Source organism: Vipera berus (genome assembly GCF_964194415.1).
Source record: "Vipera berus genome assembly, chromosome: 1".
In the NCBI taxonomy this organism is placed as follows: domain Eukaryota; kingdom Metazoa; phylum Chordata; class Lepidosauria; order Squamata; family Viperidae; genus Vipera; species Vipera berus.
This window is the reverse complement of record NC_138202.1, coordinates 228,031,835-228,103,923: the sequence shown is the minus strand read 5'-3', so window position 1 is coordinate 228,103,923 and position 72,089 is coordinate 228,031,835. Positions and strand designations below refer to the sequence as shown.

The following is a 72,089-nucleotide window of genomic DNA, read 5'->3' as shown; positions in this document are numbered from 1 at the left end:
ATAGGGTCTTGGTGCAAACAAAGGCAATAACAGTAGAATATTGGAAGAAAACAAGTAGATTTTCTGGGAAAGTATAGACTTACATTCATTCTGTGTGATTGACAATGTTTCTCTGGATAGCAATAGCCAAGTTAGATAGTTAAAGGGGAAGTGTGGGGAATGAGAGCAGGAGGAACTGACATGAAACAGATGCTAGTCCAAAATGCCTCCCAATCCTTCTAGACAAAATTTTCCAAATACAGAAGTATAGTTCTGGAAGCAGAAAGGCAGCAGAGGATTTCTGTTAACCCTTTGAGGTAGTCCAGACAAGAAGCTCAGATACTTTGGCCACCTAATGAGAAGAGAGGATTCCATGGGAAAAATCCCTATTGTTGGGAAAGAGGGAAGACAAAAGGAGAAGGGGACGGCAGAGGATGGAATGTTTAGATTGTCATCGATGCAGTGGGCATGAATTTGGGCAAATTCTGAGAGAGTGGAGGACAGAGGGGCCTGGTGTCCTTTGGTCCATGGGGTCATGAAGAGTCAAATATGACTTACCAACTGAACAATAACTAGAAAAAGTACAGAGATCAGCAAAAAAGATGATCAGGGGACTGGAGGCTAAAACATATAAGGAACGGTTGCTGGAATTGGGTTTGTTTAGTCTAATGAAGAGAAGGACCAGGGGTGACATGATAGCAGTGTTCCAATATCTCAGGGGTTGCCACAAGGAAGAGAGAGTCAAGCTATTCTGCAAAGCGCCTGAAGGCAGGACAAGAAGCAACGGATGGAAACTAATCAAGGAGAGAAGCAACCTAGAACTAAGGAGAAATTTTCTGACAGAACAATTAATCAGTGGAACAACTTGCCTCCAGAAGCTGTGAATGCTCCAATACTGAAAGTTTTTAAGAAGAGACTGGAGAGCCATTTGTCTGAAATGGTGTAGGGTTTCCTGCCTGAGCAGGGGGTTGGACTACATGACCTCCAAGGTCTTCTTCTTCTTCTTCTTCTTCTTCTTCTTCTTCTTCTTCTTCTTCTTCTTCTTCTTCTTCTTCTTCTTCTTCTTCTTCTTCTTCTTCTTCTTCTTCTTCTTCTTCTTCTTCTTCTTCCTCTTCCTCTTCCTCTTCCTCTTCCTCTTCCTCCTCCTCCTCCTCCTCCTCCTCCTCCTCCTCCTCCTCCTCTTCTTCTTCTTCTTCTTCTTCTTCTTCTTCTTCTTCTTCTTCTTCTTCTTCTTCTTCTTCTTCTTCTTCTTCTTCTTCTTCTTCTTCTTCTTCTTCTTCTTCTTCTTCTTCTTCTTCTTCTTCTTCTTCTTCTTCTTCTTCTTCTTCTTCTTCTTCTTCTTCTTCTTCTTCTTCTTCCCAAATGTTCAGACTGGATTTGGCATTTTTGCCTATCTATCGAGTCTTTACCAAGGACCTGGGATAGGTAGATGTGGATGTTTGATGGTATTATAGATATTGTCGCAGGATGGAAGCAGTTCGTAGCCTTTTGCAATTGACTAATGGCAAATTTGTCAATGCCAATGGTGTTCAAGTGGTGCTCCAGTTGTTTTGGGATTGCACCCAAGGTGCCTATTACTATTGGTAGTACCCTTGCTTGCCTTTGCCACAGTCTTTCTATTTCTATTTTTAGGTCTTTGTATTTTGTTATCTTCTCCAGTTCTTTCTCATCTATTCTGCTGCCTCCAGGCACTGCCACATCCACTATCCAGACTTTTTTGTGTTTCTTATTGACAATTGTTAAGTCTGGGGTGTTATGTTGCAGGTGCTTGTCTGTTTAAATTCTGAAGTCCCAGAGCAGTTTAACTTTATCATTTTCTATGACTTTCCCTATTTTATGATCCCGCCAGTTCTTGCTTACAGGCAAATGATATTTCTTGCGGATCTTTCAATGCATCATTGTTGCTACTTTGTCATGCCACTGCTTGTTGTCAGTCTGTGCAATCTTCTTGCAGCAGCTTACCAGATGGTCCACTATTTCTTCAGCTTCTTGCATAGGTGGCACTTACTGTCTGTTGCTGTCTTCTCAATTTTGACTTTGTATGCACTTGTCTTTAAGGCTTGGTCTTGTGCAGCCAGAATTAGTCCCTCGGTCTCTTTCTTCAACTTTCCTGCTCTTAGCCATTGCCAGGTCTTGTTATTATCTGCTTTCCCAGCTATTTTTATTTTTATTTTTGTTTTTATTTTTTTTTTTTTATTATTATTATTATTATTATTATTATTATTATTATTATTATTATTATTATTATTATTATTATTATTATTATTATTATTATTATTTAAACATGAACCTCAGTCAACTGAACATTCAAATTGACTGGCGCTGATGTCAACCAGGTACCTACTTAAAATGTAAGATGTTCCGAGTAGCGCAGTTTTTTGTAGCATTGCTGAATTATTGCAGGAAGCTGCAGTTTCTTGATGTATTTTGCAAAGTTTTTGGACATAGTTCCCAGTGCCCTGATGACAATGGGTATCACTCTTACACGTTTCATCCATAATCACACAGATTCGATGGCCAGGTCACAATATTTCATAATTTTTCCCAGTTCTTTTTCTTGACTCTGGCATCTCCTGGTTCGATTCTCTACAACTGGGATATCAGGCGTGTTGTGTTCCAAATGGCGATCTGTCTGTATTCGAAAGTCCCACCCTCTCATTCTCAACAACTTTTTCCACCCTATGTTCCCACGACTTTTCGGACACAGGCAAGTCGTATTTTTTACACAATGCCCAGTGAATTAATTTAGCAACTCAGTCATGTCTAGCTTTGTAATCAGTTTGCACGATTTTGCTGCACTCACATATTAGATGTGAAACAGTTTCAACTTTATCGTTGCAAAGTCAGCAATTTGGATTGTCAGTGGATTTTTGTATCTTTGCATTCATGCCAATAGTTTGTAGTGCTTGTTCTTGAGCAGCCAGTATTAAGCCTTCTATTTTTTTCTTGATGGTTCCCATCTTAAGCCATGCCCATGTCAAGTTGTTATCATATTTTCCTTCAATGTTTTTCAAATGCTGTCCATGCAAAGCTTTGGTTTTCCATCTATTTAATTTATCATCCAGCCGTTTATCCTTATATTGTGCCTTTGTTTCTGTTATTTTTATAATGCTCTCTGTTTTCACAGCCTGCAGCAATTTTTCTGTACTTTGATTCACATAGTTATTCAAACTTTATTTTTCCTCTTCTACAGTTTGGTGGATTTGCAATAGCCCTCTGCCCCCTATTCTTCTTGGCAGGTACAACCTGTCGATGTCACTTTGTGGATGTAGAGTATGGTGCATATTCAAAAGTTTACGCATTTTTTGGTCTAGCTTTTCCAGTTCAGCCGAAGTCCAGTTGATAATTCCAGCTGGATAGCGTATCACTGGGACTGCCCATATATTAATGGCTTTAATTATGTTTCCATCATTCAGCTTTGATTTTAGTATTTTGCGGAATCTCCTGATGTATTCCTTTTGCATTGACTCTTTGACTTTTCCATTCAAGGTGTTATCTGCTTCCAATATGCCTAGTATTTGTAACCATCATCCTTTGCTAGTGCTTTCATAATACCTCCATTTCCCAATTCTATTCCTTCTATTTTTCCCATTTTTCCTCATTGCATGGATAATACAGCACATTTTCCAAGTCCAAAGTTCATTCTGATGTCACTGCTAAACAGTTGAACTGTGTTGAGTATTGATTCAAGTTCAGTGTGGCTTTTCACATACAGTTTTAAGTTATCCATGTATAGTTTATTTTTATGGTTTATTTTGCCATGCTGGCTTGAGATGTGGTATCCCAGTTTTGTGTTTGGTAAAATTGTCAATGCGATGTTGAACAGAAGTGATGAAAGTGAGTGTTGATTTCACCAATATGAAATTGTTGTTGCTGTTGTTGTTATATTATTATTATTATTATTATTATTATTATTATTATTATTATTATTATTATTATTATTATTATTATTGTTATTGTTATTGTTATTGTTATTGTTGTTGTTGTTGTTGTTGTTATTGACAAGAAAACAAAACCATATGTACCAACACTACCTTTATTTAAGTTTCTGATTGAACAGAATATTTTTAGCAATCAGCTCTGGAAATTTCCTGACAGGTAGAACAATTAACCAGTGGAACAACTTGCTTCCAGAAGTTGTGAATGCTCCAACGCTGGAGGTTTTTAAGAAGAGGTTGGACAACATTTGTCTGAAATGGTATAGGGTTTCCTGCCTGAGCAGTGGGTTGGACTAGAAGATCTCCAAGGTCCCTTTCAACTTTTATTCTGTTATTCTATTAAGCAATCAGGTCTGTTAAGGCTCAAGCAAAACTTTCAGCCTTGAAGGGTTTACTCAAGGAATGGGGCAATCATACAGCAGTCTCTTGTATTCTTAAATTAATGCCCATTGAGAGCAATGTGTTTGGTCCTGTTACTTACTACTACTTGCTGCTATTTGCCATTTCATGACAGAACAGCTGCAAGTTTAAAAAAAAAGATTTAAAATCTATTTTACTTTTCCTACAAACAATAAAAGAGAAGCCAAGTCTCCCACTGAGATGGAAAACAACTCCCAATGAAAAGCATGAGAATGGATTAAATTGGTTACCACAAAATGAAAGTGCTGCTAATAAATGACAAATGAAATCAAGGTAGATGCTCAGGGTCACCAGGATTGCAGTAGTATATAAACCAGAGCACAGCAGTAAATAAAGTGTGAATAAAAGCAAATGCACTATAAAAGAAAATAGTCTTGTACATTTCTAAGATAAAGCAGGGTGGCCTAATGGTCCATCATTTTATACGTACTCTCTCTTTCCACATATACTTGTCATTCCACACAAAAAAAGTTCTGAACATAATATTTTCAAATGAGTCTTGTCATTGCTTGTAAAGCTGAAACATGTAGAATGGGGGAACTTCGTATTGTATGCAGTTGAAATTCAAAGGAAACAATGGGTCTGTCCCAAGGCAATAAAACAACTTAAATAGCAGGCCTCAGTCAATTGTAGCATGTGCCGTAATACGCAGAAAGCAACTGCCTTTTTCATTATCAACAATTTCATTTCCACCGATTCTGACTGTGAGAATAGTAGCTTGAAATGAATGTCTTGCTGAGAATATTAACTTGAAGTGGTGACTGAAGCAGAAGTGGGAAAGGAGCGAAAGAATGATGGGAGAGAATTTTTTTCCCTAACGTAAAAGGGTTTCTGTTTCAACATGAAGGATGTTTTAAACCATCTTCCTCCCCTTCTTTTACGTTTTTTTTTGCTTGCTCTCCATGTGACAATTTTTTCTTTTGCTGCTAACAAAATTTCAATTCTTTTACTTCACCAGCCCCAGAAAAGGGTTGCTCTTTAAAGGGTACTGATTACTCTGTATTGCAGGCAGTCCTCGACTTACAACAGTTCATTTAGTGACCGATCAAAGTTACAACAGCACTGAAAAAAGTGACTTGTGACTGTTTTTCACACTTAACAACTGTGGTAGCATCCCCACAATCACGTGATCAAAATTCAGATGTTTGGCAATGGACTCATACTTATGACAGTTGCACTGCCCTGGGGTCCTGTGATCCCCTTTTGCACCCTTCTGACAAGCAAAGTCAAGGAGAAAGCCAGATTCATTTAACATGTTACTAACTCAACAACTGCAGTGATTCACTTAACAACTGTGGTAAGAAAGGTGCAATATGCACTTAACATATGTCTCACTTAGCAACAAAAATTTTGTGCTCAGTTGTCACAAGTCGAGGATTACCTGTATTCATTCATTCTAGGCAAGCTAACTGAGCAAGTTGGGCTAACCTGAGTCTTTAGGGGTCTTGATAAGTTACAGATTTAGTGAGGGTGTTAGCATTGGAAAGCCTCTCTGTAAATTTGACACAAATCACAAGATGGTGGAAAGGGCTGGAGAGATAGTGCTTGGGTCCCTGATTTATAACTATCACATTACTGGTTTGCATAATTTTCCTCCTTATAACTTTTCCCTAAGATTCTTTCTGTTTCCTTCCTTGCAGGTTTTTTTTAAAAAATTTATCCTATTCATCTGGTGGGAGTTTGCCAGCTGAGTGTCGACTTCTTTCTGTTGCCAGATTGTTAGAAGCAGCAAATAATTCCTTGCCTTTTATCATTTGTTGTTGCCAGTTTAACAGTTCCCTTCAATAATATAAAATGTTGGCCAGCGTTCAGCGTTTGGATAAGAGAGCACACCTACGCTCCAATCCTCTGAAGTAGGCTCGGTTGGACATTTCCAGGGAAGTGTGTTTGAAATGGAGTGCTAATGGTACAGAAGCGTGGGTTAGCAAAAAAAACCCAACACACAAAAGACTAGCATGTGTTGGTTCAAAAACCTGAGGCCATAGGGGGCCACACAGCTGGAGCAAATCAGTGTACAAGCATCCCAAGCCCTGCCCTTCTTCAATCCCTTTTAAGTCTTTTAACTCTTGTTTGCCTCTGTTGTAGAAGTTGGAGCCAAATATTTTCACAAAGGACACATTCGGTTATAATTATAGTTGCTCCTTGCTGATTTGCCTTTTCTAATTGCTGGCTAGACATTACATTAAGGAAGTGGTCTAATTTTCCTATTAGGTGGGAGCTCAAAGGAGCATCTGAATTGGCCCAGAAATTAAAGGCAACAACTATAATTCAGCAATAATTGCCACTTTCCAAGTCAGCACTTTACAGAGCTTATGAATATCCATTATTCATACGGGTTCTGTTTGCCGTGTGATAAATTAACATCCTTTCATTATTATCCAGACTGATTATAACGCAAGTGCAAGTTGCTTAAGATTTTGCTTATCTAAGATAAGAGTGAAAGAGTACACGGTTCTTTTTTTTTTTTTTTGAAGGGGTGGGTAGGTTCAATTTCTCTCTGACCATTTTGTTCTGCTGCTACTTTTGCAACGGTTGAATATGATAGCAAGTGGTATCCTCACCCAGAGATTTCCTACAACCGGCCTCATCCCAGATTTGATACTTTAACTAAATCATGGATTCCCTTGTGACTTATTAAGCACTAATTCACTGGGTTGCTGGATAATGAGCAGTTCTGAATTCAACATATGCTTCATATGAACTAGGGTAATTTAATTCAATGTGCATCAGTATGGTCATTTTAGCCACGTTAGACTGGAATGCCCATGATTTCTTAACCAACATAGTTTCAGACCACCATGATTAGAATGTGGAGAGCACCAGATTGGGAAAATCTGCGCTTAACTGAAATTATTTACAGAGACAGCTGTTTGCCTTGCATAACCTAAGAATATTATATCATTTAGCTTATCAACTAAAGTTGAGTATCTAATACTTTATTCAGAAGAGTGTATTATTCATTAGATTTGTACAGGTCCTATTCTGTTGCTATACATTTCATTTTAAGGTGCATTTTTAGTAAACAACTGAATTTGATTACACTATGAAATCTGAATATTTAGAACGTTTTTCAAGTGTCACTTTGGCACTTGTTCCCTTTCTGCCTGCCTCCAGAGAAAACAATCTCACACCATATCCCAAAAGTTTTTGCTTGATGGCAGATAAATTCACACAGGCAAGTTGTGTGAACTTTTATTAAACAGCAACTAAGTGGCATGCATATTGCACAGCTATATCCTGTAGAATGCATTGAAAGAAATTCTTGTTGTGATTGTTGATGGGGGGGGGGAAACAAAACAGCGAAAATAAGCAGCTGAAATTCGTTGGCAGGTAAAAACATTTTGGTGGGCACCCCCCAAAAAAAAAGCAAACATTTTTTTTTAAACATGACTGTTTAGCCTAGGAGACTGAAAGTGTTGGTATTCTTCCTATTTGGGTCACATATTCTGACTGTTCCATATTTCATTTTGTTATTACAAGAATGTTCTTAACATTTGAACAAAGCAATATGGCTCTGGAGACAACCACTTTTTAAATGCGATTTCTGTATCATGAAAGAATGTTCTTTCAACCTACTTTTTAACATTTGCTATAAAAGAATCTGAAAAATGAAAAAAGAAAAAACCAAAATTACCATGCCTTTTATTTAGGATCCCTATTATATTTAAATCAATCATGTTATTCCACTACTAGATAACTCTAATATATCACCGATCACCCCAAAGCACTGTTGGCCAGCGGGCTTTCTATTCATTACAACACTCCACTTCGATGGGGCTTGAAGAGTAAGTGAGTGTCCTATTCTGGCAGAATTTCAGAAGCTGAAGGCTCATCTTCCTGGAGGACCCTTGTGCAAATGGCTTAATTTGCTTTGACAAGGCATTTCAATGGTAAAGTTGGATTTATTGAGTCAGAAGGGCCATCTTTTCTTCTAAGTTTATTTTGGGAATAAGTCGAAGAGATGCAATGAAACACATCTTACACTTATACTTACACTGAAGTTGTTTTCTCTCTCATCAGTTCTTTGCCTGGAGGTGTAGGATTTAGGATCTGTTGGGAGTGGACTTAGATCTGTTGGGGAGGAGCATACAGGTAGTCCTTGTCTTACAGTCGTTCATTTAGTGACCTTTTGAAGTCACAACGGCACTGAAAAAATATGACTTAGGACCCCTTTTCAAACTTGCGACAGTTGCAGCATCCCCGTGGTCACATGATCAAAATTCAGACGCTTGGCAACTGGTTCATATTTATGACGGTTGCAGTGTCCAGGGGTCATGTGATTCCCTTTTGTGGTCTTCTCACAAGCAAAGACAATGGGGAAGCCAGATTCACTTAACAACCGTGTTACTAACATCTGCAGTGATTCACTTAACAACTGTGGCAAGAAAGGTTTTAAAATGGGCCCAAATCATTTAACAACTCTCTCATTTTGCAACAGAAATTTTGAGCTCAGTGGTGATTGTAATTTGAGGAGTACCTGTATTCTGTCTACTCAAAGGGCCAGATGATCACAAACAATTATACCTTTATTTAACAGCAGCATTGTTTGAACAGACAGTAAAGGTTACATATTATTTCTATTTAAAGATAACTGTTTATTTTGATTGGTTGCACCATCAGATGTTCCACCTATTAAGTACTTTCCAAGGACTTGAGATAGGCAGATGTGTTTTTTTTTTTTGATGGTGTTAAACTTATCCTTCCAAGATCTAAGCTCTTCCAGCCTTTTGCAGTTGAATGATGGTGATTTTGTCAGTGCCGATGGTGTTCAAGTGGTGCTCCAGGTGTTTGGGATTGCACCAAAAGCATCTGTTGATTTCTTTGTATTTTGTTATTTTCTCTTCTCTCTTGCTCTCTCCAGATACTGGCACATCCACTATCCAAACTTTTTTGTCTTTCTTATTGACAGTTGTTAAGCCGGGGTATCATATGATAGATACTTATCTTTTTGAATTCTAAAGTTCCAGAGCACTTTAGCTATTTCACTTTCTGTTGTTGTGGATGAAGGCCATGTTTATTGTCATTATTTTTCCTGGTCTTCCTATCTAGGGCTTTTCGATCTGCTTGAGTTCAATTTGCTATTCCTGCTGTGTATCTAATGACCAAAGTTACCCAGGTGTTGCTTTCCTTGATGGTATTTCCTCCACTGAGTTTGGACTTTAAGATCTTCTTCACTGATGGATTCAATTCTAACCTTCTTGATTTCAGTGTGCTTGATGTTGTCAGCCTGAAGGATGCCTCAGATGCTTTAAATACATAGTAATTGTCTTAAAAATTAGCAGCATTTCTTTCTCTGCCTCTGGATTTCTCCAGCCTTAAATTTTCCTTTCTCTCCATTTTCCCTGGCCAACACACACACACACACGTATACACACACACACACACACACTCTTCTCTTCTCTTATGCTACCTCTCTGAGGCATTCAAGAGACAGGTGAAGACTCAAAAAATGAAGCTAAACATTGTGATATCCACACAGGTACTAAAAGGGTGGGGCCACCATCCTGATCTTTTTTTTTAAATTTCCCTTGAGGATGCCAATTTTTCCTCTTCAAATTACGTGTCTGGCTTGATTCCTTACAAGAAAGGGTTTTGTTTATTTGCTTTTAGTGCAATCCAGCCTTCCATCACAGTTTCATCCCACAAAAGCAGTGTTTTGCTTTTTTTCTGGATCTGCAGGATGAGCCATGGCAGCTTCACTTGATGGTTTAGATTAGAAGGATAAGGGTGTTCCTTCAAAATATGGCTCTGGAGGGGTGCTTCACTCTTAGGCTTTGCAGAGCCTTAGACCAGAGGCTATCAGTTTGTCCCAAACTGTATTCTTAGCCCTGTTAAGTATGCATCTTTAGCTGCTTGGGCACAAAAAGGGACTACTTTTAATCTCTCCTTCCATAAACATTTGATTAGTGTATGCTTGCCTATGTGTGGAAGAATAGATGAAAAAGAAAAATATAGAAGAGGAGAAGAAAGTGCATTTATAATATTCAATATATTTAAGCACATTGATGAGGATAAGTAATTATATATTCATATGCATTTACATATCTGTATATTTTCCATTCTCTCTCTCTCTCTCTCTCTCTCTCTCTCTCTCTCTCACACACACACACACACACACACACACACACACACGGGGGGGGAGGGCGGAGAGGTAGAGAGAGAGAGGGAGAAGGAGAGAGGAGAGAGACTGTTGCCTTTATCTAGCCCTTAAAGACTTTTAAACTTTAACAGAAGCCACAGTGAACAGATTTAACAGGTACACTCCATCTTGATGGCAAGATAAGGGGATGTGTTATGTGCAGTCTCTAGATGCCATCTGGAATAGGGCCTGAGCAGCTAACTCCACCCTCTTTTAAAAGATCTTTTTCAAAATGAAAACTGAGCCCTCATTAAGTGGTGAAGATTTATGGTTCAAGGCTTTTTCCTCTCCCCCCCCTTTTTTTCTCTCACAAGCCATTTTGCTGTGGTTGGTGTATCATCCGATCTGCTACGATGGTTTTCAGTCAAATCTCATTATTCTCAAACTGTATCCACTTACTCTCCCCATATTGCTTGTCATTCATCTGCCTGAAAAACGCCCAGGCTAAGAAAAAATGATATTTCATTAATAAATAAGTCTAAGTGGGGGCAAGTCTCACTGGTACATGATGCATTTGTCTCGGTTTAATATGGTGCGTGTCGAGGCATGTTTCAAAACGTGATTCAGCCACGTCTCGTCGGTGTGATAAGGTTTATTCAATCGAGTCACTCAGATGACTTTAGAGGGAGAAAAAAAACATGGTATTTTATAAATCCATGGAGGGAAATATGCCATGCCATTCTGTAGGCATCACAAAGCATTTGGGGGGGGGGATGAGGGTGACATAAAGGCAGCAGATTCTTCCTTTGCTCTACATTGAGCTGAATAAAACTTGCAGGCAGTCAATAAAACTTGCATAGCTGGGCAAGTGGCCCTCCCACATGCTCCCGTAAACCGGTACAGGTTGAGATGGTGTTTCCATTCATAGGCATTCAGTGGAGTCAAAGTGAAGACTTAGAAAGGACTCCAAACTTTCTTCCTTGAATATTCAATATTGCTATATCACGATAAGGTACCTTTGTACCCAGCCCCAAGGTATACCTCTTTACCCGATAGAACCCATGTATATTAAAAATGTACATACAGTATGTACGTATGTACAGTATGTATCCCCTTCATGGATTACTGCCTTGTCGTGGCGAAGGGGCTTGCGTAATTCAATGAAGCTATGAGCTATGCCGTGCAGGGCCACCCAAGACGGACAGGTCATAGCAGAGAGTTCTGACAAAACGTGATCCACTGGAGAAGGAAATGGCAAACCACTCCAGTATCTTTGCCATGAAAACCCTATGGACAGTACCAAAAGGCAAAACGATATGACGCTGGAAGATGAGCCCCTCAGGTCGGAAGGCGTCCAATATGCTACTGGGGAAGAGCAGAGGGCTAGTACTAGTAGCGCCAGAAAGAATGAAGCGACTGGGCCAAAGCCGAAAGGACGCTCAGCTGTGGATATGTCTGGTGGTGAAAGGAAAGTCCGATGCTGTAAAGATTTTTTCTCCATAGGAACCTGGAATGTAAGATCCATGAATCAAGGAAAACTGGACGTGGTCAAACAAGAGATGACAAGACTGAACATTGACATCTTAGGTATCAGCGAACTAAAATGGACAGGAATGGGTGAATTTAATTCAGATGACCATCAGGTATACTACTGTGGGCAAGAATCCTTCAGAAGAAATGGAGTAGCCTTCATAGTCAATAAAAGAGTAGGAAAAGCAATACTGGGATACAATCCTCAAAATGACAGAATGATCTCAGTTCGAATCCAAGGCAAACCATTCAATATCACAGTAGTCCAGGTCTATGCCCCAACCACCAGTGCTGAAGAGGATGAAATTGACCAGTTCTATGAAGCACTACAGCACCTTATAGAACTAACACCAAAAAATGATGTTCTTATCATCATGGGGGATTGGAATGCTAAAGTAGGAAGCCAAAAGATAACTGGAATAACAGGCAAGTTTGGCCTTGGAGTGCAAAATGAAGCAGGGCACAGGCTGATAGAATTCTGTCAAGAGAATACGATGGTCATAGCAAACACTCTTTTCCAACAACCCAAGAGACGGCTTTACACATGGACATCACCAGACGGTCAACACAGAAATCAGATTGACTATATGCTCTGCAGCCAAAGATGGAGAAGCTCTATACAGTCAGTAAAAACAAGACCAGGAGCTGACTGTGGCTCAGACCATGAGCTTCTCCTTGCAAAGTTTAGGCTTAAACTGAAGAAAGTAGGGAAAAGCACTAGGCCACTCAGGTATGAATTAAATCATATCCCTGTTGAATATACAGTAGAGGTGACAAATAGATTTAAGGAATTAGATCTGATAGACAGAGTGCCTGAAGAACTATGGACAGAGGTTCGCGACATTGTACAACAGGTAGCAACCAAAACCATCCCAAAGAAAAAGAAATGCAAGAAAGCAAAATGGCTGTCTGAGGAAGCTTTGCAAATAGCTGAGGAAAGGAGGGAAGCGAAAGGCAAGGGAGAAAAAGAAAGATACACCCAATTGAATGCAGAATTCCAGAGAATAGCTAGAAGAGATAAGAATGCCTTCTTAAATGAACAGTGCAAAGAAATAGAAGAAAACAATAGAATAGGGAGGACCAGAGATCTTTTCAAGAAAATTGGAGAAATGAAGGGAACGTTTAATGCAAAAATGGGCATGATAAAGGACCAAAATGGCAGGGACCTAACAGAGGCAGAAGAGATTAAGAAGAGGTGGCAAAATTACACAGAAGAACTATACAAGAATGAGCTTAACATCCCTGATAATCACAATGAGGTGGTCACTGACCTCGAGCCAGACATCCTAGAATGTGAAGTGAAGTGGGCCTTAGAAAAGCTGAGCAACAACAAAGCTAGTGGAAGTGACAGTATCCCAGCTGAGCTATTCAAAATCTTAAAAGACAATGCAGTAAAAGTGCTACACTCAATTTGCCAGCAAATTTGGAAAACTCAACAATGGCCACAGGATTGGAAAAGATCAGTTTACATTCCAATTCCAAAGAAAGGCAGTGCCAAAGAATGTTCAAACTATCGCACCATTGCACTCATTTCTCATGCTAGTAAAGTCATGCTTAAAATCCTACAAGCTAGACTTCAGCAGTATATGGATCGAGAACTACCAGAAGTGCAGGCAGGATTTCGAAGAGGCAGAGGAACTAGAGATCAAATTGCCAACATACGCTGGATCATGGAGAAAGCTAGGGAGTTCCAGAAAAACATCTACTTCTGCTTCATTGACTATGCTAAAGCCTTTGATTGTGTGGATCATAACAAACTGTGGCAAGTTCTTAAAGAGATGGGAGTACCAGACCATCTTATTTGTCTCTTGAGAAACCTATATGCGGATCAAGAAGCAACAGTGAGAACTGGACACGGAACCACTGATTGGTTCAAAATTGGGAAAGGAGTCCGGCAAGGCTGTATACTGTCGCCCTGCCTATTTAACTTATATGCAGAGCACATCATGAGAAAGGCAGGGCTAGATGAATCAAAAGTTGGAATTAAGATTGCCGGAAGAAATATCAACAACCTAAGATACGCAGATGATACCACTCTAATGGCAGAAAGTGAAGAAGAACTAAAGAGCCTCTTGTTGCGGGTGAAGAAGGAGAGTGCAAAACTTGGGTTGAAACTTAACATTAAGAAAACCAAGATCATGGCATCTGGCCCTCTCAATTCCTGGCAAATAGATGGGGAAGAAATGGAGGTAGTGACAGATTTTATTTTCCTGGGCTCCAAGATCACTGCAGATGGGGACTGTAGCCAAGAAATTAAAAGACGCTTGCTCCTTGGGAGGAAAGCCATGGCAAATCTAGACAGCACACTAAAAAGCAGAGACATCACCCTGTCAACAAAAGTGCGTATAGTCAAGGCTATGGTCTTCCCAGTTGCAATGTATGGCAGTGAAAGTTGGACCATAAGAAAGGCTGAGCGCCAAAGAATTGAGGCCTTTGAACTGTGGTGCTGGAGAAGACTCCTGCGAATCCCTTGGACTGCAAGGCGATCAAACCGGTCAGTCCTAGAGGAGATCAACCCTGACTGCTCTTTAGAAGGCCAGATCCTGAAGCTAAAACTCAAGTACTTTGGCCACCTAATGAGAAGGAAGGACTCACTGGAGAAGAGCCTAATGCTGGGAAAGATCGAGGGCAATAGAAGAAGGGGACGACAGAGAATGAGGTGGCTGGATGGAGTCACTGAAGCAGTAGGCGTGAGCTTAAATGGACTCCAGAAGATGGTAGAGGACAGGAAGGCCTGGAGGAATGTTGTCCATAGGGTCGCGATGGGTCGGACACGACTTCGCAGCTAACAACAACAACAACAACAACAGTATGTATATGAATATATATGTATGTATATGTATGTGCATATATATATGTGTGTGTGTGTGTGTGTGTGTGTGTGTACATATTTGTGTGTGTGTATATATAAAATGTAATATTAAATGTATATTAAAATTATATTAATGTATATTAAAATGCACAATTCTTTCCATCTTTGTCTTTCTCTTTTTCATCTGTTCATACATAGGCCCTCATACACTACATTTATGTCTATATCTAAAGTGTGAGTGGATGAGTGAGAGGTGCGTATAAGTAGATGTGAGAACAGATTTTCATCTTCCTTTCCCTCCAACCATCATTCCCCCAGCCAGTCAGCATCGAAACAGTCCAACATGTGGCAGATATCTTTGTACTTAAAGTTTATCTAAAATTTACCTGTTCCTTTTTTTTTCTTCTCAGTCACAACAGAGAAGCATAGATGTTCTCCCCAATTTTTATGCATATGACCTAAAAAGTCATTTTATGTCGTGCCAGCCAAACTAATGCCATATTTTTTTCATTCATTTGTATTTATTTATACCTTGTCTTTATTCTTTTCACAAATAACTCAAGGGCTGTTATAAGATCATGTTCAATCAATTTTCTTGTTTCTACATAGAACAACAGAGTTGGGAGGGACTTTGAGGTCATCTAGTCCATCCCCCTGCTTGAGCAGGAGAGTCTATACCATTTCACACAAATGGCTATCCAGTCTTTTTTTGAAAGCCTCCAGTGATAGGGTACCCACAAATTCTGAAGGATTTTTTCCCTTAGTTCTAGTTTGCTTCTCTCCTTGATTAGTTTCCATCTATTGCTTCTTGTCCTGCTTTCTGGTGCTTTGGAAAATAAGTTGAGCTGCTGTTATCATATCTCCCCCAGCCCTTCTTTTCACTAGACTAGATGTACCCAATTCCTGCAACTGTTATTCATGTTTTAGCCTACAGCACTCTAATCATCTTTGCTGCTCTTCTCTGCACTCTTTCTTGTGCATGGGCCGGTTGTATCATACGCAGGCCCACCCCAGCTCCAGCAATGCAAAAACAGTTGCGATGCATCACGACACGTCACGTGATGTGGTGAGTTTGACACCCATGTTCTAAAGTCTCAACATCTTTTTTATATTGTGGTAACTAAAACTAAATGCAGTATTCCAAGTGTGGCCATACTAAGGCTTTTTAAAGCAGTACTAATACTTCACACCATCTTGAATCTATCCCTATATTAATGCAGCCTAGGACTGCGTTGGCTTTTTTGGCTGCTTCCACACACTGTTACCTCATATTTCAGTGATTGTCTTGGACACTTGTACAATAACAATTAGAACACGATATATTGCACTTTCTCACTTTTCCCCCCAATGCATTAGCCCTAATCCTAACCCTTTCCTTCTACCAAACCACAGTGCAGAATCAGAAGTGAATCAAAACTAATTAGAAAAATATCCTGAAGTAACTTCAAGTGATATTACAATGGGAGTTTATTACTGTCATCCTGGACAGGTAGGAGATCAAGTCTGCATCAGATGGCCAATCTTTCAAAGAGGCAACGCAATGCTAATAATGGTGGATTTCAAGTGTCCTGACACCTGCTATGAATCTAACTCTGCCAACAGTCAGAGAGCCAATAAATTCTTGTCCTCTCTGCTGATAACTTCATTTGTCAGTGGTTGGAAGAAATAACAAGGGGACTGCTTTTCTGGATCTAATCCTCACCAGCAGGGAAGAATTGACTGAGGAAGTATTGAGTATTAGCAACATGAGAAAAGAGGATATTATTATATGCGTTACTTGGCAATAAATTCACAGATTTTCTGGAGAAATATTTAAACTGAACAATGGGGACAGTGAGTTAATTGATACAGAATATTCCTGTTCCCGGCAATCTAAAAATTACAGGGTTATCAGTGCATGTAATATAGATGTGTGTGTGGATAAGAATATCAACCTTGCTGACAAGCAAAATCAAGCTTTTAATAGTGAGTGCCACACCAAATGCACTAATCAAACAGGTGGTAAGAAAATAGGGGAACTCAGGCACCACACAGATTATGTAGAAAGTAAACACAGGATTAGACATAAAGGACTCAAATGTCTATACACCAATGCATAGAGTATGAGCAATAAACAGGGTGAACTAGAAATTCAGGTAAATGAGGGCAGATATGATATTGTTGCCATTATGGAAACTTGGTGGGATGAAGCCCACAAATGGAATACACAGCTAGAGGGACTTAAATTATTTAAAAGAAACAGACCAAACAAAAGAGGAGGTGGAGTTGGTCTATATATAAGAAATAACTACATCTCTACCAAAATAGAGCACAACAATGATGAAAACTGTCTCAAATGCATTTGGATCAATATAAAAAGGGAAAAAATGACATTGCCACAGGTGTATCCTGTAGGTCACTCAACCAAACAGAGGAAATAGATGAACTTTTTGCTACTCAGCTAACTAAGGTATGTAGGAAGTACATCACAATAGTAATAAAAAGGTAAAGGTAAAGGTTCCCCCGCACATGCGTGCTAGTCGTTTCCGACTCTAGGGGCCGGTGCTCATCTCCGTTTCAAAGCCGAAGAGCCAGCGCTTGTCCGAGGACATCTCCGTGGTCATGTGGCCGGCATGACTGGACGCCAAAGGCGCACGGAACGCTGTTACCTTCCCACCGTAGTGGTCCCTATTTTTCTACTTGCATTTTTACGTGCTTTCGAACTGCTAGGTTGGCAGAAGCTGGGACAAGTAACAGGCGCTCACTCTGTTACGCGGCACTCGGGATTCGACCCGCCAAACTGCCGACCTTCTGATCGACAAGCTCAGCGTCCTAACCCGCTGAGCCACCGCGTCCCTATACAATAGTAATGGGGGACTATAATTATCCTGACATCAACTGGGAGACAAACGCTGCACCAAGTGGAAGATCAAACAGATTCCTGACGAACCCAGGAGACAACTTTGTCTGCCAAAAAGTAGAGAAGGGAGCTAGGGGATCGGCCATATTGGACCTAATTCTCACTAACAGAGCTGAAATGATAGGTGTTGAAGCCACAGAAACCTTGGGGGGGGAGTGATCATGCATTATTGGAATTCAACATTATGCAAGCACAAGCAATATAACACAGTCAAACTAGAGTCTAGGACTTTAAGAGAGCTAATTTTAATAAATGTAGAGCTTGTGAAGGATTCCATGGATGAGAATCCTCAAGGGGAAAACAACTCAAGAAGTGTGGGAAATTTGGAAAAGTGAGATTATAAAAGCCCAGTCTTGCACAATACCAACAAAGAAGAAAAATAACAGCTCTCAAAAGAAATTCTTTGATAAATTGAAAGACAAAAAGGACAAGTATAAAAAGTGGAAAGAGGGGCACATAACTAAGGCAGAATATCAGCAAATAGCCCGAGCCTGAAAAGATGAAGGGAGGAAAGCTAAGGCTCAAAATGAACTAAGGCTTGTGACAAAAGTGAAAAATAACAAAAAAGCTTCTTTCAACATGTAAAAAACAAGAAAAAAGTAAAGGAAATGATTGGTCCATTAGTGGAAGAAAGTGGCAAGAAGGTGACAAGCAACAGGAAGAAAGCTGAACTATTTAACTGGTTTTTTGCATCCGTCTTTACACAAAGGGAAAAAAACAGTCCAACCTATCGAAAACAGTACCTTAAAAAACAGATTAGAAACACAAGTTAAGATAGGCAAGAAAATGGTAAGTGAGCATCTGTCCAGCCTAGACGAATTCAAATCACCTGGACCAGATGGATTACACCCCAAGGCTCTCAAGGAACTGACAGATATGATCTCAGAAGCACGGACCTATATCTTTCAAAGATCCTATAGCACTGGGGAACTACCAGAGGACTGGAAAAGAGCTGATGTAGTTCCCATCTTCAAAAAAGGGGAAAAAATGGATCCAGGAAACTACAGACCTATCAGCCTGACCTCAATATCTGGGAAGATTCTGGAAAAGATAATCAAGCAATGAAGCAGCAAACACCTACAGCCAAACAAAGTCATTACCAAAAGCCAACATGGGTTTGTCAAAAACAGATATGTGCCAGACAAATCTTATTACATTCTTTGACCAAGTGACAAAATTAATGGATCAGAGGAATGCTGTGGATATAATTTACTTGGACTTCAGTAAGGCATTTGATAAAATAGACCACAACCTACTACTTGATAAGATAGAAAAATGTGGGTTAGACAACATCACCACCAGATGGATTTGTAGATGGCTGACCAGCTGTACTCAGCATGTCCTCAATGGAACTACATCTACATGGAGGGAAGTGTGTAGTGGGTGCCCCAAGGCTCTGTTCTGGGCCCAGTGCTCTTCAACAAGTTCTCAATGATTTGGATGAGGGGATAGATGGGGAACTCATCAAATTTGCAGATGACACCAAGCTGGCAGGAATAGCCAACACTCCAGAAGACAGGCTTAAGATACAGATGGATCTCGACAGACTTGAACATTGGGCGCTATCTAACAAAATGAAATTCAATGGTAAAAAAAGTAAGGTTCTACATTTAGGCAAGAAAAACTAAATGCACAGGTATAGTATAGATGGTACCTTGCTCAATAGAAGTAACTGTGAGAGTGATCTCAGAGTACAATCACTTAAATATGAGTTAGCAATGTGCTGCAGTTGCCAAAAAGCCAACACAATACTAGGCTGCATTACCAGAGAGATAGAAGCAAGATCACATGAAGTGTTAATTGTTGTTGTTAGCTGCGAAGTCGTGTCCGACTCATCGCGACCCTATGGACAACATTCCTCCAGGCCTTCCTGTCTTCTACCATCTTCTGCAGTCCATTTAAGCTCACGCCTACTGCTTCAGTGACTCCATCCAGCCACCTCATTCTCTGTCGTCCCCTTCTTCTATTGCCCTCGATCTTTCCCAGCATTAGGCTCTTCTCCAGTGAGTCCTTCCTTCTCATTAGGTGGCCAAAGTATTTGAGTTTTAGCTTCAGGATCTGGCCTTCTAAAGAGCAGTCAGGATTGATCTCCTCTAGGACTGACTGGTTTGATCGCTTTGCAGTCCAAGGGACTCGCAGGAGTCTTCTCCAGCACCATAGTTCAAAGGCCTCAATTCTTTGGCGCTCAGCCTTTCTTATGGTCCAACTTTCACTGCCATACATTGCAACTGGGAAGACCATAGCCTTGACTATACGCACTTTTGTTGACAGGGTGATGTCTCTGCTTTTTAGTGTGCTGTCTAGATTTGCCATGGCTTTCCTCCCAAGGAGCAAGCGTCTTTTAATTTCTTGGCTACAGTCCCCATCTGCAGTGATCTTGGAGCCCAGGAAAACAAAATCTGTCACTACCTCCATTTCTTCCCCATCTATTTGCCAGGAATTGAGAGGGCCAGATGCCATGATCTTGGTTTTCTTAATGTTAAGTTTCAACCCAAGTTTTGCACTCTCCTTCTTCACCCGCAACAAGAGGCTCTTTAGTTCTTCTTCACTTTCTGCCATTAGAGTGGTATCATCTGCGTATCTTAGGTTGTTGATATTTCTTCCAGCAATCTTAATTCCAACTTTTGATTCATCTAGCCCTGCTTTTCTCATGATGTGCTCTGCATATAAGTTAAATAGGAAGGGCGACAGTATACAGCCTTGCCGGACTCCTTTCCCAATTTTGAACCAATCAGTGGTTCCGTGTCCAGTTCTCACTGTTGCTTCTTGACCCGCATATAGGTTTCTCAAGAGACAAATAAGATGGTCTGGTACTCCCATCTCTTTAAGAACTTGCCACAGTTTGTTATGATCCACACAATCAAAGGCTTTAGCATAGTCAATGAAGCAGAAGTAGATGTTTTTCTGGAACTCCCTAGCTTTCTCCATGATCCAGCGTATGTTGGCAATTTGATCTCTAGTTCCTCTGCCTCTTCGAAATCCTGCCTGTACTTCTGGTAGTTCTCGATCCACATACTGCTGAAGTCTAGCTTGTAGGATTTTAAGCATGACTTTACTAGCATGAGAAATGAGTGCAATGGTGCGATAGTTTGAACATTCTTTGGCACTGCCTTTCTTTGGAATTGGAATGTAAACTGATCTTTTCCAATCCTGTGGCCACTGTTGAGTTTTCCAAATTTGCTGGCAAATTGAGTGTAGCACTTTTACTGCACTGTCTTTTAAGATTTTGAATAGCTCAGCTGGAATACTGTCACCTCCACTAGCTTTGTTGTTGCTCAGCTTTTCTAAGGCCCACTTCACTTCACATTCTAGGATGTCTGGCTCGAGGTCAGTGACCACCTCATTGTGATTATCTGGGACGTTAAGCTCATTCTTGTATAGTTCTTCTGTGTAATTTTGCCACCTCTTCTTAATCTCTTCTGCCTCTGTTAGGTCCCTGCCATTTTGGTCCTTTATCATGCCCATTTTTGCATGGAATGTTCCCTTCATCTCTCCAATTTTCTTGAAAAGATCTCTGGTCCTCCCTATTCTATTGTTTTCTTCTATTTCTTTGCACTGTTCATTTAAGAAGGCATTCTTATCTCTTCTAGCTATTCTCTGGAATTCTGCATTCAATTGGGCATATCTATGTTTTTCTCTCTTGCCTTTCGCTTCCCTCCTTTCCTCAGCTATTTGCAAAGCTTCCTCAGACAGCCATTTTGCTTTCTTGCATTTCTTTTTCTTTGGGATGGTTTTGGTTGCTACCTGTTGTACAATGTCGCGAACCTCTGTCCATAGTTCTTCAGGCACTCTGTCTATCAGATCTAATTCCTTAAATCTATTTGTCACCTCTACTGTATATTCAACAGGGATATGTTTTAATTCATACCTGAGTGGCCTAGTGCTTTTCCCTACTTTCTTCAGTTTAAGCCTAAACTTTGCAAGGAGAAGCTCATGGTCTGAGCCACAGTCAGCTCCTGGTCTTGTTTTTACCGACTGTATAGAGCTTCTCCATCTTTGGCTGCAGAGCATATAGTCAATCTGATTTCTGTGTTGACCGTCTGGTGATGTCCATGTGTAGAGCCGTCTCTTGGGTTGTTGGAAAAGAGTGTTTGCTATGACCATCGTATTCTCTTGACAAAATTCTATCAGCCTGTGCCCTGCTTCATTTTGTACTCCAAGGCCAAACTTGCCTGTTATTCCGGTTATCTTTTGGCTTCCTACTTTAGCATTCCAATCCCCCATGATGATAAGGACATCATTTTTTGGTGTTACTTCTATAAGGTGCTGTAGGGCTTCATAGAACTGGTCAATTTCATCCTCTTCAGCACCGGTGGTTGGGGCATAGACTTGGACTACTGTGATATTGAATGGTTTCCCTTGGATTCGAACTGAGATCATTCTGTCATTTTGAGGATTGTATCCCAGTATTGCTTTTCCTACTCTTTTATTGACTATGAAGGCTACTCCATTTCTTCTGAGGGATTCTTGCCCGCAGTAGTATACCTGATGGTCATCTGAATTAAATTCACCCATTCCTGTCCATTTTAGTTCACTGATACCTAAGATGTTGATGTTCAGTCTTGTCATCTCTTGTTTGACCACGTCCAGCTTGCCTTGATTCATGGATCTTACATTCCAGGTTCCTATGGAGAAAAAATCTTTACAGCATCGGACTTTCCTTTCACCACCAGACACATCCACAGCTGAGCGTCCTTTCGGCTTTGGCCCAGTCGCTTCATTCTTTCTGGCGCTACTAGTACTAGCCCTCTGCTCTTCCCCAGTAGCATATTGGACGCCTTCCGACCTGAGGGGCTCATCTTCCAGCGTCATATCGTTTTGCCTTTTGGTACTGTCCATAGGGTTTTCATGGCAAAGATACTGGAGTGGGTTGCCATTTCCTTCTCCAGTGGATCACGTTTTGTCAGAACTCTCAGCTATGACCTGTCCGTCTTGGGTGGCCCTGCACAGCATAGCTCATAGCTTCATTGAATTACGCAAGCCCCTTCGCCACGACAAGGCAGTAATCCATGAAGGGGGAAGTGTTAATACCAGTTTACAATGCCTTGGTAAGGCCACACTTGGAATACTGCATCCAGTTTTGGTCACCATAATGTAAAAAATAGATGGGGAAATAGATGGGGAAGAAATGGAGGTAGTGACAGATTTTATTTTCCTGGGCTCCAAGATCACTGCAGATGGGGACTGTAGTCAAGAAATTAAAAGACGCTTGCTCCTCGGGAGGAAAGCCATGGCAAATCTAGACAGCACACTAAAAAGCAGAGACATCACCCTGTCAACAAAAGTGCGTCAAGGCTATGGTCTTCCCAGTTGCAATGTATGGCAGTGAAAGTTGGACCATAAGAAAGGCTGAGCGCCAAAGAATTGAGGCCTTTGAACTCTGGTGCTGGAGAAGACTCCTGCGAGTCCCTTGGACTGCAAGGCGATCAAACCGGTCAGTCCTAGAGGAGATCAACCCTGACTGCTCTTTAGAAGGCCAGATCCTGAAGGTAAAACTCAAATACTTTGGCCACCTAATGAGGAGGAAGGACTCACTGGAGAAGAACCTAATGCTGGGAAAGATTGAGGGCAATAGAAGAAGGGGACGACAGAGAATGAGGTGGCTGGATGGAGTCACTGAAGCAGTAGGAGTGAGCTTAAATGGACTCCAGAAGATGGTAGAGGACAGGAAAGCCTGGAGGAACATTGTCCATAGGGTCGCGATGGGTCGGACACGACTTCGCAGCTAACAACAACAACAATGTAAAAAAAAATATTGAGACTCTAGAAAGATCATAGAGGAGAACAACAAAGATGATTAGGGGATTGGAAGATAAAACATATAAGGAACGGTTGCTGGAATTGGGTATGTCTAGTTTAATGAAGGGGACGCGGTGGCTCAGTGGGTTAGGACACTGAGCTTGTCGATCAGAAGATCGGCAGTTTGGCGGGTCGAATCCCGAGTGCCACGTAACAGAGTGAGCGCCTGTTACTCGTCCCAGCTTCTGCCAACCTAGCAGTTCGAAAGCACGTAAAAATGCAAGTAGAAAAATAGGGACCACTACAGTGGGAAGGTAACAGTGTTCCGTGCGCCTTTGGTGTCTAGTCATGCCGGCCACATGACCACGGAGATGTCCTCAGACAAGCGCTGGCTCTTCGGCTTTGAAACGGAGATGAGCACCGGCCCCTAGAGTCGGAAACGACTAGCATGCATGTGCGGGGGAACCTTTACCTTTACCTAGTTTAATGAAGAGAAGGATGAGGGGTGACATGATAACAGTGTTCCAATATCTCAGGGGTTGCCACAAAGAAGAGGGAGTCAAGCTATTCTCCAAAGCACCTGAAGGCATAACAAGAAGCAATGGATGGAAACTAATCAACGAGAGAAGCAACCTAGAACTAAGAAGAAATTTCGTGACAGAACAATTAACCAGTGGAACAACCTGCCTCCAGAAGCTGTGAATGCTCCAACACTGGAGGTTTTTCAGAAGAGACTGGACAGCCATTTGTCTGAAATGGTATCGGGTTTCCTGTCTGAGTAGGGGGTTGGACTAGCAGGGGGTTGGACTCCAAGGTCCCTTCCAACATTATCATCATCATCATCATCATCTCTGGACCCTGAATGGAGTCCAGTTATATGAGATGGTCCCTTCCAACTCTATTATTCTGCGGGCCTTTCTTGACTCAGGCCCTGCTTTCCCACTCTTTAAAGTTACTGTGACATGATAGCAGTCTTCCAATATCTAACGGGCTGCCACAAATAGGGGTCAACATTCTCCAAAGCACCTGAAGGCAGAACAAGAAGCAATGGATGGAAACTGAGTGGTGATGACACAATGGTTAGAATACAGTATTGCAGGTTGTCTCTGCTCACTGCCAAGATTTCAATCCTGACTGGCTCAAGATTGACTCAGCCTTCCATCCAATCTGAAGACCCAGATTGTTGGGGGCAATATGTTGACACTGTAAACCACTTAGAGAGGGCTGTAAAGCACTACGAAGTGGTATACAAGTCTAACTGCTATTGCTGTTGCTAATCAAGGAGAGAAGCAACCTAGAACTAAGAGAAATTTCCTGACAGTGAGAACAATTAATCAGTGGAACGGTTTGCTTACAGAAGTTGCGGGTGCTTCAACACTGAAGGTTTTAAAGAAGAGATTGGATAGCCATTTGTCCAGAATGGTATAGGATCTCCTGCTTGAGCAGAAGGGTTGGACTAGAAGACCCCCAAGGTCCCTTCCAACTCTGTTATTCTATCTTAGTGGTGTTTATACTTTTAAACAGGTATTTGGTAATCTTACTGTATAGAGTTTGCCATTGCAAATCCTGAAGTGCATGTAATAAACATAGAGCAGCTTTATCACTTTTCCCCACTCTGCCTGTAACTGACTAGCAAACTAGATTCATGCAAACACGCTACCCCCGCCCCTTTGATTAATAATCCCCAGCTTCAAAAAAGATGACATATGTTTTCCCATCCAGCTCAACTGTCATTTCCCCTGACCCTTGGAACCCCTTCTCATTGAAGCATTGTTTATTAATCACAATCCAGGCTTCCAGATACTGGTTATCCATGCAGTGAGGCATGGCAAAAAGCAAAGCTATCACACTAAGAATACTGGCCTCTATTCTTTGCTTGTAGCCTTGGGAAATCATTTTTGGCCACATCAAAATTTCAGAATAATGAGGAATTCCTTAGGAACCAAGAGGGGCCAGTGTGGTGTACACAAAGCTGTCTTTTGGCAAGTTGCAAGCTGTCCTAGATATTATGCCTATTGATGTCAGTAGAATTCATAAAGGATGTAAGCAATTTTGAAAGGAGGAGAACTCAGTGGCATAGAAGGGAGACACAAAATATGGGAATAGATGCAAGAGAGAACTTGAAGAAAAGGAGAAGAAAGAGACAGAGGAAAGAAGGAAGTCAATACATGGTTGTTTGATTAAAAATAGGTCACTATATACTTGGCTCATTTCTCTGTGGTAACATTATCAAGAAGAGTTTCAACAGAACACTTTGCATCACTATTCAAGTATTGTGCATTAGGAATTATTTAAAATGAATGTAGGGAGCAAAGGTTTTTAAAAAAATGTTGGGGATTTGCTACTACTTAGTGACCTTAGTTGACGGCAAACTTTTGAAGTAGAAAATCTTTCAACTTTTATAGATTTACAAGGCTAACTGAAGAAGCTTAACTGCTGAGCTAAATGCAAGGTGGGAGTTTTACCTGTTTTATGAATAAAAGTTCAATTGTCTGGCATTTTGCTCTTTAACCCTGACAGTGGAATGGGGTCCTTTGTGGTACCTGAAGGAAGTAAGCTGCTTTAGAAGGTTTAAAGAGCAGACCTGTAGCATGAAGCTCTTTTCTCCAACAACATTTGGTCACCTTCCAGTATCTGTTGTCCAAGATAAATTTATCATTCTGCCCAATGATTTACACATAATCACTGATGGGTTAGACTCTGATTTAGTCTAGAGTGGTTAAGATATTGGACTGGAAGTCAGGAGACTGTGAGTTCTAGTCCTGCTTTAGGCATGAAAATTGACTGGGTAACTTTGGGCCAATTACTTTCCCTCAGGCCAACCTACCTCTCAGTCCTGTTGGTTGAGGCAAATAGTTTGAGGAAATAGTATTAAGTATGTTCACCACCTTGAGTTATATATCAAAATAATAAAAACAATACATACATGTATACATACATACATACCTGCTGTGATGGATACAGACAGCCCCTTGAAGTGAGATAAGCATGATGATGAGCAGGGCTTTTTTTGTCATAGAACGCCCAGAATGGAGTTCTGGCACATTTTTTGGATGGAACCTTGAAGGGTAGGCAAGGCAAGTTGTATAAGATGCATGAGTTCCGGCACATTTTTATTTATTTTTTTTTACAAAAAAAGCACTGGTGATGAGACATTGGAACTGGGGTCTAATTAGGGTCTGAGCCTGGTGCTGAAGCTGATGAAGAACACCAGACATGAGGTGCAGTTTTTGTTTCCTTTTATTGAAGTGCTTCAGCAAAAGGGGCCCCAGCCAGCAAAATGCCAGAACCCAGAACAAAGGATTAAGAAAGCTTATACACTTTCACTGAAGCAGAAGGCGGGATAAGGTGGGGTATATAAGAAATATCATCTAGACTTCCAGTTTTGTGTGGTAATGACCGGTTGGGGGCTGGTGGATTCTCCGCACCCCCATGGCTAATTTTGCCCTGCCTGGGGATCCTAAATGGGTTTAAGTCACCCCAGAGATGTGATGAAGAAAGAAGGGTGTTCAAACAATTCTGGAATGGCAGCAGACATTCCATTTGACTTGAAGAAAGCCTTCTAACCTGACAGGAGAAAGGCTGGCCATATTGCATCGACCAATCCAAGCTACTAGCAACCAAAGTCCAAAAGCACTAACCAGCACAACTGTGAACAGCGTGCTTGAAACTAGGTGAGGAATTCAATCTTCTTTTTTTTATTCTACATTTAATTTCCTGGAAAAGATCCCCAAGAAGCAAAATACCTCTGAAAGGGAAGGAGGCGGATTTCTGCCCCACACTTATACTAACGGAAGCCGTGAATTAATCTTTTTATGGAGGAACAAAATATATGGAAGTGAAATAAATATAAAACCTAAAATTTAAAACTTAAATTTGGATAAATCTAAAATTGTTTGAATGGTTAAGACTCTCATTTTAAGGATAATTGTTTGTTTTGGAAATTGAAAAACAAATAATGGCTGACACCTAATGGAGGATGAAGACTATGACAGCTATGACTTTAATATAAGACTTGGCAAAACCTGCGAAAAGCTTATCTGTGTTTGTGACCTTCAAAGTTCTAACAACAAAGAACAGCTGTGACAAAATCTGGGCTGTAGACAAAGAGAGAACTATAAATTTCAGAAAAAAATCTTTTTTGAACTATTTGGATAACAAATATCTATTTAATTGGGACTCTAAATCTATTTGCAGAGAAAAGAAAGGAAGAGAAAAACTCAAATTCTTGGCCATCATGTAGAATGAACATATCAAGAAAACATAAATACTTCACAGGAGAAGCTATGTAGTATACTGCAACTAATTCAAACAATGACTTTAAACCACAAAGAAATCCAAAATAACTTTGAAAATATAAATCAATCTATTTCTAAGTTAACTCTACAACAAAAAAAAATTCCCAGAAAACAACAACAGAGAAGGAGCAAATAAAACAGATAAATGGACATAGAATTGAGAATAGAAACTTAAAGATATAACTTAGCAAAACAAGGAAACATGATTTAATCCTAGTGGAAAAAAATTCACAAGCATTGGAGAGAACAACTTATCCTTTAAGACTACAAAATAAATCTGAGGACAAGAAAACAGATTGGATGGACTGTAGAGATGTCAGGAACATTGGAGAGAAAGGAGATGATAAGAGAAGCGGAGAGAAAGAAAAAGATTTTCAACAAACATGGAAAGGCAGAAGCCCCATATAAAGACACCTCACCTGATTTACTTTTTATACCTACAGTAATATTTACGAACATATGGGAAAATGTTTTGATTCAGCAAAATACATTGATTAAGAAAGATACTGGGCAAAGGAAAAAGACTAAAGTGGAAACAAAGAAAATAGATGATGGGACTTACCAGAGAGAATACTTAAAAAAGAAACATTTGTTTGAATATGGTTCAAGAAATAGAAACGTTTTGGAATATATATTTCATTCTAAGAGGGATGAATTCCCTAAATGATATAGTATGCTTTTTTCCCTTTTTTTGTTCTCTTTCTTGATATGACTAATATAAAAAAGTTGAAATGACTTAGATAAAGGAAATGTTTCAGTTACTTAAATGTGATTGAATATAAGAAAGTTATAATGGATAAGCCCTACATGGCATGGGTCCGGACTACCTACGGGAGCACCTTCTGCCGATGTCAGCACCCCACCGTCCTGTGCGCTCCCACAGAGAGGGCCTCCTCAGGGTGCCACCGCTCAAGGAATGTCGGCTGGTGGCCCCCAGGGGGAGGGCATTCTCAGTGGGTGTGCCAGCCCTCTGGAACAGCTTACCAACCGAAATCCGGATGGCCCCCGACCTCCGTACCTTCCGACGCGACTTAAAAACCTTCCTGTTCCAGCAGTCCGGCCTGGCATGATAGCGTTAATTGGGGTCCCAGTTTGTTTTCAATATTGTTTTTATTACTTTTTATTGTTCATCTGTAGACCTTCCTTCCTCTGTACACCGCCCCGAGTCCCTCGGGAGAAGGGCGGTTTATAAAAACTAATAAATAAATAAATAAATAAATAAAGGACTAGATGACTAGATGTATTAAATGGAATGTTTAAAGATTAAACATTTTTAATTATGGTTAAAAAGAGAAATTTAGGAAATAAATATATATTAGCTTAGGAAGGATATATATTTTAAGTAGTATGTTATTTTTTATGTTTCTTTACTCTTGCTCTCCTTTCTTTTTTTCCATTGTTTTGTCTATTCCTTATGAAATGTAAAAGTGTGAGATGGTTCATATGGAAAAATAGAGTTAATTTTTTAAATGTAATTAATTTTTGAGAAAATCTTAAACAGTAAGAATTCCTAGAATTTGGTGGGAGAAACAAATTAAAATAAGGACTGTAACAGGATTTATGATAAGGCAACCAGAATGATTGGATAGAAAAGAAATATTATATTGATGTGATTATTATTTTTAGGAATATTGGGAAAAATTAAATATTTAATTGTTATCTATCAAAACAATAAGAATTGCATTAACTCAATGTTTGCAAAAGAGGATATTTTGGGAAAAGAGGAAATCAACTAAAACCATTATGTGGATTATGGATTATAGAAATCAATTGTTAATGATTGTTTTACAAATGTAACCCAGACAACACACTGTTCACCAATTATTAAGTGATTTATGTTTTTTTTAAAAATCATTAAAATATATTACAAAAAAAGAAATATCATCTAATAAATATTTTAGTAATGATCTAACAATTATTCTATTGGTCTTTAGCCATCCTTATTCCTAAGCTAATGAATACTTCAGAAGTTATCTAATACACATTCTATTTGCTCCAGGCCATCACTTACAGTATTCCTAACCTCTAGCTGAGCTATGCAAGATGCCTAACTCTTTGTTACTTTTATCAGCTTTATAACCACCCAGAATTGTTGCAAGCTTTACATGTGCGTATTGCCTGTGAATAAGCATTCTTTGTTCTTCCAGACAGACTCCACAATTACAGGCTTCCCGGGCTTCTTTCAAGTGTATACCATAACCTTGCTTTGTTTTAGCAGCCAGCCCATCATTTCTTTCTTGCATGCTCTAGAGTTTTTATTTGTTAAGTAAACAATAATACAAAAATATGGCTTTACAACATACACACACACACACACACACACACACACGGAGCAACGAAGATGTCAACCTCCTCAATTATTTGTGCTGTTCAAGCATTTGTTTTCAATGCAGAGCCTGGTACCAAGGCCCTTTATTGAAACTCTCCTCTTGTGCGCTTCTTCCTCTTGTGTAACTCCATGCTTAAGCTTCAATTTCATATTTATTTCCATCATTGACCAGTATAATACACGAGTGTCACAAAATGCTATAAAACAATAGAACCAGCATAGAAATCAAATAACATATAAAGTTAGTTTAAAATCTAGGAAAACTAGTGTTAATCTAAAGGAATGACGAGAGTTGAGATAAGGTGTGCCACTTAAAAGTAATACATTTTTAAACATTTGAGCTATGTAGAACGTCTGCTACCTATTGTCTATAAATTACTTATGCATTTAGATAGGCTTTGAGAAATACATCGCCACCTGAACTGTAGCAGGAAGCAATATTTAAAGACCTTCAGGTAGGAGCACCTTTCCTGCATTTTATCTCACAAAAGCTTTATTTTTCTGGTGATGTCCCTCTTGAATTTGGGGCAGACTCCCTTGCCCTTCCTATTTAAACTGGCAGAAGACAGACCGAGGCTGGCTTGATTTGTGTATTTTAAATATGAATTAACTCTCTATAGCGTTTTTTTTCAAAATCGCTTAGTTGTATTGTGAATGAATTAGCAACATCATCTATATGTACATGTTTTGGAAAAAAATGAATTAAATTCTTCTTCCTCTAGAATAACTTGCACTAATAATATATATCGGAGGGAAGAACTCTTATAAGAAAGGGAAAGGCTCAAATATTTCATTTAAGAATAAAGGAACTGATAATGTGCTGAAACTCAAAATTTAAAACTAAAATTGGGTGAAAAGCAAGTATATGGCCGAAGTGTGAAGTAAATAATTCTCTCTCTCTCTCTCTCTTTCTGTGTGTGTGTGTGTGTGTGTGTATGAATAGATAAAAGTATAGCAATGTGTATGTACTGTATGATAGATAATAGTCTTGCAATTAAGTCCATAAATGTTACAAGTCCTTAAGTTTTATTAGTTGTCAGTCCCATAAGATTGTACATCATTCATGGCCCACCAACTGCCTGAAAAAAAGCAAGGCAAAAAAGAAAGTACTTCATTTTACAGTTTCCCTGCTTCCTCACCTGGAAACTATTTTTTGTTTATTTGCCACAGGTGACCAGGAAAATCACTCAAGAGAGGCTGTCTCGGAGGATTATGAGAAGAGTGAAATATAGCTGTCAAGAGGGACTGTGGGCTTAAGAGAATGTTGTTGCTTCCCTGACACTGCTGTATTACTTAACATTTGACAGTGCTGCTTTGGATTCATATTAAATAGTAATACAAAACTTCTGAACAATGCTCTACAATGAATACTCGCCTAAAGGTTTCCACTTTTCTACTTAGAAGGATAAGTAAGTTTATGTTTATATCATTGTGCCAAATAGAGCTTTTTTTTTAGAACCGAGCAGCATATGGGCCCAGAGTACCTTAGGGAGCACCTGCGGCCGGCATCAACTTCCCTCCGCCCAGTGCGCTCCCACAGAGAGGGCCTCCTCAGGGTGCCACCAGTCAGAGAATGCCGACTGATGGCCCCCAGGGGGAGGGCGTTCTCTGTGGGCGCTCCGGCTTTATGGAACCGTTTACCGGTTGAGCTCCGGATGGCTCCCGACCTTCGCTCCTTCCGACGTGATCTAAAGACCTATTTGTTTGAACAAGCCGGCCTGGTCTGATGGGTTTGGGTTTTTATTATTGTTTTTAATGTATTGTAATTTATTGTATTGCATAGGGCATTATGTTTAATCTTTTCTTAATTTTTGTATCTTTGTATTTTAGTATTTATTGCCCTGTTCACCGTCCTGAGTCCTTCAGGAGAAGGGCGGTATACAAATTAAATAAATAAATAAATAAATAAATAAATAAATAAATAAATAAATAAATAAATAAATAAATAAATAAATATTACAGAAATCTCTCCCTCTCAATCCCTCCCTCCCTCCCCCCTCCTCTGATTTATCTATTCTCTCTCTCTCTCATCAGTTTTCACATTTCTAAGAACTTTTAATTGGGTAATGGTGAGAAGCCAGAACTTCTTTAAAAAGGAGCAGGAATGGGAATAATTTTGAGCCTTATAGATAAGATAAGCTGACCAGTTTATCAGCTCAGTTTATATGTACAGGCTTTGATGCCTGGCATCGATGAAGCAGTGATGAGCTTTGGGACAGAATGGCCATAGTTTAGTTTTCCTTTCCTTGACATTTAGCTGGCCACTGTGGCTGGCATCTTCAGAGGCGGAGTGAGCTGCTTTGGAGCATACCTGTGTGCTGCCAAGAGGTATAGCACAAAGCACCTGACTCTGTCTCTGACGAATGCAGCCAGGCAGTGGTGGGATTCAAATATGTGAACAACCAGTTCTCTGTGTGGAAGTCCATTCTGGGCCTGGGCAACAAAAAATGAACTACTGGTTCTGCCGAAGTGGCTAAATATCAGAACAAAGGAAAACTAAATCATGGCCTCTCTGCCCAAAAGCTCATCAATGCTTAACCAGCTTATACGGGTAGTCCTTGACTTACAACCATTCCTTTAGTGACCTTTCGAAGTTACAATGGCATTGATAAAAAGGACTTATGACATCTTTTCACACTTAATGACCATTGCGGCATCCCCATTGTCACATGGTAAAAATTTGGACACTTGGCAATTGGTTCATATTTATGATGGTCGCAGTGTCCCGGGGGGGGGGTCATGTGATCTCCATTTGTGACCTTCTGACAAGCAAATGTCAACGTGGAAGCCAGATTCACTTAACAACTGAGTTACTAATTTAACAAGTGCAGCAAACCACATATCAACTGCAGTAAGAAAGGTCGTAAAATGGGACAAAACTCACTCAACAATTGTCTCGCTTAGCAGCAGAAATTTTGGGGCTCAGCTGTGGATGCAAGTCAAGGACCACCTGTACTTTTGGCTGAAGTGTGAGAAGGTCTTTAGACAGAGAGTCTTCAGAGGTTTTTTTTTTACATGGGAGTTGTCTCTCTCTCTTTTTTTTTTGGTTGGGGAGGGATTTTTCCAAAAAGTTATTAAATTATACACACACACACACACACATAATTTAAGAGAAAAATATATAAGCAAAGAAAAATAATGAAAAAGGGGGGAAAGGGATAACAGGAACAAAATCAGGGACGGCAAGCAACAACAAAGCTATAGAACAGGGGTCTTCAAACTTGGCCCTTTTATGGCTTGTGGATTCAACTCCCAGAATTCCTCAGCCAGGCATGCTGGTTGAGGAATTCTGGGAGTTGAAGTCCACAAGTCATTAAAGGGCCAGGTTCGAAGACCCCTGCTATAGAAGAAAAAAAAAACCAAGAAACTTCCATCTTTCTTTTATACAGATAAAACCTACATATCCGTGACCCTTTGAACTAGAATAAACTGTAACAAATGGTATTTCTATCAAAGATATCTAATCATCAAAACTCAAAGGTTAAAAATCTCATTTTTTTGCAGTTTCAATTAAAAACAAAACAAAACCCAAGAGTTGTTTCCAAGTAGAAATGAAGCTAAATAAAGTTTTTTCTCTTTAATCAAAGCAGTTGATTTTGCCAATTTTGCCAACACCATTAACTTCACCATCCATCCTTCCATTGTTTATATATGCGAGTCCTTCCATCTCTGCACATACAGAAGGGTTGCTGTTGTTGTCATACATAAAAACAAAATTCCACGTTTTTTCACCAATGTGTTTGTCCATCAAGCCTCAAAGAAAAACCTCTGGCTTCCATGGCACATTCAATTTAAGAATTCTCTGAGTTAAAATACATATCTGATTCCAATATATAGCTTTTTTACATGTCCATGTGGTCACAAAAGGTCCCTTCAGATTGTTTACATTTCCATAAAATATTTGACACGCAGGATTCAAATGTTGCAGTTTAACAAGGGAAAAATTATGGTTCTAACACATCGGAGGCCGTCACTGTGGATGAAGGCCACAATGAAATAATCATGTTCTGTGCAAAAGAAATGTCCAAGTGAGTTTTAAACCTTTCTCTCTCTCTTTCCTTTGTACAGAAAATGAAAATCAATATATTTTCTGATGAAGTAATATTAAGTTGTTTCTCAGGGCAGACTCTTGAACTTTCACTCCAGGCAAATTGATCTACCACTTCTCTAGAGATAGATTTGAATTAAATGTAGGTACATTGTAGCCATATTGATTTAAATGTTAAGCTGAACACTAGAATGTCTACCTTGGGGAAGACCACATATTCTTAATTTTGTATGGTGTAAACTTGCAGAAGAAGAGACAGCAGAAGCAAAGTTGCTCGTCTGATTGATGGAAAGAAGCCGGCCAAGGTAATCATAAATCCTTTCTTAACTTTAGATAGAAATAACACTAGTACTTAACAAATAGAGAGTACTATTGTGTAGTGGATCCGACGCAAGGAAGAGACGCCAGCCGGTGTGTGAGTTCAGCTCTTTATTGGAGGGGGGTAGCGAACTGGGGAATGAGGGTTACCTGGCCTCCTTAAATACCTAGCCAGGTAAGCGGACAGCCAATGGGGTTGGCCCTAGGTTTCCCGCCGAAACTGGGTTTCCCGCCAAAACCGTTCAGGCCAATGCCCCCTGGTGGCTGTTGCTATGCAGGTGCCCGCATACATAACAAGTACCATAAGTGAATCTTATGACTTTCTAAATGATTCATATTTTAAACAACTTAGAGCTAGAAACAAGTCTACAGGGGATTTTTTTTTAAATACTTGAGGCTGTGTCAAACTGTGCTTGGTGAAAAAAGGTGGGAAATTATTCAATAAAGAATACAATACAATTAGAAAATGGAAATCGAGTATCCTGAAATTAAATCTGCTTATTTCTAAGCAAGTACATAAATAAGTGGAAAGCTGCGTAGTTCTGGCTCTTTCAGTCAGATTCCTTGAATCCTTGCACATGATCTTGCAGGATCCTGGTTGTCTTCTGATGCCTTTTTCCCCCCACCCTGAAGCAAGGAGAAAGACTTCCAACTTATGCCTATGCTTAGAAATTTGCAGGAGCCCCGAGGGTGTCTCCTACAGGCAAGACCCAGTGAAAGTTGAAGAAAATAATATCCCATAAAGTGAGAATGAAGGAAAAGCATCTTTTCTGTTGAGGAGGAACTGGGTGCTACAACAGAGAAGAAAATGGACACCCCTTAACAAGCATCCAGAAAAGAGATCTAAGGCAACTCGCCATGGCCAGGCCAGTGGACTGGGTTGGCCTGGCCAACTGGACACGGGACAAGTCACCCAGGCCAACTTGTCACCGTGCCAAGACAATTTGACTTAAGCGGGGAGGAGAAGCACTTACCCTCCCCACGAGAAGAAACATCAGCCCTGGCTGAAACTTGCAGGGAGGGGAAATCACTGTCATGGGATAATTTGTGGATGAAGCGGGGAGGGGAAGAGGCACTTCCCTCCTCACCAGAAGTAACTTTAGCCTTGGTCCACCAGATGCTTGCAGGACAAGAAATCGCCACTGCAGGACAATTCAAGGACAAAGTGGGGATTGGAAGAGCACTTCCCCCCAGAATAAATGTCAACCCTGGCTGATGGGATGCTCGTGGTGGTGGGGGAATCGCCACCACGGAATAATTAGAGGATGAAGCACTGTCCTCATTCCCATGTCCCATTGGCCAGGGTGGGGCAGATGTTTCCCTGCTTTGTCCAAATTGCCCTGCAGCAGCAAGTTGTCCCTCACATTGACCTGGTCACGCCAACCCTCTGACCCAGCTGTGGCATGTTGTCCCATTCTCTCCAGAAAAGAGACTCAAGGAAGACTCAAGGATTCACTCTATACTGAAGGAAGTGGGGAGGAAATAGTCCCACAAGTAACCTTGGTTGCCAACTCCATTATGTTGCTGCTTCTAGGCATAGGGACTAACAGGATTACAATGGAGTGGTGAACACATCAGTGCCAAATTTGTAACAGAAGGTGTAACAAAAAAAGTAAGGACTTTTTAACAATCGTCTTGTTGGTTTATGTGCCAGATTTGATAAACCAGCTCAATCTGGTTGTAGACATGGCTTTGAAAGGCCCAGAATGCTTTCCAAATTAGGAGTAGCTTGAGTAGTTAATGTGTGGCAATATTTCATGTGTGGCCCAAAGACCTCTGGTGCAGAAGCCTTGGAGATGAGCTCTCTGACTGGGAATGGATTTATCAGTGGTAAAGATATAATATAAAGGAGTAAGGTAGAAAGAGCATGTGACCTCTAACTTTAAGTAGGGAGAACATTTTGTTGATACATAACATTTTCTATCAATAGATAACCTGGAAAGGAAGACAGGAAGATTTCTTAAAGTTGACTTGGGTTGAGGTGCTGCAGAAGAAATTGAGCTACTGCATATGGCTAGATAGTGTGACAAGAGAATATGCAACTAGAAAACCACCATCTCGCTAAGAATGGAGGTTAGAAATATGAAGGTAGGAGTCATACTTTAGGAAAAGCTCTTTGAGTTATAGAAAGGGCAAATGGTAAAGCATTAAATTGTTATAAAATGAAGGCAAGAATAGTAGAAAGTAGGCATCTTTTAAATCAATACTTTCTATTATTCTTGCCTTCATTTTCCCACCTCCATTCTTAGTGAAAGGGGGAGACTCCTTGAATATTATAAAGTGCAACCAAGACTACCCAATTTTCTCTCTTATTCATATGTGTAGATAAATGTTGATGTCTTGTATAAAATAGTTAAGTGATAGGTGTTTAAATAAAAAAATACGCATAGCTTAGCGGCTAGCCACACACTTGTTTAGGAGTGCTATTGATCATGCTGTATTAATTACTCCTTGGTTATAAAGAAAGATCAAGGAGGATTTGAACATTAGTTCAGATTTAGTTAAAATGTACGGGATTGCACGCCACATTTATATAAATTGTACACTTGTTTACCAAGTTTGTGGCAAATCTGAAATTCCCCAAATAAGGAAGTTGTGGTTACTTAATTTTGGTTTGTACAGTTAATGAATTAGTTTGAATCCTGTAGAGGGGCCAAAAAAGTTGAACCAGACTCTTTTTTTATAATATATTTTAGATTTATGAAAGCTGCCCAACTCAGCACTAAAAGGATCGAGAATAGCTTTTGAACCTGCTTTGGGATGGAGTTAGGCTTTATCAGTGGGGAACATGCAACAAAATCCTGGCAGTTTCCAAGGGACACTTTTTGTAGGGTGAAGAAAAATGTAAGACCACTTTCAATGCTTAAAAGGTTTCAAAGCCGAAGAGCCAGCGCTTGTCCGAGGACATCTCCGTGGTCATCTGGCTGGCATGACTAGACACCAAGGGCGCACGGAACGCTGTTACCTTCCCACCGTAGTGGTCCCTATTTTTCTACTTGCATTGTTACGTGCTTTCGAACTGCTAGGTTGGCAGAAGCTGGGACGAGTAACAGGCACTCACTCTGTTATGCGGCACTCGGGATTCGACCCACCAAACTGCCAACCATCTGATCGACAAGCTCAGCATCCTATCCCTGTCTTGTTCTCTTGTAACAGTGGCTTTACTTCTGAGATAAAAGGATTGAAATTTTGGATTTTTAAATTTTCTCTCTCTAAATTTTCTCTCTCTCTCTAAAAGCTGCAGTAAAAGTACTGTGAGAAGGAAACAACCAGGAACAAGCACCTGCAAAAAGGAGGTAGGAATGTTTTTCACAGATAAGGCTGTCAATAGGTATATATTGGTAGGTGGTGATAGCCTGGAAATATGTATGAGTATAATCCCAAGTTAGAGCAAGAAGCCCCCTGCTTCTGGGAAAAAAGATGAACTTCTGTAAATCTCAGAAGACACCTCCTGTTCTGGAGATTGTTTTTGGCCACTAGATGTTATGAGCTTGTCAATGTAATGTAGGCTACAGTAGTCAGCATTCTGCAGAGAAGTAGTCAGCTGACAAATCATAAATTATGGTTGAAGTTGTGGCTGAAGGAGATAAACCTTTGCAAATCTATTCCTTTTTTCTAGGCCTCTCTTTAGAAAACACATTACAGAAAGGTAGGTCAGGAAAATTTCCCTTCAGTGCTTAATGACAGGTGATCCCTCTTTAATCTATGAAAATTCTTAATGCTGTGAGGCATTGGAATGGCTCAGCGTCTCTGTGTTTTCAGCAAAGACTAGATGTATTGGAGTAAAGACTTAATGAAGCAGTACATGGCTTGTCTATAGTTTGAAAAGTCTGCAAACTTCAAGGCCACCGATTGCGCCACTCTGTCAATTATCTTGCTGTAGAAATAACCTTTTGAACAGAGACACTTGGTCCCCGAAACAATGATGATGTTCAAAAGAATGTTGAATGGATCAAAGAGGCTTCAAGGGGATAACTGTAGGTTCAGAGAGATCTGTAGAAACTCTGCTAGAGATATTAGGTAGATTCCATTCAATGACAGTGACTTTAGCAGATGCAGCCTAACTTACCAAGGGGAAGACAGTGATTTTTGGGCAGAAGTCCATGCTCTCTTGGAATTTAGATAAACAGCCTACCTCATACAAGAGTCTTCAGGATGAGAATATAATCTTGTATATTGTAATTGATATAAAGCATGAATAAGTGTCAGAATACATAGCAGAAACTCAGTGCTTGTATTGGTCTCACTCATTAAATTCTGGACTGTTCCAAAAAGTGCAGGTCCTCCATCAGGACTGTCAATGGTTTGATGCCCAGAGGCCAATAACCTTAACTGGAAGGGCACGGAACTGACTGAAACTGATGAGAGATCCTTTCAGGACAATGGTAAAAGGAGATCAGGTGCAATCTCAGTGATCTCAGGATGAATGAAAAGCGAAATCTCAAGTTTGAATATCTCATTGAATAGAAGGAAAGTCTAGAGAAACAGATCTCAAGGGAATACCCCAGATGTCAGCTATGATGGTGCCAAGAGCCATTGTGAAATAAATCCAGTTTATTTTCTTAATTCTGTAAAAAAAAAATTCCTTGGACTGAGTTATAGCAACATTAAGTTGCTAGCATCTGTTTACCCTTTTCATTATATCTGTGACTTAATGTTTTCTACGTATATCATGCACCAAGTGCAAATGATGAAATTAATCCCATATAAAGAGAAATGCAAATATGTGCCACAGTTATTCTTCAGCTAAACCCCAGAAAGTACTGAATTCTGAAATAGCTTAATCCAGACAATAGACAATAGAATAAATGCCCAGGAATAAACCTAAACATATGAAAGATAAATTCATCTTTCTTGTAAAATCATTTAGTTTGTACAATGAAAAGCTTATCAAATGTTCTTTCCAAAGAAAGTCCTCCAATGTTCTGTAAAAATGTTTGGAATCATGTGGCGGAATAAACGTAACATTTACATCTTTAAGGGTAAAATAATTTACGAGTTAAATTCTTTTAATCACATTTATTTCCCCCCAAATACAACTGTTTATATCTTCTTTCATATTAACACAGGGATGAATTCAATTGTACTAATGTGAGAAAACCTGATGGAAATTCTTGTGCAAAGTTAAAGAGAAGCTAAAGTTCCAATCCTTAATTTTTTCTAATTTATTATTGTGATTTAATAGCACTGAGTACATAGATAATTCAGAAGGAAAACAAACATGTACTGTATTAATGACATAAATTAAAAATAAAATGCCTAATTTATTTATACAAATATCATCAGCAAAATTTTATGCTCTGCCCCTATTATGATTCATAATTCTTTACACATGTAAAACACTGAAAACATAAAGGTTTTATCTGAAGCTGTGTTATGAAGAAGTTTTTTGCACTGGTTTGATCCTTGCAAGAAAAAAAAATCTTCCTAAAACCTGGGTTAATGTACCAAATTAACTTGCTGCCTGGGGCAGGGTCTGTCATTTCAAACTTTTGTCTTTTAACAGTTTTTTATAAAGTTGACAAAATTTGAAATCTTAAGGGAAAGGTAGTTTTCCTTTTGCTTTGTTTCTTTTTAAAAGGAGGAGAAAAATGGAAGTATATACAATATTTGTTTTCTTTTTATGTATTTACCCTTTGAAAAATGGAGTAAATTATGTAAAACTTAGCATATAATTGCTCTGTTTGTTTTAGTTACAAAATCTACAAGTATAATTGCTTTAGCTTCAGTCACACTGATTATAAAAATATTAATATTAGCAGAAAGAAAACACTAAGAGGTAAGATTGGCAATAGGTATCAGTGACACTGATTTTTTATTATTATTATTACTGTGTCTCATTAGAAACATATAACTGCTCTTACTGTACAGATTGGGATTTATTTATTTATTTATTTATTATATTTTTATACCGCCCTTCTCCCAAAGGACTCAGGGCGGTGTACAGGGCAATAAATAAAAAAACAGGATACAAAAGTTAAAAGCGATTAAATAAATGCCCAAGGTTAAAACAATAATTAAGACGTATTAAAACCCCTACCCTAACCCATCAGACCAGGTCAGATTGCTCAAATAGATACGTTTTTAGATCACGCCGAAAGGAGCGAAGGTCGGGGGCCATCCGGAGCTCAACCAGCAAGCGGTTCCATAGGTCTGGCGTGCCCACAGAGAACGCCCTCCCCCTGGGGGCCACCAATCAACATTCTTTGATCGGAGGCACCCTGAGGAGGCCCTCTCTGTGGGAGCGCACTGGACGGAGGGAGGTTGACGCCGGCCGCAGGTGTTGCCGTAGGTAATCTGGACCCATGCCATGTAGGGCTTTGTAAGTCATTACTAACACCTTGAATCTCACCCGGAGGGCAACCGGCAGCCAATGCAGCTCGCGGAGCAAAGGTGTAACATGGGAGTATCGGGAAACCCCCAGCACAACTCGCGCGGCTGCATTCTGCACCAGTTGGAGCCTCCGAGTGGACTTCAAGGGCAGCCCCATGTAGAGAGCATTACAGTAGTCTAGACGAGAAGTCATGAGCGCATGAGTGACTGTACGCAAGGCATCCCGGTCTAGATAGGGTCGCAACTGGCGCACCAGGTGAACCTGGGCAAACGCCCCCCTAGTCACAGCTCCAATATGCTCTTCTAAAGAGAGCTGTGAATCTAGAAGGACCCCCAAGTTGCGCGCCCTATCTACGGGGGGTAATAGCTCACCCCCCCATGGCCAGAGATGGGATAATCGGAATTTCCCGGGATGCCGGCACGAACAGCCACTCAGTCTTGTCAGGGTTGAGTCGAAGCCTGTTCCTCCCCATCCAGACCCGGACCGCCTCCAGGCAGCCGGACATCACGTCGAGGGCATCACTGGGGTGGTTTGGGGTCGAAATAAAAAACTGGGTATCATCAGCATATTGATGATACCCAACTCCAAAACCACGAATGATCTCGCCCAGCGGCTTCATATAGATGTTGAACAGGAGAGGCGAGAGAACCGATCCCTGAGGAACTCCACAAATGAGAGGTCTCAAGGTCGATCTCTGCCCTCCTGCCAACACCGACTGCGAACGTCCCAGAAGGTAGGAGGAGAACCACTGGAGAACTGTGCCTCCCACTCCTAACCCCCTGAGACGTCGCAGCAGGATACCATGGTCGATGGTATCAAAAGCCGCTGAGAGGTCTAAAAGGACTAGGACAGAGGAGAAACCCCTGTCCCGAGCCCGCCAGAGATCATTCACCAGCGCGACCAATGCCATCTCCGTGCTGTACCCGGGCCTGAAACCCGATTGGTACGGGTCTAGATAATCAGCTTCATCCAAGAACAAAGGGAGCTGTTGCGCCACCACGCTCTCAACAACCTTCGCCAGAAAGCGAAGGTTGGAGACCGGATGAAAGTTTTTTAATATTGCTGGGTCCAAGGCAGGCTTCTTGAGGAGGGGTCTCACCACCGCCTCCTTCAAGGTGGCGGGAAAGCTACCCTCACTCAAAGAGGCAGTAATCACTGCCTGGAGCCAGCCTCGTGTCCCATCCCGGGCCGCATAAGTCAGCCAGGAGGAACACGGGTCCAATAAACACGTGGTGGAGCTCAGCTTCCCCATGATCTTGTCCACTTCTTCAGGAGTCACAGGGTCGAACTCTTCCCAGATTACATCGACAAGGCTGCCCGTATCCTCATCGTCAGACTCTGCCCAGTCTGAGTCTAGACCGGTCTGGATCCGAGCGATTTTGTCCGACAGAAATAGACTAAACTCCTCGGCTCGACCCTGCAAGGGTTCCTCCCTCACCTCCTGATTAAGGAGAGAGCGAGTTACTCTAGGGAAAAAATGGTGAACTAAAAATAGTACTGTTAAAAGGAATGGGTGAATTTAATTCAGATGACCATCAGGTATACTACTGCGGGCAAGAATCCCTCAGAAGAAATGGAGTAGCCTTCATAGTCAATAAAAGAGTAGGAAAAGCAATACTGGGATACAATCCTCAAAATGACAGAATGATCTCAGTTCGAATCCAAGGCAAACCATTCAATATTACAGTAGTCCAAGTCTATGCCCCAACCACCAGTGCTGAACAGGATAAAATTGACCGGTTCTATGAAGCCATACAGCAAATTATAGAACTAACACCAAAAAATGATGTCCTTATCCTCATGGGGGATTGGAATGCTAAAGTAGGAAGCCAAAAGATAAGTGGAATAACAGGCAAGTTTGGCCTTGGGGTACAAAATGAAGCAGGTCACAGGTTGATAGAACTTTGTCAAGAGAATACAATGGTCATAGCAAACACTCTTTTCCAACAGCCCAAGAGACGGCTCTACACATGGACATCACCAGACAGTCAACACAGAAATCAGATTGACTATGTGCTCTGCAGCCAAAGATGGAGAAGCTCTATACAGTCAGTAAAAACAAGACCAGGAGCTGGCTGTGGCTCAGACCATGAGCTTCTCATTGCAAAATTTAGGCTTAAACTGAAGAAAGTAGGGAAAAGCACTAGACCACTCAGGTATGAATTAAATCATATCCCTGTTGAATATACAGTAGAGGTGATACATAGATTTAAGGAATTAGATTTGATAGACAGAGTGCCTGAAGAACTATGGACAGAGGTTCACAACATTGTACAACAGGTAGCATCCAAAACCATCCCAAAGAAAAAGAAATGCAAGAAAGCAAAATGGCTGTCTGAGTAAGCTTTGCAAATAGCTGAGGAAAGGAGGAAAGTGAAAGGCAAGGGAGAAAAAGAAAGATATGCCCAATTGAATGCAGAATCCCAGAGAATAGCTAGAAGAGATAAGAATGCCTTCTTAAATGAACAGTGCAAAGAAATAGAAGAAAACAATAGGATAGGGAGGACCAGAGATCTTTTCAAGAAAATTGGAGAGATGAAGGGAACGTTTAATGCAAAAATGGGCATGATAAAGGACCAAAACGGCAGGGACCTAACAGAGGCAGAAGAGATTAAGAAGAGGTGGCAAAATTACACAGAAGAACTATACAAGAATGAGCTTAACATCCATGATAATCACAATGAGGTGGTCACTGACCTCGAGCCAGACATCCTAGAATGTGAAGTGAAGTGGGCCTTAGAAAATCTGAGCAACAACAAAGCTAGTGGAGGTGACAGTATTCCAGCTGAGCTATTCAAAATCTTAAAAGACGATGAAGTAAAAGTGCTACACTCAATTTGCCAGCAAATTTGGAAAACTCAACAGTGGCCACAGGATTGGAAAAGATCAGTTTACATTCCAATTCCAAAGAAAGGCAGTGCCAAAGAATGTTCAAACTATCACACCATTGCACTCATTTCACATGCAAGTAAAGTTATGCTTAAAATCCTACAAGCTAGACTCCAGCAGTATGTGGATCGAGAACTACCAGAAGTACAGGCAGGATTTCGAAGAGGCAGAGGAACTAGAGATCAAATTGCCAACATACGCTGGATCATGGAGAAAGCTAGAGAGTTCCAGAAAAACATCTACTTCTGCTTCATTGACTATGCTAAAGCCCTTGATTGTGTGGATCATAACAAACTGTGGCAAGTTCTTAAAGAGATGGGCGTACCAGACCATCTTATTTGTCTCTTTTTTTTAATTTTTTATTAAATTTATTATTTAAAAACATTGGACACAGTACCAGCGAGCTGACAAACCTTTTTGTCTACAATGTTTAAATATATATATATATACATGTATATATGTACATCAAAAATACACTTAAATACACTTAGATTACAAATCGGTGAAATACCACAATATTTAAGACAGTGAGCTAGTCTGTAAAACCTAATAAAGACCTTTCTTTTTATCCATCCAAAGATACAATTTATTCCAAATTCTATAATAGTCTGATTGGTCTTTATTCTTTAATTCCAAAGTTAATTTGTCCATTTCAGCGCAATCCCAAATTTTCCTAATAACCTCTTTTTCTCCTGGGATCTCATTCTTTTTCCATTTTTGTGCAAATGATATTCTAGCTGCTGTGATAATATGGATCATTAAGTATAGCACATCTTTAGGATATTTCTCTTTCGTAATTCCCAACAAGAAAAGTTCTGGACTAAACTCAAGATCTTGTTTCAATATTTCTTTCAGCCAAATCCAAATCATTCTCCAAAATTTTTGTGTTTTACTGCAAGACCACCACGTGTGGAAGTATGTGCCTATCTCTTCAGAACACTTCCAACATTTGGGAGATGCTGTTGTGTACATTTTTGCTAAGCGGGCTGGGGGAAGATGCCATCGGTAAAACATTTTAAATAAATTTTCTTTATACGATGAGGCCAGTGTTATCCTTTTATTTCTATCCCAAATTGTTTGCCAAGTATCTAAGTCGATGTTATGTCCTAAATTGTTAGCCCAGGTCAACATGGGGTCTTTCACTTGCTCTTCAAACAGCTTATATCCCAAAAGTAATTTATAAAAATTCCTTATTTGTTTAGAGTCCGGTCCCAATAATATTTTGTCCAATGCTGTTTCAGAGTTATATATCCCCCATTCATTTTTATCCTTCCTAAATCTCGATTGGATTTGTAAGTAGGCCCACCAATCGAGTTTTATACCTTGTAATTCTAGTTCATTCCTAAGTTTCAATTCCCCCTCCTCATTCAGAATATCCTTGTATGAGATTATGTTACCCAAATCAAACAGATTTGGGTAAACTATCGCTTCAAGGGTGGATAGCCAGACCGGTATTTTGGTGTAATTGTGAGATCTAATTTTTTTCCAAGTATTAAGTAGCGCTTGCCTGATCCGATGTTTTTGAAAATGCGAGAAAAGACCTTGTTTCTCCGTCCATAGGAAAGCATGCCAGCCATATTGCAAATCGTGACCCTCTAAAGTTAATAGTCTTCTATTTCTCAAGATTACCCATTCTCTAATCCAGCTCAGGGCCGCGGCATGGTAATATAATTCCCAGTCTGGCAATCCAAAACCCCCATTTTCCTTCGTATCCTGTAAATATTTCAGTTTAATTCTTGGTTTTTTCCCCTGCCAAATAAAATTTAGTGATAATTTATCCAAATTTCGAAAAAATTTAGAGTCGAGTTGAATTGGGATATTCTGAAACAGAAACAGGATTTTAGGCAGAATATTCATCTTAATGACAGCGATTCTTCCCAATAATGAGAGTTTTAGGTTTCCCCATCTTTCCAGATCACCTTTTATTTGGTTCACTACATTATCATAATTATCCTTTTTGAGTGAAGTGCATCTAGCCGTAATGTTAATCCCTAGATATTTTATTTTCTTGACTATTTCTATATCCATGATTCCGGCCAGATTACCTTTTTGTTTATTGGAAGGAGCGAAGGTTGGGGGCCATCCGGAGCTCAACCAGCAAATCACCAGAGGGCATCAGTGGTGGTCTGAGGAGAGCATAGCAAACAAACCCATCACCATCACCTGGGCACATGTAGATATGCTGATGGTTGTTGGGGCTGTTCTTGGTTTCCGGTCACTAAAAAAGCAGGAGGGAGAGAAGAGAAGTAGAACTTCATAATTCACTAACGCTGAGTAGCATCAGCCTGGAGAAAGCAGGAAAACATTGCTGAGAAGAAAGAAGAATCAACACTGAATAATCTGAGAGATTGTTTATTTTCGTAGCAGACTTCCCCAAATGAGCAGAATGTGCTAGATTTGAAGCAAATGCCAAATTAAAGAGGATTTGCCAGGGCAGCCCTTCCGAGTACTTTAATAGCAACAGCCAAAAGCTCCTTGGGCACAGACAAGTGAGAATGGACCCTAAATGGATGCTGCCACTGACTTTTCCACCATATCCCCTTTCTATTCCCATTATATTTTACAACCCATCTGCTTCCTCCACAATTAATTCTGGATATGTTCTTTTATTCTTGGTTTTCTAACCAACATGGCGTTGAATAATTGAAAAGTTGCACTGATTCTCCCACCAGAAGGGTTTTTAATCCTCCACATTATATTCACTATTATGAATATTGCAGCTCAATATTGCCTAACTTCTTCCTTTTAATTGCATCACTACTTATATCTCTTTTTTCATACATTATTAATACAAGAGGTAGACTGGAAAAAAACAACAACCAGCAAACAAAGTCAAAGTAGTATGAAACTGGCGAATTTAAAACTGCTTTTGGAAAAATAAAAATTGTCCTGAAGTGCTCACTGACCATTGGGACCAAACTCAGAATTTGGAAACACAATACAGCTGATGTTCTAAATTCATCAATCATCTGTGTGAATACAAAGTGACCCTGCCTATTAATCTCAAAGAGATCAAGCATTTATTGAAAACTTTACTACATATTGGTCCCAAGAATCATTCAAACACGGCACTGCTATAAAACCAATTCAACACATCATGCATTATTTATTCCCAACATATCTCTTTGTAGCATTGAGCGCAAACATTTATGCTTTGAATTCCAATCTCATCTTGACTTACAGCATAAGCTTCCACCTTTAATTAAAAAATGAATAAAATCTTGAATTGCTTCATACTCCCCCCAAAATAGCAATCTCTTCTGTTTTTGAAGGGAAAACAAGCAAACAAACAAACAAAAAAAGAACTTTGGACCATTGTATGAGCAAATATTGTACAAGAGGTAGCAACCAAAACCATCCCAAAGAAAAAGAAATGCAAGAAAGCAAAATGGCTGTCTGAGGAAGCTTTGCAAATAGCTGAGGAAAGGAGGGAAGCGAGAGGCAAGGGAGAAAAAGAAAGATACGCCCAATTGAATGCAGAATTCCAGAGAATAGCTAGAAGAGATAAGAATGCCTTCTTAAATGAACAGTGCAAAGAAATAGAAGAAAACAATAGAATAGGGAGGACCAGAGATCTTTTCAAGAAAATTGGAGAGATGAAGGGAACGTTTCAGGCAAAAATGGGCATGATAAAGGACCAAAATGGCAGGGACCTAACAGAGGCAGAAGAGATTAAGAAGAGGTGGCAAAATTACACAGAAGAACTATACAAGAATGAGCTTAACGTCCCTGATAATCACAATGAGGTGGTCACTGACCTCGAGCCAGACATCCTAGAATGTGAAGTGAAGAGGGCCTTAGAAAAGATGAGCAACAACAAAGCTAGTGGAGGTGACAGTATTCCAGCTGAGCTATTCAAAATCTTAAAAGACGATGCAGTAAAAGTGCTACACTCAATTTGCCAGCAAATTTGGAAAACTCAAGAGTGGCCACAGGATTGGAAAAGATCAGTTTACATTCCAATTCCAAAGAAAGGCAGTGCCAAAGAATGTTCAAACTATCGCACCATTGCACTCATTTCTCATGCTAGTAAAGTTATGCTTAAAATCCTACAAGCTAGACTCCAGCAGTATGTGGATCGAGAACTACCAGAAGTACAGGCAGGATTTCAAAGAGGCAGAGGAAATAGAGATCAAATTGCCAACATACGCTGGATCATGGAGAAAGCTAGAGAGTTCCAGAAAAACATCTACTTCTGCTTCATTGACTATGCTAAAGCCTTTGATTGTGTGGATCATAACAAACTGTGGCAAGTCCTTAAAGAGATGGGAGTACCAAACCATCTTATTTGTCTCTTGAGAAACCTATATGCAGGCCAAGAAGCAACAGTGAGAACTGGACACGGAACCACTGATTGGTTCAAAATTGGGAAAGGAGTCCGGCAAGGCTGTATACTGTCACCTTGCCTATTTAACTTATATGCAGAGCACATCATGAGAAAGGCAGGGCTAGATGAATCAAAAGTTGGAATTAAGATTGCCGGAAGAAATATCAACAACCTAAGATATGCAGATGATACCACTCTAATGGCAGAAAGTGAAGAGGAACTGAAGAGTCTCTTGTTGTGAGTGAAGAAGGAGGGTGGAAAAGTTGGGTTGAAACTAAACATTAAGAAAACCAAGATCATGGCATCCGGCCCTCTCAATTCCTGGCAAATAGATGGGGCAGAAATGGAGGTAGAGACAGATTTTATTTTCCTGGGCTCCAAGATCACTGCAGATGGGGACTGTAGTCAAGAAATTAAAAGACGCTTGCTCCTCGGGAGGAAAGCCATGGCAAATCTAGACAGCACACTAAAAAGCAGAGACATCACCCTGTCAACAAAAGTGTGTATAGTCAAGGCCATGGTCTTCCCAGTTGCAATGTATGGCAGTGAAAGTTGGACCATAAGAAAGGCTGAGCGCCAAAGAATTGAGGCCTTTGAACTGTGGTGCTAGAGAAGACTCCTGCGAGTCCTTGGACTGCAAGGCGATCAAACTGGTCAGTCCTAGAGGAGATCAACCCTGACTGCTCTTTAGAAGGCCAGATCCTGAAGCTAAAACTCAAATACTTTGGCCACCTAATGAGAAGGAAGGACTCACTGGAGAAGAGCCTAATGCTGGGAAAGATTGAGGGCAAGAGAAGAAGGGGACGACAGAGAATGAGGTGGCTGGATGGAGTCACTGAAGCAGTAGGCGTGAGCTTAAATGGACTCCAGAAGATGGTAGAGGACAGGAAAGCCTGGAGGAACGTTGTCCATAGGGTCGCGATGGGTCGGACACGACTTCGCAATTAACAACAACAACAACAACAACAACATGAGCAAATAAAAACTGGACAGACAGGTAATCCTCGATTTATGACCACGATTGAGCCCAACATTTCCGTTGTTAAGTGAAACCTTTGTTAAGTGTGTTTTGCCCCATTTTATGGTTTTTCTTGCCACAGTTGTTAAGTGAAACACTGAAGTGGTTAAATTAGTAACACAGTTGGTCAAGTGAATCTGGCTTCCCCATTGACTTTGCTTGTTAGAAGTTCACAAAAGATGATCACGTGACCCCGGGACACTGCAGCTGTCATAAATATGAGTCGGTAGCCAAGCATCTGAATTTTGATCACGTGACCACGGGGATCCTGCAACAGTCGTAAGTGTGAAAAACAGACATGTCACTTTTTTCAATTCTGTTGTAACTTCAAATGGTCACTAAATGAACTGTTGTAAGTCGAGGACTACTTTTATATTATATAGAAAATAATAATTAACTGTTGAGTTAATTGGAGTTGGGTAACTATAACAAATTTAAATAAATAAAATAATGTCCTATGTCAAAAGATCAGTAAAAATGAAAGTCTATAATAAATTATCAATTTTTTCCCTCAAGATGAATACAGGGGAATTTTAAAAAAAATCAGTTGATCACATAGTGTTCTTATTGCTAATGTTACCTAAAGTAAAAATTGGCTTCTGCAAGAGAGGTGAGATGATTTGCTTGATCTATTGTACCAGAAAGTCTTTGGACTGAAGATCAATAGTGAAGATTGCATAAACTTTGTGAAGAAAAAAAAGCATTTTTATGGTAGCACCATGATCTCCCATTTGAAGCTCATTCAACCAAGAGTATATTAAGCATTGGCAAAAACAGCATGCAGGGGGGGGAATGAAGACAGACAAATGTTTAACAAAATATCTCTATAGATATAGCTATAAAGATCAGCAAGTGAGGAATTTTTTTTTATTTAAAAAGTTTTACAATACATTTTGACTTTAATCCCCCCCTCCCCCACCCCTATCTAGCCCTCCCTATCCCTCTCCCCCATTCCCTCCTCCCCCCCTACTTCCCAGAGCTAAATACAGGGTATAAAATCGAAAAACAAACGTAAGCACCCCTATGTTATCAACAATAAACTATTAATTCTATCTCCCTCTAGCTCATATAAAATGAATACAAACAATATTAATATTACAAGTAAAGTAAAAAAGAAAAAGAGGAAAACAGAAAAAGAGCTTTACTCAGAATAGATTTTCTTAATCCCAGTCCTTATTCATATTAATTTCAAAAAAAAAAAAGAAAAAAAAACTTTCACCTACTATTTGCATTCTCCCACCTTTCTCTAATTTCTAAACAAATTCTCAATTACGCGCCAAAAGCGCCTATCTCTGTTAACCTTAATAATCTCCAACCAAACTAAACTATGATCAAAAATAGTTCTTGCATATATCACGCCAAATGTCTCGCAGTGTTCAACACATACTTTTAGTCCATAACCCTAATATACTTTTCTAGCAAGCAAATAACATCAATCTTAAATTGTGTTAAATATTAAAAAAAAACTTTCTTTCTCCTCTATGATAAATTTAATCCATTGACATTCTAATTTAAAAATTTAATCACCAATCTTGACACTCCAAAGCTTTTGGAGCACGTCTGTCATGACCCCCAAAACTTCTTTGGACCACGCCCCTCCCACAGCTTCACTGTAAGTACGCTTTGGAGATTCCATAACTTTCTGCTGGTCTTGCTCTTGCTCTCGTCTCGCTCTTCTTAGGGTGGCACGCGTCATCCTCTGACCTCCTGCAGCAACCGATGAGACTGTAACTTGATCCCCTCCAACACCATTGTCCTCTGTCTGTCTATCTGCAACATCTTGAAGCTTTCCCTCGCCGTATCCCTTTACAGCTTCCAAAAATGATAGGGGGGTTGCTTTTAACACATTGCTATAAAAATCACGTGCCTGAGCCACAGTAACCAGACGATGTCTTTTACCTTCGTGTGTCACCACCAGTCCAACTGGAATCTCCCATCTAAACTTAATATCACATTTCTTAAGTTCCTGTACTAGAAATGCAAAATCTTTCCTTCTCCTTAGGATCTTCGGAGGAATCTATTTTAAAACCAAGACTTCTTGCTCAGCCACTACCAATTTAGTATCATAAGCAGCTTGAATGACTTCATCTCTAATTACTCTCTTTGTAAAATAGACCACCACATCTCTGGGTAACTTCCTCTGTCTTGCAATCCATGAATTTACACGAAAAATTTTGTCCATATTTCCCTCAATTTCAGATGCTGGCTGGCCCAGTACCCCTTCCAGAGCTTCAGAAATCAGCTGCTTTAAATCTTCTTTACAATTCTCCTTTAAACCCCTGATTCTAATAGCATACTGCATCTGATGGTACTGGACAAGGCTCAATTCTCCGTCCATTTTATCCCTTATATTTTCATTTTCTAATACCTTTGCTTCTAATATAGAGTTCTTTTGACTGAGATCCTCCACTTTTACATCCAGCTGTTGCACACATTCAGCTACAGATTCAATCATAGACAACATGTCCACCCTCATTGCTCTAAACTTCTCTTCCATCTTCTTCTCCAATTTCTCCATTTTCTCCTCCATTTTCTCCTCCAGCTTTTTCAACTTTTCATCCATCATGTCAGACATCAATTGTGAATGCTTTCCAAGAGCATCTTGTAAATCCTTAAGCGTCAATGCCGGAGGAGGTGCAGGAGGAAGCAAAGCTTGCAATGAGGTCTGTTGCACCAGGGAAGACCCTGCATTCCGAAGAGCTTTAGAAGTTTTAGCCGCCATCTTCCCCCACTTTCACTTATTGCGCACTTTCATTTAAAGCTATAAAATCCATTGAGCTAGAGAGTAAAGATAAGAGTCCACATCACCTTGACCTCCTGTACCGCTCTGCCTGCATCTTGATAATCAAAAGTATTTCCTTTTGGCAGGGGTGGTTGCTAACGCCTGGCTCTGCTCCAAAAATCCCGGAGCAGGGGCGCTGCGCAGCTCGGAGCAACCCAGGCTTCGGGGGGGCTCATCCTTCAGCCGCCCAAACTCTCAGCTCAGGCGGCCCCGGAGAGCTCAACCCCTACCTGGGGCCTCACCCCCTCCTCTTCTCCCGAGGAGGGGGCTTCAAATCCATCTAAACAGCTGATCGGCGCTGTTTACGATGGAAAAACACAGCTGCGGAGCGGGCAGCCCGAAAACGGCTGTCTTCGGCGTCGCGTCGCCACCGGAAGTCCAGCAAGTGAGGAATTTTGTAGGCCTAAGCCTTGCCTGAGTGTTTTAGGATGTCTGTTTTTCAAATGCATCAACATTTCTTGTTCTCTACTTTATCCCTGATGGGTCTAATACCAATCAACATTGGCCTTACAAATTGGAATTCTAACAATTTGGACCAATCTAGGTTATTCTTTCCCATCTTTTGGATTTGTACACTTTCACAAAATCATATGAGCCAAACTAAAATGTTCAGAGAACAATGAATACATCTAAATTGGATTAGCCATTTATGTATGTATCTATGGGGACAAAAGGTTTATTTTCACATATAACCACAGTGCTTCTTTATTCTGCCTTATATAAGCTTTTATTCAGGTAGTTACCTGGGTAGGGAAATTTATTGAGAATCGGACAGCTATGCCCAGTGGTGGGATTCAAATAATTCAACAACCGGTTCTTAGAACAGAGCCCTTTAAGAGCTTTTCCGCTCATCATTAGTTGCACTCTATATAGCTAGACAGGAAAAAGTTCCAGAGCAACAACCCCAGCTAATACTGTACTTGATGGCCTCTCCCCCTTTCCCGTATTCACCAATCAGAAAACTAGAGAGATGAAGCGTCTATTCCTGAAATTACCTCTGAGAAGCACCAGCTAGTTTTCGCCTGAGTGACCTTGTAATGACCCACTTCAGCTGTTCACCTAAGAATTTGAACTCTTGAGGCAATCACTGCTTTAAACAGGATTCTTCTGTTTGGGGATCAGTAACAGTGGAGGATCAAGGTGAGGTCTGAGGTAAAAGTTCGTTAACACCGTATAGTCACCCAAGCCGTAAAACCCCTCCCACCAAAGCCACTTGGGGATTTGAATTGTATCCAATCATCTGGCATCTCGGGGCAATCAGCCATTGCTCTTGGCACACAATTTACTGGCTTTGCTGGCATCCAGCTCGTTGCAATTGTCTTCGGAGAGCTATCATATCCCTCCCCATGGCAATCAGGAAAAGGAAACAGAACTGGCGAACAAATACAAACATGCAAGTAACGCTGGGCTCCCCCCAAGCCCAACAGAATGGCAGATCCCAAAGTTGGAGGGATAGAAGGAAGGTAAGTGTTTGGTTCTGATAGACGAGGACTCAGAGTGGTTTTTGCAATGAACGAGTTTATTGAATACACAACTGTCAACTGCCAACTGTCAAGTGTTGCAACCTTTTATAGTGGAACTGTTTGAACTGTAACCAATCAGAGGTGTTTATTCTCCCGCTTCTTGCTATCTGCAGCCAATGATTGCACCGGAATCTCCCGCTCAAACCTAGCTATGGTGCAGTCTGCAAGATCCCTTGCTTGCAACTATTTACATACACAACACCCCTTACCCCCCAGTTGTTGTTATTTCTGAACAAAATCCTTCAAGTATTTTGGTGGCCTATGGATTCTAGAAGGGTATCTATTGCCCCGACTGCTAAGGACACCCTTACCGGATTGTCTGCTTGGCTGATTGTCTCCATTGGACCTGTGCTCTTGGTTAACTGGCTCTGATGCTATCCTATTGCTGTTTTGTGGATTTGGTTGTGTTAGAAGATCATCTGTTCCTGGCCTACTCCGCAGGGGTATTTCCCAATCATGCTGACTAGATTGCTGTTGGAGGTTACCAGGGCCTGAGTTGTTGTGCAAATCAGCAACCCCACTATCTGGCAGGTTGTTATCGCTGAACCCGGAAGTAGTGTTCCCCACAAATATGCCTAGATCCCCTTCTTCTGGTGCGCACCCCCTATTTCTCTTCCTCAACTGGTCTATGTGTCTCTTGCAGATCCTATTCCCTTCCCCCTCAATAGTATATGACAGGGGCCCTAAAATTTCAGTAACCACCCCTGGAATCCATTTGTCCCCTGGTGCATAGTTCCTAGCCCAAATTAGATCCCCCACTTTAAATGTTCTATTAGGAATGTCCAGTTCAGCGCTTGCTGGAAGTCTGTCAGGGTGTAATCTGTCCAATTTGGTTGTTAGTCTTCTTCCCCACCTCATTTCAGCTGGACTTTTGCCCGTGGCAGTACATGGGGTCGTGTGTTGGGTCAGCAAGAACTCGGCCAGTCTTTGATGCCAGTCACCTCTGATGATCCTTTTTAAAGCGTCTTTCGTGGTCCTCACATTACGTTCTGCCAAGCCATTGGTGGATGGGTGGAAGGGTGCTGATGTCTTGTGCTTAATCGAGTTGGCCTTGAGGAAATCCTGGAATTCAACAGAGGTGAATTGTGGCCCGTTATCTGACACGATTACATCCGGTAACCCGTGAGTGGCAAAGAGGCCCCTTAATACCTGTATTGTTCTACCAGAAGTCGTAGAACTGACTGGTACTACCTCTAGCCATCTAGAGAAGCTGTCAACAACCACCAGAAATGTTAACCCCTGGAATGGTCCAGCGAAATCAATATGAATCCTGGACCAAGGATTTCTAGCTAACTCCCACTTATGCGTACGAATGTGTTGTTTTCTGGCCTAGAGCGTTGGCACAGATGGCAATTGGCAACGCATTCCTCAATGTTGTTGTCCAACCCAGGCCACCACAAGTGGCTCCTAGCCAACGCCTTCATGCGTACTATTCCTGGGTGGCCTTCATGTAATTCTAATAGAATGGCTGGCCTGTGAATTTCAGGAATAACCACACGGTTTCCCCACAGTAAACAACCCAAATGAACTGACAGTTCATCTTTCCTTCTGAAATATGGAATGTACTGGGCATCCGGATTGGCATTAGGCCACCCACTTAGAACCCAGGCCATTATTCTCTTTAAAGTAGGGTCAGTGTTTGTTGCCACAGCTATATCTTTAGCTGTTAAGGGCCAGTCTGGGATGTCCTGTAGGGACATGATTTGTCCCACAGGGGCAGGGTCATCCTCAGTGATGTTCAAGGGCAGCCTGCTCAGGGCGTCAGCATGACCCATGTCTTTGCCCGGTCTGTATTGAAGGGAAAATGAATATGCTGAGAGGAAAATGGACCACCTCAGCATTCGGGGTGACATGATTTGGGGAGTCTGTTTATCTGTGGTAACAGTCCCAACAGGGGTTTGTGGTCAGTCAGTATGGTAAAGTTCCTACCGTAAAGGTAGTCATGGAACTTCTTTACTCCTGCCACAATTGCCAATGCTTCCCTATCAATCTGCGCATAATTCCTCTCGGCTTTGGTTAGTGTCCGGGAGTAATATGCGATTGGTCTTTGTATCCCTTGGTTGTCTAAATGGCTGATCACGGCCCCCACACCATAAGGTGAAGCATCACACGCTAGGTAAATGGGTTTATTCTCTATAAAGTGGGTTACAGTTGATTGGCTGGAAAGAATGTCTTTTAACGTTTGAAAACTAACTCTATGTTTATTCTGCCACTGCCAAGGAGCCTTCTTATCTAAAAGTCTGTGGAGGGGTTCTGCAATGGCAGCCTTGTGAGGTACAAACGTATGGTAAAAATTTACCAAGCCAAGGAAAGCTTGTAGTTCAGCCTTGTTTCTTGGCTCAGGAGCCCATTTAATTGCCTTAATTTTGTCAGGGGTAGGGTGGATTCCATTCTTGTCTATCCTGAATCCCAAAAAATCAGTGGACTTAACCCCAATGGAACACTTTTCCTTTTTTAATTTCAATCCAGCCCTCCTAAATCTGCCCAGTACCTGTTCCAGCCGCTCTACTAACATTTCTTCATCTTTTCCAGCTATCAGGACATCATCAAAGTAAGGGCATACACCTGGTATGCCCTTTAAGGTCCTCTCCATCACTTCTTGGAAGATGCCTGGAGCTGCTGCAATACCAAATTGCAGTCTGTGGACCCGGAACGCCCCCTTGTGGGTAACAATCGTTTGTGCTTCTGCAGCCTCTTCAGAGACAGTCAATTGTAAGTACGCATGCGCCAAGTCTAACTTGGCAAACATGGCGCCGTCCTGGATCGTCGCGAGGACCTACTTCACCGTCGGGACCGGGTAAGCATGCTTTTTCATTCCAATGTTCAGGGTGGCCTTATAGTCAGCACAGATTCTCACATCCCCATTAGGTTTGAGGGGTGTGACAATCGGCGTTTCCCACAGGCCGCCCTCAACAGGTTCTAGGACCCCTTGGCCTACTAGCCTGTCGAGCTCGGCCTCGATTTTTCCCTTTAGGGCGAAAGGCACCCTTCGGGCCTTAAGCCTGATAGGTTTCACTGAGGGGTCTAAGTTAAATTTAATCGGGGGCCCTTTGTATTTACCAAGAGACCCATCGAATACGTCTGAAAATTCATTGCAGACTGATTCGAGGGTCTTATTTGTAATTACTGAATTTATTCCCCCTACCCAAATGCCCAGGGCTGGGAACCAGTTAAGGCCAATTAGGCTAGTCCTATGCCCCTCAGTAACTATTAAATCTAAGACCCCTTTAAAGCCTTTAAATTTTACTCTAAGGCTAACCTTCCCTTTTATTTTTATGGGGCTTTTTTGAAAGTCTGTTAACTGAATTTTTGTGGAACTAAGTGGAATTTTTCTTCCACTTAATTGTTCAATCCTCTCCAGGGTTTCACTGGAGATTATTGACACTGAAGCCCCTGAATCTATTTCCATTCTGCAAGGAACCCCTTGCAGATGGACTATGATTTTTAATTTTCCTTCTGGAAAATTGCTGTTTTTCCCTTTTCCCCGGCGGTAGACACGCGCCACCTCCCCTAGGTTTGGAATTTTAACCCGGGGACTAGGGGTCTCTTTGCCACTAACATAAGGGGTTACCCTACCTTCGGGCCACACATCGACTTCGTGAAGGCGGTTGTCCCGAGCGCGGCTCCTACAGATGGCCTGGATGTGGCCCGTCTTCCCGCACGCCCTGCACTTTGCATTTCGGAATCGGCAAGATGCACGGGGATGGTTGCCTCCGCAGCTGCCGCACCGGTTTTGGCTGTCGTTGTCTCTCGGTCTGGTTGCGGTGTCCCTCCATGGTCGTTGTGCCGCGGTCGCCTGTCTTTGCGGAGTTGCGGGTTGTTGTCGGCGGTTAGGATCAGGCCCCTCACTTCTGGGCGATCTTGGCGCCAATTTTCCGAATCGCCTCGAGACTTCGGCGATGTCGTCTTCCCACTGCTGGTCCACCTCCCCGCAGTCCACATAGCCCTCTTGGTTGATCTCGGACGCCGCTGCCATGCTACTGCGGGGGGGGTCGCGATACCCGGTAGACTCGTACGTTAGGAGTTCGTCTATCACCTCCTGCAGATCACCGGTGGGTTTGGCGATTATCCTGTTTTGTAGCTGCTCGTCACGCAAGCCCAGTACGACTCGGTCCCGAATTCTTATCTCTAAGTTATCGTATTTACACCGTACTGCGGCTTCCCTGACGGCAGCGACAAATTTTTGAATGGATTCCCCCGGTCTCTGGTTCCTTTTCTCAAAGATGCGGCGCCAAAAGAGCTCAGATCTCCTGGGAGTAAAGTGGACCTTTAGTTTGGCTAAAAGGTCGGCATAAGGCACGCTAGAGACTGGTTGCGGTTGACACAGTCCGACAGCGATTCTGTAGACCGGTGTGCCACAAATCGTCAATAATGCTGCCGCCTTTTTCCGGTCATCTGTGATTCCGTTCACTAGCAGGAACCCTTCCACTTGACCGATGTATTCTTCCCAATCCTCGGGGAAGTTTGGGTCGAATTCCTTCAAGGACCCTATTTGCGCCATTCGGAGAATTTTTTTATTTCACCGCGGCCGCCGGTTGACTGTGACTCGTTTTTGAATTTGCCGCCTTTGCGCAACAATTCGCCGATTCTCTGGTCTTCTGTCTATCCCACCTTCGTCGCCAATTGTTTGGTTCTGATAGACGAGGACTCAGAGTGGTTTTTGCAATGAACGAGTTTATTGAATACACAACTGTCAACTGCCAACTGTCAAGTGTTGCAACCTTTTATAGTGGAACTGTTTGAACTGTAACCAATCAGAGGTGTTTATTCTCCCGCTTCTTGCTATCTGCAGCCAATGATTGCACCGGAATCTCCCGCTCAAACCTAGCTATGGTGCAGTCTGCAAGATCCCTTGCTTGCAACTATTTACATACACAACAGTAAGTAAAATAGGGAACCGTTTGGGACCTGACAGACATGATCAAAGGCGCCGCATCTGCATTTGGACTTTTGGGGAGGATTTTTTTCCCCACCTGGAAGGAAGTTGAACGAAAACCATGTTCTGGAAAACACAGATTTATCATAACCAGTTTGCCGAACTCAACAAAAAAATTAGGTATCAGTTCTGCTGAATCGGTGCAAACTGGCTGAATCGCACCACTGGCTATGCCATAAGAACCAGGTCATTTCTGGCACTGCAATTGTATGAAAAAGGATGAGATCTAGTAACAACAGAAGTGTTGGTTTCTCTTTCTTTTTTTAAACAAGTTTTATTAATTTTCTAATTTTACATCCAAATATTTATGAAGCAATGTGGTAATTGGATAGTCAAAAGTCCAATAACAGAATCTTTTTGTACCTAGCTCAGGTTACATCAACAAAAGTTCCCTCTCCAATTCCCTTAGTTACAATATCATAATTTTTATCTTTATCTTTATTAGACTTATATACCGCCCTTCTCCCGTAGGACTCAGGGCGGTTCACAAAGTTTTTAAAATAACAATACAAAAATTACAAAAATTAAGAACAGTTAAAATGATTACATTTAGACCTTGAATAAATATAAAACCCCAATTAAAATCCAATTAAAACCCCAATTAATACTCTCAGTCCAGGCCAGAAAACTCAAAGAGCCAAGTCTTCAGGTCCCGGCGGAATGAGCTAAGGTCAGGGGCAGTCCTAAGCTCTACGGGCAGCTGGTTCCAAAGGGCAGGCGCACCCACAGAGAAGGCCCTCCCCCTGGGTATTAATCAAATTAATGTATTTCTAGTTGTGACACAATCATTGAAGCAATTATCAATATATTTTCACTTATACTTATCCAAGTCCTCTTTTTAAATTTTACCTAATTTCAATTACAGTGCTCCGAATTAGCCTTTAGTGTCTAGAAGACTTAATTTTCAGGTAACCAAAATTTCCCCTATTTCATTATATAGTAATTATTATATCTGAAATACATACATTGTTCGTTTAGGTGCATTCTTATTTTATTTCACAAATATATTCTGTTTATCATCTTGGTAGCTCATCAATTATTAAAAAAGTATCTTTTGTTGTATCATTCCAAGTTCTGTAATATAATTCAAAATTATGTTCTAGTAGCTAATTTTCATTCCCTTGGAAATCTAGATCCTAAATATAAAATCAGTTTATATCTTTTAAAGATTCCCCTAGCCCATTAAAAGAAATTTTAAGCTCTATCATTACAAATCCCAACAGAAAGAAAAAACCCATTTTTTAAATTTGACTCTAGCTTTCTTTTTGTGCCAAGCAGGCTTCCATATCAGTGCCTTTAGGTTCTCAAGTGCGTCTCCCTTCATTCCTATATACGTTGTTTGAGTCCAGGGAAGCCATCCAGTTGTCAGTTTTTCAAAGGGACTGACCCCTTTATAATCATTGAATTGTTGCTGTAATAGTTCAAATCCCCATGTTTGGTGTAGTATAGTTGTCATTAGTTCAGTCTTGTCTTCTTCTTCTTCCAGTCCCATCTGTCCAGTGTTATAGTTATTGTTTGGTTGGCTAGATTCCCAGTGTGCTGTATTTGAAGGTCTTTAGCATCCTCCATCTTAGTGTTGCTTTCTTCAGCTTCTGTTGTTTTTTGGATTGTAGATTTTATAGTTGGAATCCAGGTTTGGGCATCAAAGGTCTCCGTAGATTGTAGTTGTTCTTTGAAGTCCCCTGTTTTGATGTTAATTTCCTCCTCTTCTGTTGCTTTTTGGATTGTCAATTCATCAATTGAAATCAAAGCTTCATTTGATAAGTTTAAGCTGTCATATTTATCTTTCAGTCTGGCTTTCATCAGCTCAGTCATTGCCAGGATTGTTCAATAATAAGTCTATAATCAAGTTGTGGATAATATTCCATTTCTTTGGTGTTTACAGATAGGTCTTTAGTGGAGGCTTTTTTTTGATAAAGGTCAGTAAATGTCCACCTCCACTATTCCTAAAGGTTTTCAGTGCCAGGTGTTCCAAATTCTTATCTTTAAAGATAATGTCAAGGACAAGTCTGAGTTACGGCCAGATCTCACAATAAAGAAAAGGTTACTTGCTATACCAGGCTTCGCCACAAGATGTCCTCAATAGCATGTAAAATCTTTTTCGAGACTCATATAGAGCTTTTATCCAGTTTATCCGTTTCCCCCCTTCTTTCACAGCTTAAAAAGTAAATAGATTAATAGGCCCCCATAGAAATAAGAACTTTTAAATAGCCCAAATATTCCAAAAGTACAAGTAAGGTTGTTTAGTTATTTAGCTTAGTTATTTCCATTTCTTTTAAGGCATTGAAGTTTTAGTTCCCCAAGTAGGCAGTCACCGCTCTTCCAAGAAAGGGGGAGAAAATTTTCAGAAGAGTCCCACAGGAAAATAATTAGGGAGGTAAGAAAGGTAAGATCTCACCCAAGTCCTCCATGTTGCTTCATTGTGCTTGATGGTAATTTTGGCTTTCGGCAGGGAACAGCTTAATGATCAGCCATGTTGATGGTGGATCTTTTCTTCATTGGCCCAGAGGAGCTGCTCCAGATCAAATGGAGGGCTGCCACCCTTCCGCAATCAGTAGGAGGGCCTTGTCACGGTTGTCACCCCTCCAGGGCAACTTTTGACCCTTTTCAAGGTCCCCCAACAAAGGAAAACTGGACAGCAGGGAAACCCCTGGTTTCTCTTTCCAGGTACCTACAACTGAGTGGTCAATCTACTTATGTGCTGTCTTTTAAGCATATTTTCTTTTATTTCCGCAGATTCCATTATTTTCCTGATCACCTCTTCTTCTGGAGGAGCTTTCAGTGCCTTCCAGTTTTGTGCAAACACAATACTAGCTGCAGTGGTTATATAAATAATCAAATATGTGTTCTCTTTGCTATATTTCTCTGGTAAAATACCCAACAGGAATATTTCTGGTCTTAATTCTATATGTTGTTGTATCATCTTTTCTATCCATGATTTGATTATGTTCCAATAGGTTTTAGCTTCTGCACACGTCCACCACATATGATAGAATGAGCCTGGTATTTGATGGCATTTCCAACATTTCATAGATCTGTCCTTAAACATTTTAGCTAGTCTTTCTGGAGACATATGCCATCTGTAGAACATCTTGTACATATTTTCTTTATACGCTGTCGCCATTGTCAGTTTATAGTTTCTTTCCCACAATTGCTGCCATCTATCTAATTCAATCGTATATCCAAAATTTCTTGACCATTTTATCATTGACTCCTTAACTTGCTCCTGCTCTAATTCCCTATATAATAAGTAGCTATATATTTTTTAATCCATTTTTCTTCAGTTCCCATAAGTATTTCATCTAACTCTGTTCTCCCCAAATTAAAACCATCTATTTTAGCATCTTTTTCATATCTAGATTGTATTTGCGTTCTCATGTACCAATCCATCTTTAGTCCTTGTTCCTCTAATTGTTGTTTGGTTTTCAGCTTCCCCGTGTCTGTTAGTAGGTCTTTATATCTTATAATGTTTCCCATGTTAAACATATTGGGGTGTATTAACGCTTCCATCGTTGAGAGCCAATCTGGAATCCTCAAGTAATGCTTCCTTTTTATTTTCTCCCAAACCATCAATAAAGAATTCCTGATATGATGTCTCTGGAAATAGCTGTGTATTCTATTTTTCCCATAGCATATGAATGCATGCCATCCCAACTGTAAATCATGTCCCTCTAATGTCAATAATCTAGTATTCCTCAGTAAAATCCATTCTCTCATCCATGACATTACTGCAGCCTGGTAATATAATTCCCAATTAGGTAAGCTAAACCCACCTCTGAGTCTTGCAACCTGTAACATTTTTAAATTAATCCTTGCCTTTTTCCCCTGCCAAATATATTTCAAAATTATTTTATTTAGCCCCTCAAAATTTTTCTTTTCCAATCTTATTGGTATTGTTGAAAACAAAAACAACAATCGTGGTAATATATTCACTTTGATTATTGCAATCCTGCCCATTAATGATAGTTGTACCTTTTTCCATTTATCCAAATCTACTTCGATTTGTCTTTTCAATTTGTAATAGTTATCTTTTTTAATTGTTGTACATGTTGCTGTCAGGTGAATCCCCAGATATTTTACCTTCTTTACAATCTGTATCTCTAACTTTCCCACCAATTCTTTTTTTTGTTTTTCAGTAATATTTTTCACTAACATTTTTGTTTTATCTTCATTAATCTTCAAACCTGCTACCTCACCATATTTTTCCTATTTGCTCTATTAATACAGGTCCTGTCTCTAGTGGCTCCTCCAAGATAAATAATAAATAATCTGCAAAAGCTTGTAGCTTGTATTCTTCTCTCTTAACTTTCATACCTTTATATCCTTATTTTGTCTTATAGTTCTATTTAGTATCTCTAGTGTCAATACAAACAATAATGGGGATAAAGGGCATCCCTGCCTTGTTCCCTTCATAATGTTAATCTTTTCAGTCATATTTCCATTAATCATTATTTTGGCTATTTTCTTATTGTAAATTGCTTTAATTACATTTATAAATTTCTCCCCAAAATCCATAATCTGTAGTTGTATTATCATGAATTGCCAATTCACATTGTCGAATCCTTTCTGTGCATCCCAAAACATCAATGCCATCTGTTTTTCGGGATGTGTTTCATAATATTCTAATGTGTTTAATATAATCCCCATATTGTCTCTAATCTGTCTTTTGGGCAGGAACCCATTTTGATCCATATGTATAAATTCATTTAGGAACTTTTTAAGCCCTCCACTAATTTAGATGGAAGAAAAATGAGGACATAAGGATATTATCATACCTAATATAGACATTGAAAATCTAAGGAGAGGAGCTGCTCAGACATCATCCCTGAATTGTATCGGAAGAGGAATGGGAGGGAAGAAAGGAGAGGAGAGAGGGAAGAGAGTAGAGGAGGGGGAAGAAAGTAAGAAGGTTGGAGGGAAAGAGGAGGACAAGTGAGGGGAAATGGGAGGGGAGGTATCAGGGCAACGTTTCAACGAAATCTCATCCATCATCCTCAGGCTGGTGACTTAAGCTTCCTTCTTCCAGGAGAAGTGTGTGATAGTGGCTGTTTTTTCTTTTTCTTTTTCTTTTTTTAAACTGCCAGAGGGGGTGTGTTCTGTGGGTGGAGGCTTGGCTGTGTTCACAGCCAAGCCTCCACCCACAGAACACAACCCCTCTGGCAGTTTAAAAAAGAAAAAGAGCCACTATCACACACTTCTCCCAGAAGAAGGAAGCTGAAGTCACCAGCCTGAGGATGACGGATGAGATTTCGTCGAAATGTTGCCCTGATACCTCCAATTTTAAGTGGGGAAAAACCCGAATGACCAAAGATCTACATACAAACACCCACGAAAACCTCAGAAAACACACACACACACACACACACACACACACACACACACACACACACACATATATATATATATATATATATATATATATATATATATATATATATATATATATATATATATATATATATATATATATATAGGTAAAGGTTCCCCCACACATGCGTGCTAGTCGTTTCCAACTCTAGGGGCTGGTGCTCATCTCCGTTTCAAAGCCGAAGAGCCAGCGCTTGTCCGAGGACGTCTCCGTGGTCATGTGGCCGGCATGACTAGACACCAAAGGCACACGGAACGCTGTTACCTTCCCACCGTAGTGGTCCCTATTTTTCTACTTGCATTTTTACATGCTTTTGAACTGCTAGGTTGGCAGAAGCTGGGACAAGTAACAGGCACTCACTCTGTTATGTGGCACATCTACCTATGTGCAGGATTTTGCAGCTTATGGAGCAAGGACTGGTGTATTTTGCTCCATCGTAAGTGTGATTAGCTGAGCATGGGAATTTGTAGCTGGTATCCTGTGGCTTAAATCAGCAAGAAACTAAAAATCCACAGAGGGATTGAAGGCAATGGACTTGGAGCTTTCCTCCTTCCAGGATTTTGATCAGAATACCTTGCCTTCCACTAAGAGAAGAGACATTTGTCCTTATCAGTGTCATTGCCTAGCACTGATGATGTTACCTAGTCAGGTAATGAAATGTTTGCAAGAAAACAACTAAGCTCAGAGAGCACCAAGGACTCCACAGTTCAACCCTGAGCTATAAATACTCTCTTCTATTGGTGCCACATATGGGCATCAAGTGCTTCAGACAGCACACAAATGGGAGAAATTTGCCTGTACGTAATCCTCAGCTAGCACTGCTGATGTTACCTAGTCAGGTAATGAAGCATCTGCAAGAAAACAAGCAAGTTCAGAGAGCACCAAGGACCCCTCACATTTGTCTTTACCAGCTGAGAGAGACAGAAGCACAATCTGGTTGGAAAATCAAGGATTAAAGCTGAAAGTTGAAGGAGAGTTGTGTCTCACCTTACACACCAAACAAGGAAAGATCCAATTTTGTCATTATTTAGAAGAAAGCAACATAGCACTCAAGGGAGAGTGAAAACCTTCACATGTATTTGGGGGGTGGGGGAGAGAAGTTCTTTCTCATAATGTTCACAAGAAAAATTAATATCTACGTGGCAAAATATGGTGTTCAACAACATTAAACTGCTTGACCTTCTAATGCTCCCTGGAGTCCAACTGGTAATTTTCCACTGTCAGTGTTAGTGTTGTGTGAATAACTGTGAAATAAGCTATTATTTGTACATCTTTTCTATGGTGCCAAAGGTGAGTGACACCATTATAAATATCAAATTGGAAATGTAAGCAAAACATACCTTTAAGCATCACTTTCAAAAGCAGAGAATAAGACTTCTCGAATACAAGAGGATGTGCCTGAAAGGATCTTGCATTCAAAAACCAAATTGTCAAGGTACACTTCATAAAAATTAATTGAACAGAAGCAAATGTTTATAGTGCTATTATATAATAGCATCGCACTAGGTTATGGGCTATTGTATTGTGCACATGTTTTAGTACAGCACAATAAAAGGGCAGGAAAAATGGATGTGTTTCATATTTTTCAAGTCAGGATCTCTGCCCAGGAGTGACATGGAGCATTTCAACATCATTCTAAGTCAGGAAATATCATTAGCTGCTAGATCTCTGAAGATCTGCAAGAGGAATAATGAAAAAGTATTACATTGCTATAAATTAAGCATTTTCCAATTAAGTGCCCTCAAGGTGTGGTGGGACTACAGTTCCCAGGATTCCCATCCTAGCTGAGAGTTTGGGAATTTGCCTTCCCAGTACATTTGGGAGCATAGAATTGGGGGACAATTGTAGAACCACACGTAGTCCTCAGTGATAACCACAATTGAGCCCAAAATTTATGTTGCTAAGTGAGATATTTGTTAAGTGTGTTTTGCCCCATTTTATGACCTTTCTTTTGACTGATTGCAGTTGTTAAGTTAATAACATGGTTGTTAAGTGCATCCGGCTTCCCCATTAACTTTGCTCTTCAGTAGATCTCAAAAGCTGAGCATGTGTCCCTGGGACACTGAACCATCATAAATATGAATCAGTTGCCAAGCATCTGAATTTTGATCACATGATCATGGGGCTGCTGCAACAGTTGTAAGTGTGAAAAATGGTCATAAGTCACTTTTTTCAGTGCTTTTGTAATTTTTAATGGTCACTAAACAAACTGTTGTAAGTCAAGGACTACCTTTTTGCATGGACTACAGCAGACAGAGATATGGGGAAGTCAGTAGATGTCAAATGAGATAGTACTACAAAAATAACGAAATGGTTTTGTCTTAAGGGGAAAGACCAGCTCAGATCTTTACCTCTCTCCCCAGAGGTCAGGTGAAACAAGAGAATAATCATTAGACCACAGTATTGCTAATTATTGCCTATTTGGGACAGCTGCCGGGCTACTGGTAATTTGGAAACAGATGTGATCAGAAATAAAAGTGGTTTGCCTGTAAGAATTAAGGAACAATATCAGTGGGAATCAAGAACCAGGAGGCCCTTTAATACAAGAGAGTCCATCTTCTTGTGGAGAGCTGTGGTGGTGCAGTGATTAGAATGTGGTATTGCAGGCAAACTCTGCCCATTGCCAGCAGTCCAATCCACACTGGCTCAAAGTTGACTCAGCCTTCCATCCTTGCAAGGTCAGTAAAATGAGGAGCCAGATTGTTGGGGGGCAATGTGCTGACTCTGTAAACTGCTGTAAAGCACCATGAAGCAGTATACAAGTTTAAGTGTTATTGCTATTGCTTGTGCATTATGACTGGTTGTAGTTGGGCTACTGTTCTGTACCAGCCTGCTACCGGCCCTGCAGAAAAGGCAGGGACAACCCCTTTTACAAGAAGGCAAGAGGCTGGAACTAAGCCTGCCAAATTTATGGATACAAAAGCAAACAGAACAAGACACGAACCATGAAACAGGTTCAAGCGGTTGCCTTCAGCAAACCAGCCCTCCCACGCATTCCCCTTTTATACAGTTCAGGGCGTGGCTTCTCTCTGCCTCCTTCCGAGGTGCCCCATTGCCTTCCTCTGTTTACTCCTGATTGACTGCCTCCTGCGTCAGGCGTCCTTGAACAGGGCCAGCTGTGGGTCATCTTCATCCACGCTGTCAGGCTCACACAGCTGGGTCTGCGTCGTGACCAGGTGGGAGGGGCCTGGCTGAGGGCTCTCATCAGCAAGCTCTCCAACCCCCTCAGCAAGCTCTTCAACACCCCCCTCCTCCTCTGAGTCGTCCGACCCAACTGCCGAACCCACAGGCTGACCCTGAATCACAACAACTACTGACTCTGCAGGTCTTTCTGGTACTGAGCTTTTAAACTACAAAAAGAACTAAGGGCTAAACAACCTAGTGCTCTGTCTGTCATAGGTACACAGGGTGCCTCTGTGTATAACTGAAGGGAAACACACACCCCATGGGCTTACAAACATATTGTAAATTTAGCTTCACCCCCTTTGGTTCTTCTTTCTATTTGGGGGCTTCCTAAAGGAACTGGGGAAGACAGAGAGCGGGAAGAGGTCTACAAGTCTTTAAAGAGAGATAGAAGATGCTTTTTTAAAATTATTCTATCATGATGGTTCTTTGCTATTTTTGCATTTCCTTCCTGAAATTGTATATAGCAATAGAAATCAAATTGGTTCTTTTGTCAGATATACTCTTTTTGCCGATGTTCAATGCTGAATGGATTTGTTAAAATGCAGTGGGATCATTTCTTTGCATTATGTTGAAACAATATTGCATAAAAATCATTTTACTCTCAGAAATCTCTGTGTCTCTTTCTCTCTCTCTCATAGTTGCTGGATATTGCTTTTTAGATACCAGTTTAAATTGGGGAAAGCTGATTATTCTCCAGTTAGGATGAGCAAGAAATTCTATCCTTTGGGGCTAAATATTTCCGTAGTGAAAGAAAAGAAGTTTTTCTATAAAATATAGGATAAACATAGAAATACAACAAGATATTTAATGATTTTTTGACAACTTCATGATTGCACAGTAATCTTTAGGAAGGAAAGTGAAAGGATTGCCTTATTGGATGTATGAAACTGTTTAGCTATAGAAAGTCCTGCCTCTTAGATGAAGTATGTTTGAAAAGACAGATTTTGGAACTTATATTAATAAATAAGGAGTTTTTTGAATGACTTTTTTCAAGTAAATTTTCCATCCCTTTTAGACTGTTCATAGTAAATTTAATGGGATTATTTGTTATTTACCTTTTAAACAATTTCACATTTGTGAAGTGCGCAATACCAGCTCCAAGGTTGCCTGCATTAAATGGCTACTTTCTTATATCTAAAAAAATAACAGAAGCTGGTAGATTTACCTTTTACAAATGGCTAGTCACTATTATCAATCCAGTTCTTCTGAAGGGCACAAGTCTAAAATAGCCCAGAGCTGGAATTGTGGATGAATCATGACTGAAGACAACTCCAAACTGTGAAGACAAAAACTTTTACAAAGAACAAAGGACAGATGAATGGATAAGTTCTTTGGAATCTCTTTCAGAGACAGGAGAAAAATGGGAGATTGCCCATAAATGCTCTGAGTGGCAGTTCTTCACGAGGGGACGGTAAAACAGTGGAGGGGACGGTAAAACAGTGGATTCCCACCGTTTTGAGTGCCAGTTGCTGTGGAGACACATCTTTGCTCTTAGCAACAGCAGAGCCTTCCACAAGGACACTAAGCCAGCTCAACTCACTTTCTGATCACATCTGGGAATGTTCAATTTAACCACTCTACGGATGTGAGAGACCTTCAAAAGGATGAACTTAATTTGACACATGCTCAGGTTTACCTTCTTCTGATTCTAATTAGTAACTAATTCTTTGGATTTAAACAATTTTAAACAGAAAGTTAAGGGTTTAAATTAATACACAAGCGGCAAGAAGCAAAAAAAAATAATGGTTTAAATAGACTGGGAGATAAAAGAGATTTGCAATATTGGCTATTTTTCTTGTAAGATTTTAAAAACAAGTATAAAATTAAATAATATACTTATGGTAAATTGCCGAAAAGCAACTAAACTCATATTTGTAACTGAGGCATGACGAAGATTGCGAATGGACACTTAAGATAACAAAAGGGCCAGGCAGAAAGGAGTTAAAATGGCTTAAGCTGGTTTTAACTTTTGTTTGTCTCAAAGAATTGTTTGAAAAATGGACTGAAATATTGGCTAATATCTCAGAAATTACATAGATTTCAATGGATAAGCATGGAACAATGTAGAGATTCTCAGTCATTCAGGTCATAGTTGTCTCAAAGGTATTTTTTTCTTCAAAAAGAAACCAGACTGTTTTTTTCCCTTGAGGAAGAAGAAGAAAATGTTTCGTTTCTCATCCAAGAAACCTTATCAGTTGTGATGGGGGAGGGAGGGAGCAGGGAATGAAGGACAGGTTCTGACCAGATGATTGGGGGGGGGGAATAGAAGGATTGTATTTCTTTCTGATGATCAGATGACTGAAAATAAATATAATCCTTCCATCCCTCACCATCCAGTCCCAACTGTCCTTATCTATCCTTCAATACCCCTCCACCACCACCACCATCACAACTGATGAAGCTTCTTGGATGAGAAGTGAAACATTTTGTTCTTCTTCCTCAAGGGAAAAAAAAACACAGTTCAGTTGCCCTTGAAAAATCATCTTTGAGAGAAGGCATGGAAGACAACGGAACTGAGATTACTAAAATGGGAATACAAAAGACAAATCGATAAAAGGATCTGCACATGAAACAGCTGTGACAAGAAATCCTGGCTCATACCTCTTTATGGGATTTTCAGAGTATTGTGGTGAAAGCTTTGAAGTCTCCTCTTGAACACCAAAGACGGGTGAAATATCAAATCTTGCAATGCCATTGCAGTGATTTAAACATTAAGATTATGAAGAGCAAAAAGAAGAAATATAAAGTTGGACTATTTGATCAGGGCTGAATTATTTGTCTGGTATTTCTGATAAGTCCTAATGGGCTTTTTATTGAATGAAAATTGAAAAAAATGATTTGTTAATATGCATAGATAAAACTTAAGCAAAGGGAAGAAAAGGGTTTGGGGTTTTTTTTTAAAGGGAAATTTAAAAGATATTATATTCAAAAATTATTAGCTTAGTGTGATGTAGATATCAGTGTGATGTAGATATCACATCTTTATTGTCTTTCTTTTTTTACCTCCCTCCCCCTTCCTTCCTTCCTTCCTTCCTTCCTTCCTTCCTTCCTTCCTTCTTTTCTTCCCTTTTTTCTTCTACCTTTTTATCTCTTTTCCATTCACCTTCTGAACTTTTTTTTCCTTCCAGTTTAGTTTGTAGGAGTTCTTTTTTACTGTGTTTACTAAGAACCTAAATAAACTTATTAAAACTTAAAATAACCCAGAGTTGGACAATCTTATGTCAAAGGTTTTGATAAATCAGTCAAAGCAAGTTTCAAGTTTCTAAAGCTATCAATCAATATGTAATATAAATCTATTCTATCTTTTCCCCTTTTACAGCTTTTGCAAGCAAAAAGTTGCAAAAGGTAGTGGGAAAACATGAAAGGGTATTAACTGAGACTTTCTGTGATCTCATGGCTAATGACAGTGGATAGTTTGGGAGTGACTGAGAAAATTCAGTTTCAGAACCCAACTATGTTTATCCTTGGCCACTTAGTTCTTTTCACCAGCCTCCTTTTACAGATATTCTGACTTGATCCTCTGGAGGAAAGGCAAACTATAAAGTAAATGAATACAATTTTTTTAAAAAAAATACTTGAAAGATCATACAGTATCTACTAAAGTTCTGTGAATGTGGAAGGAAATTATGCAATGAAAGATTTACTTGGAAATCCTTCTGTAATAAAAGAGGGGTAAAACTTTTCAGTTTATTCTAATTTCTAAGATTTGCAGCTCTGTGACTGTTACCCTAATTTCATTTTCTTTCTATTTCATATACATTTGAATGAAGCTCCAGAACTAGGAATCATTTCCATAAAAGTGCTACCTCAGGTAATGGGCATATTGAATATTTCTGAAACAGCTGTACCATCTTCTTTTCAACACATTGGTTCCTTTCTTCCTTTCATAGGGAAACAATTTGGACCAACTATGCATGACAAACAGCCAGTGAGTGAAATCTTCATTCATGAACTTGGTATAGAATTCATTTTGGAAGGCATACAATAAAAATGACATTCATTTTTCTATTATTCCTATCTTAATTCTGTAGTGATATATATGAGAGGTTCATTCCCAGTAAATTAGAACTCTCCCCTTTAAGAGCCTTTATTATAGTTTTCATCAGCAGTTTCCATATGAGGATATACCACTATAAATGGAACCATGTAGACTTGACAGGACCTAGAAAAATATCTGCTAACAATACAAGAGAGATCAAAATTAATAAATATACAGCAAAGGCAAAACTTACTGTATATATTTATAATAGAAGATATTATTTTCTAAAACCGCTGGATGCAAATAAATCTACATACTCTCATGCAAAAGGTAGCAGGAAAATATGAAAGGGTATTAATTGAGAGCTTCTGTGATCTCATGGCCCATGACAGTGTCATGTTCTTGAACTAGTGCATCATAGGGCAAGATACCAAAATACCTTAAGTAGGCTACCTAACAAAATGTGACCAAAATCTAGAACTCATGATGTTGTGTATTCAGTTCTTGCAGGCATTGAGCAAGACAGAGGGTTCAAACAGCAATAGGCTTTATTGAAGTCAGAACATAACACAAGCAAGCTAATAGCTGCTGCGCAGTTATTTATACGGTTGGCCTCTAGGTGGCGACCAATAGATTTAAAGCAGCAGTTTCCTGCCCAAAAACCTACTTAACTGGCTGGAGACAGCCAGTCTAGTCAAGCCCAGCATCCGTTACAAAACATGGAAGTGAATTTAGCCATTAGCAAACGGTTCCAACATAAGCAAGTAATTACAGCATGTAATGCCAATACATTACACATGACTCCTAAGGGAATGAAATTTGGGAAATCTTTGGATGCTTTGGTGCTATTGGCTACTGCTGCAGTGGCCATGTGATATTCATTTTCAGTGTTTCATGACATTCTCACAATCCCTTGCCCTTTCTCCACCCATTAGCATTCAGTTATATGCCTGCTGGAAAGGAAAGGGAAGGGAAGGGAAGGAGAGAGAGAGAAAAAAAAGAAAGGAAAGAAAGAAAAAAAGAAGGAAGGAAGGAAGGAAGGAAGGAAGGAAGGAAGGAAGGAAGGAAGATTTCCAATGCTCCTTTCCAGATTCCCACAAGGAAATTCAATGGGGAAGCCAGCAGGAAGTCAGAAATCACTTCTGTTCCCATTCCTTTTTTGTCTACCCTTGGTCATTCTTTTTCTCTGTTTAGGTAAGGAAATATTTCTGAAATGATGATTCACTGGGGCATGTGTTGTCTAGTACATTACACAACAATAGAAGTTTAACCAATTTTAAGCAGGGAAATATATGACACCTTTAGATTCAGTCATTTGGAATCCAACTTCTAAGAAAAGAGCAAAGAGACTAGACTGT

General features: G+C 40.3%; 1 long non-coding RNA gene across 1 annotated transcript; it reads left to right on the top strand.

Moving 5' to 3' along the window:
* Nucleotides 1–36,339: 36,339 nt before the first annotated feature.
* On the top strand, nucleotides 36,340–68,258 carry LOC308660597. The gene is made up of 3 exons (XR_014024755.1): nucleotides 36,340–36,477; nucleotides 37,628–37,685; nucleotides 68,100–68,258. It is a non-coding gene; the product is annotated as an uncharacterized lncRNA (long non-coding RNA).
* Nucleotides 68,259–72,089: the final 3,831 nt, after the last annotated feature.